General features: G+C 35.9%; 3 protein-coding genes, 2 long non-coding RNA genes, 4 other non-coding genes and 1 pseudogene across 11 annotated transcripts; 6 read left to right on the forward strand and 4 right to left on the reverse strand.

Annotated features, from left to right (window-relative positions):
• Nucleotides 1-16498: 16498 nt before the first annotated feature.
• On the reverse strand, nucleotides 16499-17395 carry LOC113304066. The gene is made up of 2 exons (XR_003338025.1): nucleotides 17296-17395; nucleotides 16499-17214 (listed from the first exon to the last, which is right to left on the reverse strand). It is a non-coding gene; the product is annotated as an uncharacterized LOC113304066 (long non-coding RNA).
• A 1322-nt stretch (nucleotides 17396-18717) lies between these two features.
• LOC113301484 lies at nucleotides 18718-22050 on the reverse strand. Of its 2 annotated transcripts, none has more exons than XR_003336346.1 (5): nucleotides 21346-22050; nucleotides 20992-21248; nucleotides 19824-19892; nucleotides 19437-19507; nucleotides 18718-19119 (listed from the first exon to the last, which is right to left on the reverse strand). It is a non-coding gene; the product is annotated as an uncharacterized LOC113301484 (long non-coding RNA). The 2 variants fall into 2 exon arrangements; XR_003336345.1 differs by having other exon boundaries at nucleotides 20987-21248.
• Nucleotides 22051-28418: 6368 nt separating this feature from the next.
• On the reverse strand, nucleotides 28419-28871 carry LOC113304955 (egg cell-secreted protein 1.4-like). The gene has a single exon (XM_026554075.1). The coding sequence runs from the start codon at nucleotides 28869-28871 to the stop codon at nucleotides 28419-28421; it is 453 nt and encodes a 150-aa protein (XP_026409860.1).
• Nucleotides 28872-33900: 5029 nt separating this feature from the next.
• Nucleotides 33901-33984, forward strand: LOC113307352. Its single transcript, XR_003339133.1, has one exon. It is a non-coding gene; the product is annotated as a small nucleolar RNA snoR8a (small nucleolar RNA).
• Nucleotides 33985-34269: 285 nt separating this feature from the next.
• LOC113307289 lies at nucleotides 34270-34383 on the forward strand. The gene has a single exon (XR_003339082.1). It is a non-coding gene; the product is annotated as a small nucleolar RNA Z278 (small nucleolar RNA).
• Nucleotides 34384-34631: 248 nt separating this feature from the next.
• On the forward strand, nucleotides 34632-34697 carry LOC113307364. Its single transcript, XR_003339144.1, has one exon. It is a non-coding gene; the product is annotated as a small nucleolar RNA U49 (small nucleolar RNA).
• Nucleotides 34698-35279: 582 nt separating this feature from the next.
• On the forward strand, nucleotides 35280-35370 carry LOC113307053. Its single transcript, XR_003339019.1, has one exon. It is a non-coding gene; the product is annotated as a small nucleolar RNA SNORD96 family (small nucleolar RNA).
• An 836-nt stretch (nucleotides 35371-36206) lies between these two features.
• Nucleotides 36207-36319, forward strand: LOC113307341 (annotated as a pseudogene).
• Nucleotides 36320-62815: 26496 nt separating this feature from the next.
• Nucleotides 62816-66053, forward strand: LOC113304292. Of its 2 annotated transcripts, none has more exons than XM_026553367.1 (5): nucleotides 62816-64118; nucleotides 64331-64389; nucleotides 64656-64784; nucleotides 64997-65132; nucleotides 65565-65700. In XM_026553367.1, the coding sequence occupies exons 1-5, from the start codon at nucleotides 63414-63416 to the stop codon at nucleotides 65571-65573; spliced, it is 1038 nt and encodes a 345-aa protein (XP_026409152.1). In that variant the 5' UTR covers nucleotides 62816-63413; the 3' UTR covers nucleotides 65574-65700. The 2 variants fall into 2 exon arrangements, with proteins under 2 accessions (XP_026409152.1, XP_026409151.1); XM_026553366.1 differs by having other exon boundaries at nucleotides 62820-64118; nucleotides 65570-66053.
• A 145-nt stretch (nucleotides 66054-66198) lies between these two features.
• LOC113304291 (beta-amylase 2, chloroplastic-like) lies at nucleotides 66199-68748 on the reverse strand. The gene is made up of 8 exons (XM_026553365.1): nucleotides 68377-68748; nucleotides 68208-68285; nucleotides 67727-68125; nucleotides 67491-67655; nucleotides 67102-67362; nucleotides 66750-66968; nucleotides 66436-66655; nucleotides 66199-66323 (listed from the first exon to the last, which is right to left on the reverse strand). Exons 1-8 carry the CDS (start codon nucleotides 68716-68718, stop codon nucleotides 66259-66261), a joined length of 1749 nt encoding a protein of 582 aa, XP_026409150.1. The 5' UTR covers nucleotides 68719-68748; the 3' UTR covers nucleotides 66199-66258.
• Between the last annotated feature and the right edge of the window lie 3341 nt (nucleotides 68749-72089).

Here is a 72089-nt window from a genome sequence, read left to right on the forward strand (position 1 = left end):
TAATAAAATTAAGGGTGATTGCTATGCTTGCGGAAATCCTGGCCATATGGCGGTTCACTGTAGAAACCGTAAGGACCTTAAAAAGAAAAATAATGTTAATTTGGTTGAAAACAACAACAATGAATTTTCTAGCACGGTGTCTGAAGTAAAGTTGGTAACAAATATGAGAGACTGGTGGTTAGACTCTGGGGCTACCAAACATGTCTGTGGTAACAAAGAGATGTTCACCTCCTACAATAAGGTAGGGGAAGGAGAGAAACTCTATATGGGTAACTCATCTTCAGCTGCGGTTGTAGGAAAAGGAAAAGTTGGGATCAATCTCACTTCTGGCAAGACTCTCACTTTCAATGAAGTTCTTCATGTTCCGGACATCTGCGAAAATCTTGTTTCTTGTGCTGTTTTAGATGATAAGGGTTTTATAGTTGTAATAGAATCTGCGAAATGTGTTGTAACTAAGGGTAAGGATTATGTGGGGCAGGGTTATAAGACTGAGGGTCTGTATAAGCTTAATGTAAACTCTATTGTAATGAATAATAATGATTCTTTTGCTTATGTTTGTGAGTCTTTGATCGTTTGGCATGGTAGACTTGGACATATAAATTATAAGTCAATGCTTAAACTAGCCAATGTGGGCAGCATACCCAAATTTAGTTTGGAAAAGGAACACAAATGTGAAATATGCGTAGAATCAAAGTATGCTAGAAAACCTTTTAGCAAAAATGTTCATAGAAATTCTAAACCCTTAGAATTAATCCACTCAGACCTACTTGACATGAAATCAGTTCAAACTAGAGGTGGCAAGAAATGGTTTGTAACTTTTATAGACGACTGTACTAGGTACTGTCATATATATTTGCTTAGAGGTAAGGATGATGCCTTAGAAGCATTTAAGAGGTATAAACTAGAAGTTGAAAACCAATTGAATACTACCATTAAAACCATTAGGTCTGACCGTGGTGGCGAGTACATAACTCCTATAGGAGATTGTGTAGAACATGGCATAATACACGAGGTTACCCCTCCTTATTCACCTCAGTCGAATGGAGTAGCTGAACGTAAGAACTGCACCCTTAAGGAGATGATGAATGCCATGTTAACTAGTTCAGGATTACCTTCGAACTTGTGGGGGGAAGCTGTCCTCTCAGCCTGCTATATCCTGAACAGAGTACCTTTTAAAGGATCAGATAAAACTCCATACGAACTGTGGAAAGGTAGACAACCTTCTTTAGCATACTTTAAAGTGTGGGGGTGTTTGGATAAGGTTCAGATCCCTAAACCTAAAGCAACCAAGATAAGATCCAAAACTGTTGACTGTGTCTTCATAGGGTATCCTGAGCATACACCTGCTATTAGATTTATGGTTGTGAATTCTGATGTTTCTGAAATTGGTGTAAATACTGTTATGGAGTCTAGGGATGCTGTGTTTTTTGAAAATGTTTTTCCTTTAAAATCTGACTCTCGTAAGAGAGGTGTTGATCCCCTAGATGTTCCTTCAACCAGTCAGACTTTACCTTTAGAGGAAGATGAAGTGGAATTTGATATTAGGAGGAGTAAAAGGGCTAGAAACAAAACCTCTTTTGGACCTGACTTCATAACACTAGCAGAGTCTGATCCTCAGACTTATAGAGAAGACATGACTTCTTCTGAAGCTCCGTGGTGGAAAGAGTCTTTTATTAGTGAAATGGAATCCATCAAAGAAAATGATACATGGGAGATAGTAGATTTACCTCCAGGGTGTAAGGACATAGGATGTAAATGGATCTTCAGGAGGAAACGTAACATAGATGGAACTATTCAAAAATACAAGGCTAGGTTAGTAGTCAAAGGCTACAAACAAAAGGAAGGTGTAGATTTCTTTGATACTTACTCACCCGTTACGAGAATTACTTCCATTAGGATGTTAATTGCTATAGACGCGGTTCATAACCTAGAAATACATCAAATGGATGTAAAGACAGCTTTTCTACATGGTGAATTAGATGAAGAAATTTACATGGAACAACCTGATGGCTTTGTAGTAAAAGGTTGTGAAAACAAAGTTTGTAAACTGAAAAAATCTTTGTATGGATTGAAATAAGCACCTAAACAATGGCATGAAAAATTTGATCATGTAATGTTTTCCAGTGGTTTTAGAATCAATGAATCTGACAAGTGTGTATATACTAAGCTTGTAAATGATGCATGTGTGATTGTATGCTTGTATGTTGATGATATGCTTATACTTGGTACAAACATGGATGTAATTAATTCCACTAAGAACATGCTGAATGAGAACTTTGACATGAAAGACTTAGGCCCTGCAGATGTAATCTTAGGGATGAAAATTAGGAGAAATTATAACGGTTATAGTCTTAGTCAATCTCACTATGTTGAATCTGTGCTTAGAAAATTCAATCATTTTGATTGTAAACCTACTTATACTCCGTATGATCCTTGTTGTAAACTCAAAAAGAACAGACCTGCATAGCTCGATCCACTATGGAATCTGAGTTTATTGCGCTAGATAAAGCAGGAGAGGAAGCCGCTTGGCTAAGATTCTTTTTAGAAGACATTCCTATCTGGCATAGGCCTGTGCCGGCTATATCTATACATTGTGATAATCAAGCTGCCATAGCTAAAGCTAAAAACAGCTACTATAATGGGATGTTTATACATATAAAGAGAAGACACGATACCCTAAAACAACTAATCTCAAAGGGAGTTATTTCCATTGATTGGGTTAAGTCCAAGGAGAATATCGCGGACCCTTTGACGAAAGGTTTGTCCAAGGAACTAGTTAGTAATGCATCTAAGGGGATGGGGCTTAGGCTCATTAAATAAACTTGCCATGAAGGATACTCAGCCTTGATGACTGGAGATCCCAAGATCAAGGTTTCGAATGAGAAAATAATTTGTGGCGGGTCAAGGTAAACACTATCAGAGAATTCATTCTCTGCCCCTTCCCTATGGTGTAGACGTGATAGTGTGATTGCATGTGAGGATGACTTTCTATTAAGTCTTAATGAGTTCTATAGTTTCAATTTTAGATTGAAGTGGGGTGTAGCAGTAAACACTCTTGATAGAACTCACCTATCTGAATGTGGAAGTGGGTCGCTTCCTATGAGAAAAGAGATGATTCTCTAGAGCATTCGGAGAAACGGGATTTGTTTAGGGCCAAAAAGGACACAACGGCACGAACTCGACAACACCTAGAGAGATATCATGCGTGGTTATTATCGCGGATTACACCAAAAGATGGTAGTTCAAGACATCGCGTTCACTGTCCATCAAGTAGTTCCGACAATTTCTCACTAAGCAAAGGCTCAAGACCTCATGGACACCTCTTGCCTAAGTGGTATTTCTCGCTTTCCGTTTTCTGATTTTTTATCGGTATTTCATTCATGTGGGGGATTGTTAGAGAAAATGAATTTATACAATAGTTTGGTTTTTGGTCTTGGTGGGATTGGAACTTAGGATCTATTGGTCACTAAGGACACTAGCTCATTTTCACTATCTGTGAATGAACCTTTAGTCCCATATAGGGAAAACTGAAGATGATACCTCTCCATAAGTATTGAATTTTTTGATATTAGAGTGGCCCCTGGGTCATTAACACTTTTGTGCGAGGGAGAGGACTTAGGAAATGGGCTAGTTGGTGCAATCACACATTTTCACACACGCACGGTGCTTCGCACCAAAGCGCGCCGCCGCCGTCTGTCCGGGCGGGGTGTGGGTGTGAGTCAAGACTTATATTTTTTGGAAAAATTTCTTTTGAATTATCAAATTAATATTTGAAACAAAATAATTCTTTGGGAAACATTATGTTTATGCATGAACATTAATTTGCATGAAGGTTTTATATCAAACTTAAATTTGCATGAACGTTTTTATATCAAACTTAAATTTGCATGAACGTTTTATATCAAACATAATGACGCATGAACGTTTCAAATCGATATTAAGTGATGCATGAACGTTTAAAACCGTTGGAAAAAATCTGAATTAATTGAAATTGTTTTAATGCGCGTTTACGAGACCTCTCTCTATTCTCCCCTATATAAAGCGATCACTTTCTCTCATTTCGTTTCGTGTCCAGAAGAGCTACTATCCTCTTCTTTTCGTCTTCTCACCCTGTGTGGTCCTTTATTTTTCATTCCGTGCGCAATCGCTGTTGAGGTCGTAAGAGTGGGCGAGTATTGTAGTGCTAACAGTGCTTGCAACGGGCAGTTTTATCCTGGATACTAACTTGACCACAGGGTATAGGCATCACTCATTCTTGAGGCGTACCGGTCAAATATCGTGTTAAGGACAGCGTGTTGAACACGTGACTCTGTCCTCTGTTTGCAGTCCAATTGAGTGTTTATTTACCTTCCAGAAATTAATCTTTTTATTCTAACATCTTTCTTGAGTGTTTTATTGTTACAGACGCAACAATCTTAACACGATATTTCTATTTTCTGTCTGTAACAATGGGTAAGAACGATGTTGAAAGGCCTGCAAAGTTTTCTGGAAAAGACTTTAAGAGGTGGCAGTCAAAAATGTTATTCTTTCTAAGTTACCATGAGTTGGATTCCTATGTTCTGAGAATCGCTGAATGATACTGGTCGTGAGTATTCTTTAGATGAATCGAAGAGGAACAATTACATGTCTAAAAATCATATTATGAATTGCTTGGAGGATGCTTTCTATGATTTTTACAATTCTAAACAAAACTTTTCTGCTTTTGATTTATGGGATGCTTTGGAGGCGAAATACCAAGCTGAAACTGCCGGAAGTAAGAAATTCTTGGTAACTAGGCTTTATGAGTATAAAATGGTGAATGAAAAATCTGTGGTTGATCAATTCCTTGAACTCCAGTAAATTATGAATGAAATTCTTGCGGAAGGTATGGTGATTGATGAAACTTTTCAAGTGTTTACTGCTATCGAGAAGTTTCCTACTTCCTGGTCCGAGTGCAAGAAGAAACTGAGACATGAAACTGCTGAAGTTACTATGGTTGAACTGGGTAAGAAAATTCAAGTTGAAGAATTGTTGTGCTCCAAGGACAAAAATGTATCTTCTTCAAGGGACATGTCTTACAAAGCTCATGTGACTGAACACAAAGGTTCCAATGCTGATAAGAACCGAAACAACTCCAAGAAACCTCCAGGCAAGAAAGGTATGTTTCAGAAACCTAAATCTAGCATTAATAAAATTAAGGGTGATTGCTATGCTTGCGGAAATCCTGGCCATATGGCGGTTCACTGTAGAAATCGTAAAGACCTTAAAAAGAAAAATAATGCTAATTTGGTTGAAAACAACAAAGATGAATTTTCTGGCACGGTGTCAGAAGTAAATTTGGTAACAAATATGAGAGACTGGTGGGTAGACTCTGGGGCTACCAAACATGTCTGTGGGAACAAAGAAATGTTCACCTCCTACAATAAGGTAGGGGAAGGAGAGAAACTCTATATGGGTAACTCATCTGCAGCTGCGGTTGTAGGAAAAGGCAAAGTTGGGCTCAAGCTCACTTCTGGCAAGACTCTCACTTTGAATGAAGTTCTTCATGTTCCGGACATCTGCAAAAATCTTGTTTCTTGTGCTGTTTTAGATGATAAGGGTTTTAAAATTGTAATAGAATCTGGGAAATGTGTTGTAACTAAGGGTAAGGATTATGTGGGGCAGGGTTATAAGACTGAGGGTCTGTATAAGCTTAATGTAAACTCTGCTGTAATGAATAATAATGATTCTTCTGCTTATGTTTGTGAGTCTTTGAACGTTTGGCATGGTAGACTTGGACATGTAAATTATAAGTCAATGCTTAAACTAGCCAATGTGGGCTGCATACCCAAATTTAGTTTGGAAAAGGAACACAAATGTGAAATATGCGTAGAATCAAAGTATGCTAGAAAACCTTTTAGCAAAAATGTTCATAGAAATTCTAAACCCTTAGAATTAATCCACTCAGACCTAGTTGACATGAAATCAGTTCAAACTAGAGGTGGCAAGAAATGGTTTGTTACTTTTATAGACGACTGTACTAGGTACTGTCATATATATTTGCTTAGAGGTAAGGATGATGCCTTAGAAGCATTTAAGAGGTATAAACTAGAAGTTGAAAACCAATTGAATACTACCATTAAAACCATTAGGTCTGACCGTGGTGGCGAGTACATAACTCCTATAGGAGATTTCTGTGTAGAACATGGCATAATACACGAGGTTACCCCTCCTTATTCACCTCAGTCGAATGGAGTAGCTGAACGTAAGAACCGCACCCTTAAGGAGATGATGAATGCCATGTTAATTAGTTCAGGATTACCTTCGAACTTGTGGGGGGAAGCTGTCCTCTCATGCTATATCCTGAACAAGTACCTTTTAAAGGATCAGATAAAACTCCATACGAATGTGGAAAGGTAGACAACCTTCTTTAGCATACTTTAAAGTGTGGGGGTGTTTGGCTAAGGTTCAGATCCCTAAACCTAAAGCAACCAAGATAGGATCCAAAACTGTTGACTGTGTCTTCATAGGGTATCCTGAGCATACACCTGCATATAGATTTATGGTTGTGAATTCTGATGTTTCTGAAATTGGTGTAAATACTATTATGGAGTCTAGGGATGATGTTTTTTTAAAATGTTTTTCCTTTAAAATCTGACTCTCGTAAGAGATGTTGATCCCCTAGATGTTCCTTCAACCAGTCAGACTTTACCTTTAGAGGAAGATGAAGTAGAATTTGATCTTAGGAGGAGTAAAAGGGCTAGAACCAAAACCTCTTTTGGACCTGACTTCATAACACTAGCAGAGTCTGATCCTCAGACTTATAGAGAAGCCATGACTTCTTCTGAAGCTCCGTGGTGGAAAGAGTCTTCTATTAGTGAAATGGAATCCATCAAAGAAAATGATACATGGGAGATAGTAGATTTACCTCCAGGGTGTAAGGCCATAGGATGTAAATGGATCTTCAGGAGGAAACGTAACATAGATGGAACTATTCAAAAATACAAGGCTAGGTTAGTAGTCAAAGGCTACAAACAAAAGGAAGGTGTAGATTTCTTTGATACTTACTCACCCGTTACGAGAATTACTTCCATTAGGATGTTAATTGCTATAGCCGCGGTTCATAACCTAGAAATACATCAAATGGATGTAAAGACAGCTTTTTACATGGTGAATTAGATGAAGAAATTTACATGGAACAACCTGAGGGCTTTGTAGTGAAAGGTTGTGAAAACAAAGTTTGTAAACTGAAAAAATCTTTGTATGGATTGAAACAAGCACCTAAACAATGGCATGAAAAATTTGATCATGTAATGTTTTCTAGTGGTTTTAGAATCAATGAATCTGACAAGTGTGTATATACTAAGCTTGTAAATGATGCCTGTGTGATTGTATGCTTGTATGTTGATGATATGCTTATACTTGGTACAAACATGGATGTAATTAATTCCACTAAGAACATGTTGAATGTGAACTTTGACATCAAAGACTTAGGCCCTGCAGATGTAATCTTAGGGATGAAAATTAGGAGAAATTATAACGGTTATAGTCTTAGTCAATCTCACTATGTTGAATCTGTGCTTAGAAAATTCAATCATTTTGATTGTAAACCTGCTTATACTCCGTATGATCCTTGTTGTAAACTCAAAAAGAACAGAGGTAATGGAGTATCACAACTTGAATACTCACGAGTTATAGGAAGTCTGATGTATTTGATGAACTGTACTAGGCCAGACATTGCTTATGCTATGAGTAGGTTAAGTAGGTATACTTGCAATCCAGGGCAGGAATACTGGGATGCACTTTTTAGAGTGTTGAGGTATTTGAAATACACGTTGACCTTTTGTTTGAATTATGAAAGGTATCCTGCCGTCCTTGAGGGATTTTGTGATGCAAACTGGATATCAGACTCAGAGGAGTCTAAGTCTACGAGTGGATATGTTTTCACTCTAGCATGTGGGGATGTTTCATGGAAGAGTTCCAAACAGACCTGCATAGCTCGATCCACTATGAAATCTGAGTTTATTGCGCTAGATAAAGCAGGAGAGGAAGCCGCTTGGCTAAGATTCTTTTTAGAAGACATTCCTCTCTGGCATAGGACTGTGCCGGCTATATCTATACATTGTGATAATTAAGCTGCCATAGCTAAAGCTAAAAACAACTACTATAATGGGATGTCTATACATATAAAGAGAAGACACGATACCCTAAAACAACTAATCTCAAAAGGCGTTATTTCCATTGATTGGGTTAAGTCCAAGGAGAATATCGCGGACCCTTTGACGAAAGGTTTGTCCAAGGAGATATTTAGTAATGCATCTAAGGGGATGGGGCTTAGGCTCATTAAATAAACTTTCCATGAAGGATACTCAACCTTGCTGACTGGAGATCCCAAGATCAAGGTTTCGAATGAGAAACTAAGTTGTGGAGGGTCAAGGTAAACACTATCAGAGAATTCATTCTCTGCCCCTTCCCTATGGTGTAGGCGTGATTGTGTGACTGCATGTGAGGATGACTTTCTATTAAGTCTTAATGAGTTCTATAGTTTCAATTTTAGATTGAAGTGGGGTGTAGCAGTAAACACTCTTGATAGAACTCACTTATCTGAAGGTGGAAGTAGGTCGCTTCCTATGAGAAAAGAGCTGATTCTCTAGAGCATTCGGAGAAACGGGATATGTCCAGGGCCAAAAAGGACACAACGGCACGAACTCGACAACACCTAGAGAGATATCACATGTGGTTATTATCGCGGATTACACCAAACGATGGTAGTTCAAGACATCGCGTTCACTTTCCATCAAGTAGTTCCGGCAATTTCTCACTAAGCAAAGGTTCAAGACCTCATGGACACCTCTTTCCTAAGTGGTATTTCTCGCTTTCCGTTTTCTGATTTTTTATCGGTATTTCATTCATGTGGGGGATTGTTAGAGAAAATGAATTTATACAATAGTTTGCTTTTTTGGTCTTGGTGGGATTGGAACTTAGGATCTATTGGTCACTAAGGACACTAGCTCATTTTCACTATCTGTGAATGAACCTTTAGTCCCACATAAGGAAAATTAAAGATGATACCTCTCCATAAGTATTGAATTTTTTGATATTAGAGTGGCCCTTGGGTCATTAGCACTTTTGTGCGAGGGAGAGGACTTAGGCAATGGGCTAGTTGGTGCAATCACACATTTTCACACACGCGCGGTGCTTCGCATCGAAGCACGCACGCCGCCGCCGTCGTGCGGGCGGGCGGGCCGGGCCGGGCTCGGGTTCGGGTGTGGTGTGGGTCAAGACTTATATTTTTTGGCAAAAAATTATTTTGAATTATCGAATTATTATTTGAAACAAAATAATTCTTTGGGCAACATTATGTTTATGCATGAACATTAATTTGCATGAACGTCTTATATCAAACTTAAATTTGCATGAACGTTTTTATATCAAACTTAAATTTGCATGAACGTTTTATATCAAACATAATGACGCATGAACGTTTCAAATCGATATTAAGTGATGCATGAACGTTTAAAACGGTTGGAAAAAATCTGAATTAATTGAAATCGTTTTAATGCGCGTTTATGAGACCTCTCTCTATTCTCCCCTATATAACGCGATCACTTTCTCTCATTTTGTTTCGTGTCCAGAAGAGCTACTATCCTCTTCTTTTCGTATTCTCCCCCTGTGTGGTCCTTTATTTTTCATTCCGTGCGCAATCACTATTGAGGTCGTAAGAGTGGGAAAGTACTGTAGTGCTAACAGTGCTTGCAACGGGCAGTTTTATCCTGGATACGAACTTGACCACAGGGTATAGGCATCACTCATTCTTGAGGCGTACCGGTCAAATATCGTGTTAAGGACAACGTGTTGAACACGTGACTCTGTCCTCTGTTTGCAGTCCAATTGAGTGTTTATTTACCTTCCAGAAATTAATCTTTTTATTCTAACATCTTTCTAACATCTTTGTTGAGTGTTTTATTGTTACATACGCAACAAATGGACCACCAGCTGATTAACAAAAGATATACGCCTAACTACTACATTACTCGACTTCCTCATATTTTGATTTTAACACCACCGCCACTCTGCTGGTGCCTCTTATTCAGGATAGCTCAATAGGATTGCACACATTCTCTAACTGCTTCATGTGCTTGTTAATAATACTAGTTGGTCACTCGTGCTATGCACGGGTCGGTGTCTGGCTTATGATGTTTTAAAATTCAATAAGCTTATGATCCTGAAAATTAATAAAACATCCAATAAAGTAATAAAAACGCAATGTAATAAAAGAAAACAAATTAAAAAGTTATGCCTTTCAGACTTTTCTAGTTTTGATATTTTTTTAATTTCTGGAGTTTATGCTTTCCTTTTTTTTGCTTTTTAATGTATTTTATTTTTACATTTTCTGGTCCATTCAATCATTATGTGCATGTACTTCATCAGCAAAAGCGTCATAAAGATCGTGATACATGATAATCTGCTCAAAAGATTCTCGTTTGGCCATTTGATATTTTATAAGCTCCCCAGTTTCGATGATTCCCTTCAATATTTTTGGTATATCATTGAGGTTAAATAGATGTAGTAATTTTTTCGAAAACTTAATAACTTTTTCTGGTTTTCTTTCTTTGCATAAAAATAAAAATACTTTAAACGGGCCGCGACTTATAACCCCAAAGGTGTCACTATCCATGCACAAAAACTCCACCAAAAATTGTTCACAAAAACCCCATTTAACATAAACTGTCTATATTACCCTTCTTGTATTTAAATCACTCCAACAAAAACAAAAATCAACCCCACCTTTAAATTTTATTATATTATCACCACCACCAACAAAAAACCACCACCAACACAACCACCACTGACCACCGCCGACCACCGCTGCTCGCCGCCACCGCCATCGACCACCATCGCCAACCACCGCCACCTCCGCCGCCACTGACCACCGCCTCCACCACCTCCACCACCGCCGCCGTCGCGCACCGCCTTCGCCCACCGCCGTCGCCACCACTGTCGCCGACCACCACCACCGTCGCAACCACCGCCCACCAACACCAACCAACACCCAACACCGCCGACCACCACCACCAACCAGCACCGCCGACCACCACCGTCGTTGCCACCACCACCAACCAGCACACATACCACCGCCACCACCCACAAACCACCAAATATTCATAAAACCACCACCACCTCCGCCTCCAACAAATCCAACCGCCACTAGCCGCCACCAACGCCAACCAACACCGATGTCAACAACACCACCACCGCCATTACCTCCCCTAGAAGCACCATAACCACCAATACCATCACATTCGTAACTAAAAATTGATGAAACTAAAACTGGTTTCATAAAAAAAAAACTGTTTGGTTTCATTAGAAAAATAATCCATTTCTGTATCACTAAAAAAAAATTGATGAAACCAAAACTGGTTTCATCAAAAAACTGTTTGGTTTCATAAAAAACAATCCATCTCTATATCACTAAAAAAATATTTGATGAAACTAAAACTGGTTTCACCAAAAAACTGCTTTTGGTTTCATCTATGTTTAGTTTCTGGTTTCATCTATGTTTAGTTTCGTCAATAAAAACTCAAAAAATATTGATCAAATGCAGATGAAACCAATACTTGTTTCTTATCACCAATAACGTTGGTTTCACCGAAAAAGTTCATAAAAATTAAGGCATTAAATGAAACCAAAATCGGTTTCACCAAATTTAGATGAAACTGAAATTGGTTTCATCAAAAATGTACTCTTGAGTGTTTCATAATCGATGAAAGCTGGTTGAACTAGGGCAGTACTCTTGAATCCCTAGCAGGTCTTGCACACTTGAAACTATATTTATGCACGTAAAGAGAATTCCAACAAGGTACAAGAAAACAAATTGAAAGTTCTGTAAACTAAAAGTAACAAGAAACGACATGGAGCGAGTGAACAATATTTCATAAACATGTTACATACCAAGTATCAGAACACTATTAGATACATCTCATCATTGAAGCTCACTTGGTGTTTTAATTTTCCTTTTCCAACACTTTCTGAACACATTTTCATCTTGTCCTAGCTTGGAACCAAAACTTGTTCAAATGCAAGTTAAAACACTCGAGTATTGGAACCAACAACAATGGTTTCTTCCAAAATAAAATAAAAATGTTGACTTATTTCGTATAGTTATCATCATAACTCAACAACTCAGAGTGGATAGCTTCTCGTTTGCAGGAAATGAATTGACAAACAAATAAAATTTTATGCGACGACATATAATTGCCTTTAAGGACAAGAGGAAATTAAACAAGCAAAAGGAAGAACTAATATTTGCAAAAACTGATAAAAGTTAAAACAACTCGAATCAGTAAAATAAGTATATAAGTTATCTAAGCTTAAATGTACCTCTGCTATTTGGATCAGCTCCATTATCTAGTAATAAAAGAACAACACAAATTTCGCTTCCTTTAGCTGTCGCTATATGCTGGTGATAAACAAAAAAACACATGAAGTTAACAAGTCAATATCCTTTATAAGAAATACAACAAAAAATATTGATCGAATTCAGATGAAACAAATACTTGTTTCAATAGAAAATTATTTATCACCAACAACGTTGGTTTCACCAATAAAAGTTCAAAAAAATAAAACAAAACTAGATGAAACCAAAATCAGTTTCACCAAATTTAGATGAAACCGAAATTGGTTTCACCATAGATTTATGAAACCAAAACTAGTTTCAGCTCAAAATTGGTTTCTACACAAAAATAAGCAAAATTCAACTTAAGTAGTTGGTAAACACTTGCATTTTCTAATGAGATTACAATTTAACACCCCTACAAGCTAAGGAAGAAAGAAGCATGGAACCTAATTGTTCTTAATCCCTAATCAGTGGATGTAACCCCTTTATGCAACTAACACGTATGATTAGACCAACAACTATCACATGAACCATCTTACAAATACTCAAAACACCACCTGCCACCACCAAATACTTCCACCTCCGTAATAATTGATTTCATAGAGATGAATATTTCTCAAGCATTTGTATTCTCTAATAATTTTATTTGTGCATTATAATTTGCTTAGTGCATTTGCTAGAGAACAATATATAAACATTAGATTTGCTAATAATTGTCACGACATTTATGTATCTTGATAACAATACCAAACAAGCTTAAAATCTACTCAGCTATCACAGATAAATGTCTTGGACATGAAAAAACCCTGCCTGTTAGTAATACTTAGCATCACGAGTTCAGCACGACTATATATTATGATTGATAATAATATCCACACACTAGATAAGTTAAAAAGATTAAAATAACAAGTCCATAATATTGGAAATACCTTCACATCTGGTCTTACAATAGGCTAGTTCAAACTCTACACAAACAGATTTGGTGTATTCATAAACTAGATTGAAGTTAAGCAAATAACTCTTACTTTGATGAGTCATTGGATGTCAAAAGTAACCAAGAATCAGACCTCTCACTGCTCAGTAATGATACACGCATTGCCTGTAGTAACCCAAACATCAAATCATCTGTACATATACAATAAAATTCGTATCAATAAAATTTTCGATTGCACTATTTTATCAAACTCAAATAAGCAAAAATACACCTTCGTATGACTATAATATCTACACGCACATGACTAACATCTTTATTTTGTATCACTTATAATGTAGTACCAAATAAACATACAGTTGCACCCCTCCCTCCTCCACCCATTACCAGCATCAGCATTTACATTATCAACAACTAGATTCACATACCGATGAACAAATCAACAGTGACAATCTAAAATTTACAGAGTATAGACTGCAAGTAGACAATAATTTGACTTGTCATACTGTGAACCTCATCTGACCATGCCAATGATGCAGTTGTCCTTTCATCTATAACCCAACCTATCTCCAATAACATTTACAACAAAACATTTCTCCTTGTATAAAAATTCATTTTTATTTACCTATAAAAACCTAATTTAAATTCACTTCATTTTTCAAACTACAAATTAACAAGAAAAATGATTACCTTCCATACATTAGGCCAATTTCCAGTACCATCAGGTATTCATTGTGATGTTAATCTTCTCAATTCACTTATATTGACAAGTATCCTTGAAAGCTGTGATTCACAAATTAAAACCAAATTCAATAAATTCTTTAGAAATTACGTTCTAATTCGAAATTAGATACAAAATAGACCCTAAAATGAAACGCACCTCTTGTACTAGTTGAGGATGAGGTGAAATTTCTTCAAATTAAACAATATATGATGATATGATGATGTATCATCATTGCGATTCAACTTTTTCTACAGTGATTTTTGGAGGTGTTCAGGAATTGAAGTTTAGATCAGAGAAGGAGGAGGTATTTCAGTAAAATTCTATAATTTGGAGCACCACCACCGCCTTCATCATTAATACAAATCGGTTTAGCACAAAACATAAATACCTAATCTTAATTGAATTGGTATTTGTATTTCAAATTTGGTGGAGAATCAAAACATAGCAGTGGGTTTGGTAATGGTGTAGGAGAAGGAAGAGAAGTTGTTGAGGTGGTGGATCGGGACACATCAGTGGGTTTAGTGGTGGTGACGGAATACTAGGATGAGGTGTTGATACTGATGCTGATGGCGGGGGAGGAGGAGGAGGAGGTGGCGGAGTGATAGAAGATCTAGAATGGTAATCGTTTCATAAAGGGAAATGAATACATATCGCGAAGGAAGAACGATAATAAAAGGGTACGACTGGGATTTTCAGATTTTGAAAAGATCTAATTTAGATTATTATATTGAATTTGGGGTTTTTATATCACTTTTGGGGAAAATGGAGTTCTTATAACTCTCAACATATGGGTGGAGTTTTTATACCACAAGTTTGTTTACCTTGGTGTTTTAGGACTAGTTTTGTACTTTAAATGAAAATTAATCACTAAATAAAGAATAATTAGAACTAAAATAACATAGAAAAATCATAATAAAATACTCTCTCTGTCTTTTTTAATTTATCTGTCTTCTATTCTGTTTTGGTCTGTCCTTTTATCTATCCGTTCTTTTTATAGACATATTTTCTCATTAAACTAATCATTTTTAATATAAACTTAATCCTAAATTTTAAATTGTATCTCAATATATAAATAAACAAATATATTTAAGATGTTTCTTATCAACTTTCATTCCTTTTTAAATAAATAAAAATATTAACTATCAAATTCTTTATAAAGCTTTTTATCTATCTCCATTCCCTTTCTAAATAAAAATATTTGCGGCTAGATTTTCTAAATAAAAATATTTATGGCTATAAGACTCTAATAAACATCCCCAAGAATAATAAAATTACCTGATACATTTCTTTTTATCAGTAATAATATAACATTTAATATGGTTGGTCACGAGATTCTCACCGGTCTCTTTAATAACTTGACTTAGTCAAATAAGACAGTTAATAAAAGACATAAGAAATGCAAAATAGAAATTACAAACATTCAAGGATCCACATAAGTTATTAATTAATTCAGAAAACATACTTACACAATGTTGTAACCCACTTGTATTTTTGATGGAGCAAATCGTGTTGAACCGGAAACACTTTCATTTGTTCATGTACTTTGACTTATGTAGAAACTATAATTACTTCCCTGGCGCAAGGCCGTCTTACTCGTCTAGGGTGCCGTATGCGAACTTGAAATTTGGGGTTTTTTATGGGTTACCAAATCATTGTAAGAGTTAAAATTTTAGATTATAGGAAAATAGATTTTGTATGTTTAACGCGATAACATGAATTAGGCTATGGACGTAACAAAAATTTCATCTCTTTTGGTTAGATTTTGGGTTCTAAGCCGAAATTTTGGCATAAACTACCTCCCAAACTGGTTGTTGTTTTCAAAAGCTAAGATTTTAAATAACTTTTGTAGCTGTTACAAACCATTTGCTAACGACTATAAGTGTTACAAATTATCTGTAATGCAAATAAGTGATACAAAACACTTTACTCATTATATGTTACACATTAACTACTATTAGAAGAATATTTTTTTTATCTTGACCCCTTAAAATTTGGGGCACTAGGCGACCGCCTAGTTCTTCTTTCCCCTAAGACGGCCCTGCCCTGAAGATTTCCACTAAAACGGATTACAGAGTCTCTCCAAATCATCACCGTCTTTTCGACTAAAAATGTATCTGCGTTCAAAAATCTCAGACATATAGTATACGCCAAGCAATAGTGGAGCGGGGAATTATTGTTCCTTAGTGGGGGAGAGGGAGTTGATTAACCAAACCAAGGCCAGTTTTTTGATAAGCTTGTTTTATGACTGTATCTAGTTCATGTCTTTCGTACAACGGTCTCATAGGTTGAAACTTATACATGCAATTTATAAAACAATATCTGATCTTTTTCAATTTTTAGTTTGGAATTTTGGTTCAAGTTCCATCATAAAGTTGGGTGCTCACATTTCCTTTAAAAACAACATTATCCGAGTATCTTAGTCACCAAAGTTATATACACCATAGAAAAACAACATTATCCAGGCATCTTATATGTTAAATGCAGTTCATTATATGGTTAATCATTTGTAATCCAAACCGACGCATTTTTAATATTTGATGTCACTGTCACAGTGGAATAATCCAAGTACAATACGTGCTTCTCTATAAGTCTTGCAGAGGGCTACGCGGTCCTTCGAAAATGTTCAGCATACGAAAATACCTTTCTACTGCATGCAGTATGATGAGCATTGTACAGTTTTTTTTTTTTTTTTTTGATAAGCTAGATGCATCTAGCACACCGAGGATTCAAGTTCCTGAACAACTGAGTCTACCAAATTCATTTCGTTTTTTTTCTTCTTATCATCCATTTTTTTGTTTTCTTTTACTCCATTGTGTCAGGTTATTGCCCCAAATGAACTTTGTTGGAAATCTTGCGTAAATTTGTTCTCTAATCAGCTCCCAAATGAATATTCCCTTCTGCATCAACTACATATTTCAAGGACAAATGACTATCCCTGATAAGTGTTCGTCCCTTGACTATCCTTGCAATCTAAAAGCATGATACTCACGCGTGCCTGACGCTTCATCGTGGCATCGTTGAGATATAAGTTTTGTGTATTTAATTTAGGAATCACAGACAAACTCAACCTGTACCCAAATCAAATCTTTGGTATCTCTTCACATGATTGCATCTCTATTCATGCTACGATTTACCCTTGCTTCTTATGGATCCATCCTTGGCGATCTCGGAACTACTCCTATAACTGTATTCCTCCTTCGGACACTAAAAATGCATTTAAAACAGTAATTTAATATCTCATGCAAGTTGAACAATAATACACACATATATGTACATACATCTCACCGAAATGTATTCCACGTGATCTCTTATTTTTCCTCTCTAATATCACACCCTACGTCGCAAACGATTTAGTCTTGCTTGTAACGGAGTTATCGGCTCCAACAGCCTAACTTGTTTAACTGATTTCCTGCATCAATTATTGCATTAACAAAAAATAAAATTTTGTTCCCATGAAACTCAAGAATACCAAAGCATGCATCGGAATCGTAAATATGTGTATTGCAAACGTACATTCGTTTGATGTCGCTAACTAAATGAAAATTTTAGTTTGTTTTCTGGCACAATTTTCGCAATTATTTATAAACTTTTTAGGGTTGTTCCAAGGTACTGTGAGTTGCAATTTCAGGTTGATATCTTGTTGAAGCTTGTGCATACCCCAATAATAGTCTTGATTGGAAACTTTCCCACCATCTAATATATTTCAGGTAACATATCTCTTAATACAATTGGAAATATGTGTTAGGAATCGTATGTAGTAATCAGTCCTAGCACCAACACTATCTTTAAATTCTCTTTAACATCCTAAAAAATTTTAACGAAAAGACGCGACTCTGGGTAGGATATCAACATACAGATTATTGTAAGAACCCACAATATCAATAGGGAACCACCCACTAATTCGTAACTCTGAGTTATCCTTAACTTGTAACTCAATTTTATCTTATCTGTTGGATGTGGTGTATGCAAAAATGTTATTCCTAAAGTAGGTTCTTGTAGTTTGGAATCACTCTAGTTTGAACAATTATTGACGTCGCTAACCACACCGATGCGTAAGGCCCTTTTGCATGTCAAAGAAACATTTCGTTATAGAGACTTTTTATTATTAAAGTACCTGGAATCAGTTTTTTACAAACCCAAAACTCCATTGGATGCTGAAGTATAAAAAATCTAATCAGCTGCATATCCATCAGCCTGTTTGTCACTTTCCTTGCACGACTTACGGTTAATACGGATGTCCCGTTGGGCAGGCGGAGGAGGACTAAGATTTGTTGGAGTAAGCAGGAGAAGTAAGTTTTGTTTTCGAGGCTTCGAGGAAGAGAAGTATCAGGTATGTATGGGGACATTATAGCTCTTTTTTAGGGATAAGACGCTTGGACAATATAATATTAGAGTGATGATACACATCGAAGGTGTGTACCACGATCTGCACCGCAAACAAATCCAAGGGTTGTTAGGGCATCCCTAGGAGGGATTTGCAGGGGGTGGGGCCAAAGGTGGGGCCCTTTTTTTTGCTCTCTCACATGGTGCAGCCGTGGGATTTCCTCTACGGTACACCAATCATTTTCGATAATATTAAGTCTGCACCATTGTTATATATGGCATATCACCTATAATATTTCGTATTCAAATCGATTGGGATTCGAGTGCAACCCTTACAACTATTGATATTTGACACGAATGCAGATAAGCCAAGAACTTATAATGCAGTCGACAAACATGAAAGAGTTTATATTAGTGAACTGACTAAATCCTAAGAAAAACCAAAGAAACTCAACCTATAATGTAACCGTGATGAACTCCTACGCCATATCACTTATTAGACCCCTTTGTCGAACCCTTGGATGCGACCCCATACAAATTTAGGGTCTTCATAAACACAAAGAACCTAAATTAACCTTTACGCAAAAGAAACGATTTAGTCGAACCAAACCAACAACATGAAAACACGCATTTGTTATCTACTTGAAAGTCAAAGGTTCCTTCATCTAATATAACCTAAAAAAGTTTTCACAAATCTATCTATTTCCAACATTCTCCTTCTGTTTCTTGATCTTAAAAACCTTCTTGACAATCTCCTGCTCCTAAACCAAGAAAACACAGATAATCCTACAAATAACAAAGAAATTTTTAGTTAACAACATTCATTCATGTTACCGCAAATTTATAATGGTCTCATATACAACAATTTTCTTGACATATATTATTGATTTAAAAATATTCAAATTGATTACGTTTCTCATATGATCATAAAACCTAAAAAAAATAGTGTGATGGCATATGTGACAGCTTAATCTAAGCTAGCTAAGCGATTATTCCCTTTATGAAGTACAGTTAGCATTTCTTGCAAGAATGTATTTGCGATTTTAAGTTGCAATATCGATTGCATATAATTAAGTAGATTCAAAGATTCAAAAGAGATATACCAAATCCTTGCGGAAATTTATCAGGATTCCCATAAGTACTTTCGAGCTTCCCATGAAAAGCTTGAGCATACCTACAAAACAAATGCATATTAGTAATCAACCAACAATAAGAAAAACAAAAAACACGACCAATACCGTAGATGAAAAGCTTTTGAGCGTACTTGCAAAACAAAAAAAAACTACGATCAATACCGAAGAACAAAAAAGCAATGTGTAATATTTTGTCCAATTTTAAGGTGCAAAGTCAAACTTGCAAACAGAAAAGAGCTTGTGTTATCACCCACGGTGCCAAATTTCAGAATCAACTTATATTGGGTATCACAATATTTAATCAACTTGCATATAAGAAGATTCAAAGATTCCAAAGAGATATACCAAATCCTTTACCTCTTGCGGAAATTGATCAGGATTCCCATAAACACTTTCGAGTTTCCCATGAAACACTTTTGAACGTACCTGGAAAACAAAAAACAAACGCAAATCATTGAACAACAAATAATGATAAAAAAAAAAAAACTCGAACAATATCGTAGAAGAAAAATCGACGTGCAAATAATATCTTGTCCTATTCTTGAGTGCTTTATATAGAGCAAAGCCTACAAAATTCATTAACTTAGTTTTGGAAATAATATAATAAATTTCTTATAGTTTTTAGTATATTTTTGGATAGCAGAATATTTTCCGATAACTATGTTATTTGTTGCAATATTTTGTCTAATTAATCCCTTATTTAACGATCCAAAAAATATATTTTGTACAAAAAATGTTAAATATCTATTTTCACGTCCAGGAATATAATTAATATTTTTTATTTTATTTTTTGTGTTTGCTTTTCTACACAATTGAGATATATTGAGCATTTTCTACACATTTAAGAATGAGAATCTTTTTTTTATGGAATGAATAATAATACTCCCTCTGTTTCAAAAAGACCGTCCTCTATTCTATTTCCGTCGGTTTCAAAATTGTGTCAAGCTTCTGTTTATAGGCATATTTTTTCAATGAACTCTCTATTATATCCTTTAATTTTTTATATTCATAAATCCATATTAATGAGATCTAATCTAAAATATTAAAGAAATTTGTACAATTAAGGAAACAAATATATCCTTCATTCCTTTTAAAAGACAATATATATGGCTCTAAGAATTAAATTCCCTAAGGAGTTTATTCTCCATATATTCGATATCTTTTGATTTTCCTTTTTTATTTCCTATTTACAATCCTCTTAACAATTTTAGGAAGTTTTTTATACTTGCATTTTTATTAAAAAATTAAGTAAATAGTTAAGGTTAGTCAAGTAAAGTATTGAGGTCTCCTTAATATTTTGACAAAGTCAAACCGGACTATCTTTTTGAAACGGAGGGAGTATTGAAACTCATTCATCATTTTGCATCTCATTCATCCTTGAATTGCTTCGATCACATATCACAAAAGTGAAGCAGCAGGGACAAAATCATAGGCGCAAAACCATAAAAGGGAAAAAATCATAGGAACGGTAGCAATAAATATATGAAACAAAGATAACCATAGAAAAAGATGCTCATTACCTCACCTATACGCTCGTACGAAAGTAAACGTCCATATTTAATTTTATTGTCTCAATATTGACTATGAGGAACGACTACGATCAACTGCAAAACAAAACCAAATATAAATTAAAAGGAACAAAAATACTAAACAATAAAAGGAATAAAATAATAAAAAAAAAACTACGGTTGCATAATAGAAGATGTTCAAGGAAAAACTGTGAACTATGAAAGATAAAAGTTCATCGCTTCATCCTTCGCTGCGAGGATATATCACCATCATCTGCAAAAAAAAAAAATCAATTTTCAAAATAAAAAACCAAAAAACAATAAAATTATAGGAGAAGAAAAAAACAATAGCGTATATGATAAGAGTTTACCTTTGTCCGAGTGCTTTATATAGAATTCGACCAAGCCCGGAAATTCCATATATAGAAGACGATTTATTGGAATAATATCAATTTATGGTAGCCATATTTATCTTCTGAAGAAAGAAAAAACTAAATCTTGGAAATAATATCGATTGATATTCGCAAATTTCTTACCATAATCTGGTTGAAAAGAAACTGCATCATGCATCAATGAGGAAACAAAAAAAATAATTATGAATTGGGAAAAGAAAAATATAATAAGTCATGCTACTGTTGAAGGCAACAAATGCAGGAAACAAACAAAAAAATTAAGAATTGGGAAAAGAAAAACAAAGTAAGTCATGCTACTGCAGAAGGCAGTAAATGATGAACCTAAAATTTAGAAAAAGCAAGAATTTGGATTGCCAGTGTAAGAATAAACAGAAAGTTGATCTGGTTTCAGATACACATATTATTCGCCCGAAATTCTTTTTCCCATGGAAAACTAAAAATGCTCAAAACACAGATTCTAAGAAACAAAATATCAAACTCATCATCTCATCTTTAGACGACATCATTGAATGCTGATTTATCGCCACTAAAGCAAAGAGAATCATAACCAACATCTGCAAATCAAAATCCAAACATCATCAAAAAGATCCGATATTCATTATTATTATTAACAATAATAAAAAATGAATAATAAAAAAGCAAGAAGCAAAAACCTTAGCGGAAAAAAACTCACCACGTGATCCCAACCTTGTAGAGCACTTTATATAGATAGCATGAGCATGAAATTTCCAGGAAAACAAAACCTCAAAATAGGTAAAACAATATTTAATTTAAGGAATAAAATCGTTAAATATCATTAAATTTTGGACATATATATTATATCCATATCATCATAATCAGTGGTTGGAAACATATTAGTATACAATCCAGGGCATATCAAGACATAAAAAAATTAACAATTCACCTTATTTAATCTTTCTTTTTTTAATTTATTTTACATCTATTTTGTTTTATTTATGGTATAAACAAAATTAAAAAAAGTAACGTGTAAATGACGTTAACTAATTCAACAATATTGCTCATTTTTTTATGATTGTTTTGTACGAGCTTAGTCCGTTATTTCTTTTGTTTGTTTGCTCGATTAATTATATGCTAATCAATATTTGTTCCTATTATTTTGTTTCAAATTATAAGGATTGCGCAATTTTTTTGTTGTCAAACAGGATTAACAATAAAGTTATTTGCAAGAGAGACACATTCTCTGATCGAAAGGTTAGTATCTACAATCAATTTAATCATTTTTTTAAGTTTCTCATTATCGGAAGTGTCATCGGGAATAACTGATTTTAATTGATAGAACGAAATTGTAATTAGGAAAAGAGAAATTCGAAGAATTGTAACAGGACATTGGATATATTTTTCATAATTTTTTTTTAATTTATTAATGTTATAATCGATGATGCGATTGATTGCGTGATTATTTTCGTGATTGATGCATGATTAATTTAGTTTTTGGGTGAAATCGTGAATTCATGACTTAATTATTTTTGTTAATATTTTATTTTTTGAGATAAACTTCTATTGGCAACAAAATATTTGTTTCCAAAAAAAAATCCGTGGAATCTTTTTACACTTTTCCTTATGGTACACGTCAAATAAACTTCCTTTTTAAAAATTCGGTGGGGACAGAATCAACCAGAAGCTCCAATTAACCACGTCGCTCGAAAAAACTCTGTTTTTATATAAAGAATATTATATTTAGAAATTCAAAATGTTTTCGTATTGGAATAATATGTTCCAACCACCCTGAAAATATTCACACGTTCCATGTGAGATTTTCTTTTTTTTTTTAATTACACATTTCATATGATTCTATCCTAGAGAAAGGTTGCAACTAAGGTGCAAGCTCCTTTACATTATGCTAGATTTCTCAATCCCTTGAAAGTGTTCATATCACCTTCCACAGCTCTCAGTTTTTTTCTAAAATAATAAATCAAAATTAAAAACCAATCAGCTATGATATGAATGTAGAGGCCCCAGCTGCAACACAGACACACCATGTGAAATTCAATTTAGCAATAGAAAGCAAACCTCTGCCTTGCATTGGTGTCCATTGCTTCGCACAGGGGACCAAGGCGGCAAACAGAAGATTTTCTTTTTCAAAGGATTTTCAAAGGACTAGCTGAATATCGCGTACACGAGTACGCATGAATCCCCAGTGGGAAAAAAGAAAACCAATCGGAGGAGAGTGGATTGTCCCTGATTCGGTTCAATTAGGAGATATTGTATATATTGTTTATATGGTTAAGAAATATAATAGTTAGGAAAGATATTATTTTGAGTTAATGATAGTAAATATGTTTTTAGTCATCTTCCTATTTAGCCTAAGGGAATACAGATTTTGTAACCAAGTTTTTCAAAATAAGAAAATCTTCGGAGTTCCCTACCTTGTCGTTTCATGGCATCTGAGCCAGGAAAGACATAATTTTTTAATTTTTAATTTTAAAATCAGAAATTTGTGTTGAAGATTGATATCATCGCTGTTATAGCTAATTTAGCGATCACAACCACTAATTCCGGTGAAGGATTTGTATCGTCACAAGATCGACTGGGTCTTGCTGATATTCTTATTGATACCCCGGGAAACCATTATGCAAATTGTGAAAACTTCTAATAATGATTCGAATGGGAAGACTTCTGGTAATGGATACTTGATACAGGGGCTTCACGACATATGGCAGGAAGTAAAGAGTTTTTGCTTAAGGCTCATAAAATAGGTTTTTCTTCTGTAAAGCTTCTGAAAGGAACGTACTCTCATGCTCCATGCGAAGGCACCGTGGTGTTTGAAAACGATATGAAATTATTCCCTGTTTTATTCGTTCCTGATCTCCACTGTAATTTGATTTCTTTAACATGTTTAATTAAAGATTTGAGGTGTATTGTCACTTTGACTGATAAGTTATGTGTGATACAGGACTGCACTACGAGGACGGTGATTGGAGTGGGTGAGGAACAATACGGGGTCTATATCTACCACACTGGAACGCCCATTACAGCAAATCGAGTATCTATTGGAGAAGATTATTGTTTGTGGCTTAAACGTTTAGGTGATGCATCTAACAAGGTTGTTTCTTTACTTCCGGATATGAATAAAGTTGATTGTCTGAAATTTCTTAATGAACCGTGTGATATTTGCTTTAAGGCTAAACAAACTCGGATCACTCTTCACTGTTAGTGAGAATAAAGCTGATGACTTGTTCGATTTAGTTCATTGTGATCTGTGGGGACCTTATCGTACTCCATCTTCTTGTGGTGCACATTAAATCTTACCATTGTCGATGATTATTCTCGCTGTGTTTGGGTTTATTTGGTGGTACATAAAACTGAGGTGGTGCAAAATTTTCAGAATTTTTGTGCTATGGATAAGACACAATTTGATTGACAGGTTAAGAAGGTGCGCAATGATAATGGTACGAAATTTCTTCCATTAATTCCTTTTTTTAGTAAACAGGGTATAGAATTTCAAACTTCATGTATGGATACACCACAACAAAATGGGCGAGTTGAACGCAAACATCGTCATATATTGAATGTGGCACGTGCCTTACGATTTCAAGCCAATTTACTTCTTCGATTTTGGGGTGAATGTATCTTAAGAGCTGTTTATATTATTAATCGCATGCCAACTCCGTTGCTCAATGGGAGAACTTCATATGAATTGTTACATAAGAAGCCTCTTATTTATAATCTTATTCGGGTATTTGGATGTTTGTGCTATGAAAGTATTGTGCCTCGTGATCGTAATAAGTTTAATCCACGAAGTCGGAGATGTATCTTTGTTGGTTATCCATTTGGAAAAAAAGGTTGGCAGTTGTTTGATTTGGAAACAGAACAATTTTTTGTATCCCCTGATGTAATCTTCTTTGAAAACAATTTTCCTTACACGGTTGTTTCCTCTGTTAATGATAATAATAGGTTGGAAGATTGGTCGGTGATTTCTGCAGAAAGTGCAAGAACGGAAAATTCTGATGGGTACCAGCCAGTACATAACGTGGCAGAAATGCAGGGATATTAGCTCCGAGAGACTGTACAAGACCGTGTAAGCAGGTTCAGGCGATAGCAATACAGGCATATTTACTGTCGTCTGATAGTGTTAATATTTCAGACACTGTTAACATTGAACAGGTCACGGGTGAAAGAATTACAAGCGTCCCTGCTACACCTTCTCAAAATGTGATAGGTAGGGTCACTTCTAACGGAAGTTCAAGTGTCACTACTATACCTTCTCAAAACATGACAGCTGGGGTTGCTTCTAATGGAAGTCCAAGGGTCACTGCTATACCTTCACAAAACGTGACAAGGAGGGTCACTTATGATGTTGTGCAGAACATTATGATACTATCCCATGTGTTGTACCTTCACCGACGGAGTCAGACGGTGATGTTTTTAACTCACCTGATGGAGTAACTTCACTGGAAGGGGGGTCTTCTGATACAGGTTTAGTGCCTGACAGTGCACACATACCTGACAATATTTCTGATGAAGTTTTATTGCCTTCCGACAGACAGGCTGCTATCAGTGACATTTCTGATAAAACAGTTCGAAGAAGTGTTCGGTCTCGGGTTCCTAATACCCAGTTAAAAGATTATATATGTAAAATTGTCAAAGCCATAGACCCTGGCTCCTCCATTTCTCACTCTTCAACGTCCTCAGGTACGCTTTATCCCATAACTAATTATGTGTTTTGTGCAAATTTTTTTACTAATCATACTCATTTTTAGCGGCGATAACTACTCTTAAAGAACCTACGAGTTATGCAGAAGTTGTTCATCTTCCGGTTTGGCGCGTGGCTATGTCTAAGGAAATTGGTGCTCTTGATAAGAATGACACGTTATCTACTACTGATCTGCCGCCAGGGAAGAAAGCTATTGGTTGTAAATGGGTTTACAAAATTAAATATAATTATGATGGTAGTGTCGAGCGGTACAAGGCTCGCTTGGTTGTTCTTGGTAACAGACAAGTTGGGTGGACTATCATGAAAAATTTGTTCCCGTAGCTAAAATGGTTTTTATTAAAAAAATTTTAGCAGTCGCAGTTTCTCGTGATTGGGAGTTACATCAAATGGATGTTCATAATGCTTTTCTACATGGGGATCTTGATGAGGAAGTATAAATGCAACTTCCTCCAGGATATTCGACTAAATATCCTGGTAAAGTGTGTCAACTCCATAAATCTTTGTATGGTCTTCGTCAAGCTCCTCGTAATTGGTTTGCTAAGCTTGCAGGTGCTCTTAAGGCTTTTGGATTTGTACAGTCTTATGCTGATTACTCTCTATTTACCCTACGACGAGGTGAGAACTCCATTAATGTACTTGTCTATGTGGATGATTTGATTATTTCTGGAAATAATTCCGCTGCTATTACTACTTTTAAAGCATATTTAAGTCGTTGAAATATTTGTGCAATCTCAAGTATTTTCTTATTATTGAAATGTCTCGAGGAGCTGATGGTCTGTTTTTATCTCAACGGAAATACACCTTGGATATTTTGTCTGAGACTGGACTTCATGGAGCCAAACCAGCTTCTTCACCCATTGATCAACATCATCGTCTAGCTCTAGATGATGGACCTCTCTATTCTGACTCATCTCAGTATCGTCGACTTATTGGACGTTTGATTTATTTGACCATTACACGTCCTGAATTGTGTTACTCGGTGCATGTGTTGGCTCAATTTATGCAGTTTCCTCGGGTATCTCATTGGGAAGCTTCTCTTCAAGCTCTTCGTTATCTAAAGGGCCATCCGGGTCAAGGGATTGTTTTACGCAAGGATAGTGCTCTCCAACTTACTGCTTATTGTGATTCTGATTGGGCCTCCTGCCCACTTAGTCGTCGTCCGCTTACTGGTTATTTTATTTTTTTTGGGAGGCTCACCTATATCTTGGAAGACAAAGAAGCAACACACAGTATCTCGTTCTTCTGCTGAAGCCGAGTACCGTTCTACGGCTCATACTTGTAGTGAACTCACGTGGCTAAAGGAATTATTGAAATCTCTAGGTGTGTTTCACTCTCAGCCTATGCGTCTTTACTGTGACAGTCAATCCGCACTTCATATTGTTGCTAATCCTGTTTTTCATGAACGCACAAAACGTATTGAGATTGATTGTCATTATGTACGAGATCGAATTCAGTCTGGCACCATTATTACTTCTCATGTTCGCACAACCGCTCATCTTGCAGATATTTTCAGCAAAGCCCTGGATCGTCCTCAGTTTGAGCTACTTCTTCGCAAGTTGGGCATTCGCGATCTCCATGCTCCAACTTGAGGGGGAGTATTAGGAGATATTGTATATTTATGTATATATTGTTTATATGGTTAGGAAATATAATAGTTAGGAAAGATATTATTTTGAGTTAATGCTAGCAAATATGTTTTTAGAAAATACAGATTTTGTAACCAAATTTTTCATAATAAGAAAATCTTTTGATTTCTCTACCTAGTCGTTGCAGGTTCGGATCCGTGGTGGGAGTCTAGCATGTTCCTTATAACGATTGGGACAGACTATACGGACTACCTACGTTACATACGTACGCATGACATAAGTACCAATGAATTTATCCAGTAGCTTCATTGGTGCCAGAGTCAGCTGGCAGGGTACGCAGTCAACGATTTTGTGCAGTTCCAACATCGGATAATGTACAAACTTTGGGAGTTTCATTATAATGATTGGGATTTTCATTATAATGATTGAGACATTTTACCTACGTACGCAACATGCGTACCATTTGGTTGGTTAGTGGATAAATTCATGGCACCAGTGAAGCTACAAGGGACAGCAAAATAAATTAGCAATGCAAAAAGAATGATTTGAACTGAATAATTCCAGACTCCAGAGAGGAAAAATATCCCGATAAAGTAATGCACACGAATTTTCCTTGAGGAACCATATTCCATTCTCACCAAAACGTAGGATTACTGGTAAAAGTTCAAAAATAAATCAAATTTATTATAATGCAACAGTTGCAGCATCCAGACGCTACACAATATAGAGCAAATAGTACTAGTAAGTAAGACAGTGATTTAATTAATTAATCAGGGCTTCATATCATCCTTCACGAGAAGCACTATAGGGGATGGTGGAGGTAAAACATTGGCAGTGGCATCGCAATATCCTCGAAGTATCTCACCTTCCTCTTGAGTGAACCCCAATGACCCAAGCATAGCAGGCCAACAGTTGTGCTGGATTATATGAATTGCTCGGCAACAGTTCCTACCTAAATGTGCTTCACCATTGAGGAAGAACAATATAACCTCTCCGGTACAGGCTTGAAGCTCCGTTAACGAGTCCCAACATTCAGAATATGACCCATTTGACTGCAATCGAGCAGCTAAGGATATGGGGGACGCAGTCTGAACATGCGACAAAGGTCTTGCTAGTACACCGGTTGTACCAATTGTGTTGGAATCCATTGTGCTCAGAGTTATCACAACCAGCATTGTGATGAATATCAACTTTGAAGCAGTTGTTAAATAAGCAGGCGCCATGGTATTCCTATGTAGTTACCCACAGAGAGAGTTCTTAAGATAAAGAGGGAATAGGGAGAGATGGTGATGAAGGAACGAGCGAGTTTTGTCCTGTTAATAGATTTTAGAGGTGTAGTTTAGGAGAGTGCGTTCCATGCATGGAATTAAATTGGGAATGAATTTGTTAATAACGAGATAATGAGATCATGAATATAGATGGGCGGGTTATTTATTCAGGGTTACGGAAGTTGAAGTTGGAAATATTGGGTGAAATTATAAGTGAGGATTCACCATCGTCATTAATTAGCTGAGACTGTGCTAATTGAATCCGAAGATGAAATCTCTTCTTCTTCTTTTATTAGGAGAGTGCGTTCCAGTAGCGACAGTTTGTTTTAGCAACGCAGTGCAATCTCTTCTTCTTCTTTTTTTTGAATGCCCGTATGCAAGAAGAACAAAGCAACAAAACTATAAATCAAACAACAGAGAAAACCCATTTCAATTGAACAGATCATAAGAAAAGCCTCCAAGTCACATATCAACCGTACGAAATTTTTGGTTTGTCACGCCAATTTTCTGTAACTAATTAAAACTCGACTATCAACCTAACAAGAAGATGACTCCTTTATAAATCCCTTTAATCCGCAGTTATGGAAGTAAGAGTAAAAAGGTTTTTGTGAGTAGTTCTTATGTTATTTTTATGCTTAAAGTTATTCTTAAAGAAATTATTGGTTATTTGAAGAATTAAGAGTAATCAGATTGGGAATGAAATGGTAGAGGAAATTGAATCCAATTTATTAATTGAGATGGAATTATCAAATGTTAGCTGAGTTTGACTAAAAAAATTTAGTTCACAGTGGTTTGAAATGATTAAGTTTGTAGTATGAGATTATGTTCTTAGAACAGAGGTTCTTGCCGGTCTCTCCATAGGAAAGAATTTGGGTCTTATAGTAAGGGGTTTACAGGTTGGATCGGCCCTATTTACGCAAGAATAAACATCTGGGGTACTGAAATTTTACGAATTGTCTCATTTTCCAAAAATAAAGTAACCCAATTGCTTTATCATTTATAACATCGAATCAAACATTTGAATAACCTGGCTAGTTTGGGGGCTACAGCTACATGATAAAAAGAGGTCATTAAAAGGTAAAAATTGTAAACCTTTATCCAACTATTTTATATAATGGCTAATTTTTTTCCTGATTAATTAGTGTTAATCGGGTGATTAGTTGATGTTTAGTGAAATTAAATTAGGAATCAACTAATCTTGATTCATCATGAAAACATGATTATTTTTTATTTTTTTGAAAAAATCAAAGCAAAATCGGTATATGTTCATGCTTTCATAGACCGATTTTGGGTTGTTTTTTTCAATTCACAAAAAACCCAGAATCGGTTTTTACACATGTACACAAAAAACTGATTATTGGAAGAAAAAAAGTCAAACATAATTTAAATCATACTCGATCTGAAAATGAGTACGATTTCATAATCGATTTTAGTTCGCGTATAAATTTCATACTCATTTTGAGATCGAGTATAAAATCATATTCAGTTTTGAAACTGTGCAAAATCATACTAATAATCATTGTCAATTCAGGTATAAGAATCGGTTTACACGATACACACATGAAAACCGATTAATGACATTGCACAGCACGAATCAGTTTATAAATATGCTCATGTAATCCGATTTTAACAGAAAAAAAGATACAGAAAAATCGGGCTTTTTTCTTACAACAATCGGTTTATTCGATATACATATAAAATCCGATTCTAGCATTATACATCAACAATCGGTTTTTATAAGTGTTAATGTAATCCGGTTATGGTCTAAGCAGTTATGAATTCGAAGGGTACACAATCAGATTTTGTGGACACACATGTAATCTGATTCTAACAAAAACTAGTTACAAAAAAAAACGGTTATCCCTGTCATAATTGAGTCGGGCTATGTGGACATTAACACTGACCGATTCTTGAAATTTCTCGAACCAGAAAACACATGCAGGGCATTTGGTCTTTGTGGGCATGAATATGAACCGTTTCTATAAGCAATCGGTTCACTCGTACATCAACATTAACCGATTCTGGTAAACGCGGAAAATTTGATTTCTAAATTTTAAATTTTTGAGCGATTGCATGTTACTAAAACCTAATTTAGAGGATTGGGTTGAGAAGAAGATAAGAAGAATCAGTTGACGTAGAGATGAAAATGAATTTGATTTTGATTTTTTTTTTATGATTTTGATTTTAGTTTTTAGTTTTATGGTTAGGATTTGATGGGGATAAGTTAGTAGTATTAATATTTGAAAGATGGTAAATTGGTAGTTTCATCTCTTAATAATCTTTTTTAACCTGTAACTTTAGGCCCCAAATAATCACAATAGGCCACAAACTAGCCAGGTTGAATAATGTTACATAGGTTACAAAATTTGGTTTTTAAAGAATCCTATTATATGGGTCCAAACTTTTGGTTTATATGGCTCACAAGATGACAAAATACAGAGTCATGAAATAGTAATCAACAAAATCCTTTGACATATTAATTTTGTTAATGGTAATATTCTCTATTAATTAGTGCTAATAATTAGGTTAACTAAATTAAATATGATTATTAATTAAGTTAGACTAATTTATAATTAGGGTTTAAAATCATTTTTTAAAAAAATTTAACATACAGTTGGGAGTCTCCAATTTTTCCAACTGTAAGTACCGTCCCAACCGTAAAAAAAAAACAGGTTAAATACGTTTGGGAGTTCATATTTTCTCAATTGTAACTACCATATACGGTTGGAACTTCAAACCGTAGCAAACCCAGGTTCAAATACGTTTGGGAGTTTATATTTTCCCAACCGTATAATTGATTTACGTCTTGGAAAACCAATATTTCCCAACCATATAATTGATTTACGGCTTGGAAAACTAATATTTCCCAACCATATGTAATTCTGAAACTATTTTAAAAATCCTAATTTGGTCAAATCCAACCTATTTATGTGATCAAAAGAAACAAAAAAGGGTGGGTTTTCGATTCTTACATAATCGAAGTAATTGCTTGCGGAGAATTGATGATTAATCGTCGTTGAAGAACAACAAAAAAAAAAGAAAAAGAAAAGGAAGAAGAAGAAGAGACGATGGAGAAAAAAAATGAGAAGAAGAGGCAATATTGTTTAGGTTTAGGTTTGGTTTTTGTGAAAGATTAATTATTTAAGGATAATAAAGTAGTAATAAATATAAATAAAGAATATTTGTATTTTTTATGGGTGAAATATCCCTTTATCCACGTTTGCAACACTTGGATCTATAGGAACCTTCAAAAGCAAAGCTTGCAGTCTCTATAATAGGTTTCTTTTAAAATATGAATTAGAATTAGAATTTGTAGTTTATCTTGTTAAAATATTTGAATTCAAAGGTATTCTGGTATGATAAAATTAGACTTCTTGATAACAACTGGATCACCCTGACTCAAATTCATGAAACTCAGTTTATCATTGATTGTGATGATACTTGGAAAAGCACTTGATAAAAGAATAGCGTGTTCAAATTCTTTAACCTATTAATCCCGTTCATATTATTAAAAGTAATAGTCTCATGTTGACTAAACTAGATCCTCAAAAACAAGCATGGCGGTCACTCCACTAATTACCAATTAGATTTGAGCTAGATATCCAAACGATAATATGGTATCATAGCTAGGCCTAGACCTTTTATGTGACTTAACACCCACCCAGAAGAAGGCATCCAACCATATAGTGATCCACGTGTAGAGGACCCCAAACAATCTAACATATGGAGAGGGCGTGTTGGAAATAATAGTCCCACATAGACCAACCATCTAGACTAGATCCTCTGTATAAGCACGAGGGTCACTGCACTCGTATCCAATAGGGTTTGAGGTGGATTTCCAATCCCTAATATACACATAATATTTACTATTTAGGTATGATCACTAATTGTAATGCACCATCTAGATCAAATATAGTTGGTTTGAGGTTGTCTGAGCAGCTCGCAAGCAAATTTTTCCTCCATAATATGCATGTATAGTAGTTGGTTGTAATGCATCATCTAGCTCAAAAAGGTTTGATTTGAGCATTATGTAAGAAATTTTTCCCTACCTTATTTGCGCCCACTTGAAAAAAAAAACCCTACATCCTTACATGAGATAACAAGTAATACATTTTTCTGATGAAATGCAATGCACAATATATAATGTGTACGATGGTCTATTCACTTGAAAGGATACCGTGGCAATTGTTGTATTGTCTCGAACTCGTATCCATAGACGATAACACCAAGTGTGAGTACCGATTTGTTGTATTGTCTCGACTCAGTACATAGACAATGGTGGAAAAGTTTTAGATTGAGGTGTATTTGGGTACCCTCGTCTTTTCATAAATAGCCTGTTTCCTCATCTTTGTAAGGTATCTGCGGCTCGCTATTATTAGATTAATCAAAATGTTAGAGTTTGTTTGGTTAAACACCATTGTTATTCTCTTTTAACTCTTGGATAAGAGTCTTTGCTCCTGGATTGGAGTGTTCTATCATCACCTTTTAACTCTTGGATAAGCTATAACTCCTAGGTATGCTCCATCTGCATCTTGTTGTGTTTGTGTTCTGTACTTATTGTGTTCCGTTGAATCTTGTTGTGCTTTCAAGTGACGGTTCGATATGATTATTCTTATGAATATGCTGCAGCACTGGGAATTTGCTAGGACTTTCCCTTTGTAAGATGGTTTTTAGGCGGTTTCAACTGATCATTCTCATGTCTTATGTGATCTTCCTAAGTTCCTTAGAATTTTGTTTTCCCTCTCCGTCCATAATAGTAAAACCATTAAAGTTGGGTAGGATGGTTGTTATATTTGATGGCGAGCATCAGAATCCCCCTAGTTACAGGACCAATTTTTCCAGGTGGCTTGAAAACATCTTCATCATAGTTATTATTTTTGTCTATTGCTCTCGCATTCATCTCCACCACACATGCTCTTTATAACTGAAGTTCCGTTTTTCTTTTTTCTTCGTTTTCCGAAATTAGTTAAGATTTTATGAGATTGGGGTTGCGATGATTATAAAAATTCCTCGTACAGAACGCTAAATTGCATGATAGACTCTATCTACCCATAGAATATGAGCTTCCCTATCAAATCATAACTTAATTTTTTGTACCTCTTTAGTTTTCTTATAATTGTTCTTTACGCACAAGCATTATGGAATGATGAATAATACAGTAGTACATTTGGGATTCAACTGCCTGACGAATTGAAATTTGTTATGGACAATGGATATGCCTCTTCAGGCAGGCAGTTTAAATGAGCCATTTGATTTGATTTTGGTGCAGAACATTGAACCTAAAAATGAGAGTATCCTCTGGTTCCAGAGTACTCCAGTAGGTAGATATGTGATGCTGAACATGGCTAGTGATGCCTATGATGATGTCATCCAATTAGTTGAGGTGTAGTGGAACTGAGACCCTGTTTACAGGGAGAACCCCTTGGAGAAACTGTATTCGCATGACAATAATGGATCTAACTGAAGCACTATGGCATTTTTCACACTGATTTGGCCTGGCCTGTAGTACTTTTTTTTTTGTTATGTTTTTTTTTTTGCTCTTGTAGCACGTTTTGAGTTTCAACTTTCACCTGTTCTTCACGTTTTGAGTGTGTGTTGTCTTGCAGAAGCTTTTTCTTTCGTAATTAACAAGACTGGAGTTTAATAACAGCACCCCATTTTCTTAGTCAAAAGGTTTCTCCTCGACTTTCAATAGGTTTGTCTGTATTTTGATAATCCTGATGAGGAAGCGAACCCAAAAGATAGGAAGTGCCATATGACATTCTTAAATGCAGCAGCTTGATTTTGTTTCTTCCTATTAAACCAAGAAACTTCTTTTGAAATTCGGACGGATCTTGATCTGTTTGATTAAGAATTTCCCAAGAATTCTTTCGATTCCAGATCATTGCAAGTCCAATCTCCTAAGATTAGTATCAGCGGTGGTGGTTGTTTCGATTCTTTCTGCTGTGTGTATGATTTGGAAAGGGAATCTGAGGGTATTTATCTTCTGATTTTTTCTCTAATTTTCATTTGCTGTGATTTGTTTCCGCCTGTATTTATTTTTAATGATTTTTTGCTACTTCTTGGTAATTGTTTAGTTAACTCCTATATAACGTTTAAAGTTTCAACTTTTGTTTTCGACGGGGGAGATTTTGGCAAAAATTCTCTCTTTCATAGATTGAAGTATTGAAGTGAACCAGTTATGTTCGTAAAATCCATTTGTAAGCGTCGTAAAAAAAACTTGAGATGTTGACGGTTGAAAAATCTTTATTTTAAGTGGTCTCATATTCCATTGCCGGGGTGCTGCTTTGTGGCCATTACCTCTTGGGACTGGCCATGAGACTTACATTTTCTTATGTTATTTGTTATTTAATGGTAGTTTAGATGCCTATGAGGATATCAGATATAAAGAACACCATCTTTCGGGACTGAATGGCATAACGCCTTGGTGACACATTCTGCAATTCTGAGGCTTATAACTTAAATTTTATTCCCCATCTTTTTTATGCATTGTCTAGCTTGTCTGTTAGGCTTGAGGTTATATATTTCCTATACCTCTTATACATCCAACATCCATTTAGTCTGGACGAGGTTGATGGTAGTCATTGAAGCTGTATCATGATATACTGCTTTTTTTGGCTGGATTGTTGACGAGACAGTGGAAGAAGAAACATGAATCCATTCTTTAACACAAATTGCTTCTTGGCTATTCTTGATTGAATATTGATGCCAAAGAATGGATCTATGTTTTTCTTCCACTGTTTAAATGGCACCACACAGTTATTGAGCTTGCTCAGGAAACACAAAGATACCGCCACACAGTTGTTGAGCTTGCTCAGTCATAGAGGCAAATATGAAAATCGGTGCGGTTACACGTGGGGTGTTACTTATTTCGATAACTCTGGCTGCATTTTTAACTATTGAATCTAAATTTGTGTTACATCATGAGTACATGTCTGATGTTTTGGTCTTTGATTATAAAATTGGCTATGATTACGAGATACCTGCTTCTGAAGATTAATGAGTTTAATCAGTAGAGAAGCCTATGATGATGTTATCCAGTTAGTTGAGATGTAGTGGAACTGAAACCCTGTTTACGGTGAGAACCCCTTGGGGAAACTGTATTCATATGACCATAATGGATCTAAACTTAGGCATTATGGCATTTTTCATAATGATTTGGCCTGTAATACTTTTATTTTTCCTCTGGAGTTCTTGTTACATCTTGGTAATTGTTTAAGTTTACTCCTGTATTACGCTTTGAGTTTCCACCTTCAACTATTCTCCTTGTCCTGCTAAATGATGTGTTCAGATAACTGGTGGACATGGAGACTGAAACAACTCATAGAGTAGAGTGTGTGCTTGTTTGGCATGAGCTTCTTCTTTCGTTAATGAGACTGGAGTTTAGTAACAGCACTATATTTTTAAGTCAGATTATTTCTTGACTGTATTAGTTAAGGTTTCTCCTTCGATTTTCAATCTGTTTATTTGGATTTTGATTTGTGGTCCAGTGATTAATCCTGATGAGGGAGCGAACCCAAAAGATAGGAAGCGCGGCATGACCCTCATAAGCAGCAGTTTGATTCGTTTCTTCCTTCTCCCTATTTAAATCAAGAAATTTCTATTTATTTGCTATCTGTTTGATTATGATTTCAAATCTAAGGAGATTAGTTGGTTGTTTTTTCGTTTTCTTTCTGCTGTGTATGATCTGGGAAGGGAATTTGAGGGTATTTATATCTCTGTTCTTCTGATTTTTCTCTAGTTTTAGCAGGTGCTAGATTTTTCTCTATTCTATTCTTCTGTATGCTATTATTTTCAGCTTTTGAACAAGTTGATGATATTGATTTCATTTTGATTTTTAATACAAGTTTTTGTTTTGTTTTGTTTTGTAATACTACAAAATGATTGATATTGAAATTTTGGTATGGATTTTTGTGGTTTTGCTGTGTTGGTCTAGACCAAGTCAACCATGGAAGTGAGTTGGTGATGGTGGTGGTGGCTTGCTCGTCTTTATAAAGGCCTGGACTTTTTGGTGGGGGTCTTTTTTACCAAATCACCATACGATGATTATGATGATGATGAGAATCTGAGTGATATCTGCATTGCTGCATTCTGGTTTGATGCTAAGAGTTGATTACAAGTTATTGGGCCATACAGATTTAATTATGGCCCGTGTTGCAAGTCTTACCAAGTTTAGCCCGCCCGATAACCCTGGTTTATATGGAAAGATTTGCAGACATACTATTACTATTGCCAGTTGGTAAGGATTGGAAAGCTTGATTACTCTTGGAAACAATTACCCCTAGGTCTGGGCCATCCTCATCCACGCTATCGTACGTATACGATCCGTGGTGCACTCGCATATGAGATGAAGATGAGATACCGGTAGCATCTGTCTGGTGTGCACTCGTATATTGAGACTCCAATGCTACCTCAACATGGTTCAGGGTGCCTTATTATCCGGTAATCAGGTAACACCAATCTTACCAATTGGTTTTTGTTTTTCCTCCCTTGTCCGATATCCCAAACATAGGCCACACGAAGGCACTCTCCAAAACTCCCCCACAAAGTAAAAGCTTCTTTAGTTATAGAGTTATAGAATCATTGAATTTCTGCACTGGTATCAAAAACGAAAGATAATAAATTTATAGCCGTCGAAGAAAAAATGGAGAAAAATGTTATGTTTGTAAAATCCATTTGTAAACGCTGTAGAAAAAAACTTGAGATGTTGATGGTTGAAAAATCTCCATTTTAAGTGGTCTCATATTCCATTGAGACGTACATTTCTTATTAAGATGTTCTTTTCAACAAATAGTAGTTCAGAGTGATGTTTTCATATTGGCTTAACGCCTTGGTGACACATTCTTCCCTTCTGAGGCTTATCTTTTACTTACATCGTCCATCTTCTTTATACATTGTCTAGCTTGTCTGTTTGGTTTGAGCCTTCGCATATGTGGTGCCTGGAAGTGGGCTTTTTGTCTCGGAGAAGCAAACAGCTCTACTACACTCCCTTGATTGCTCAAGGCCTACACATACAGAGCTGTGTAATGCTGCACTATAAGTCAAAGTAGCATCTTTTGGGGATTATTCTACCCCAGTGGTACTTGTGCAGAATGGAAGGCTGGTTTGCTGCGGATGCAGACACCATCTCGCTTAAGTGCCGGGATCAGGCGTGTATTTTTGAATCACCATATCTCACAAATTTTCATTTTATGGTCCATATAACTTTCTGTCATGACTTCATGATATTGACTGTTAGCTGATGGAAAATTACAGGAAGAACTACTTTCTGGAGGTCATGGACTTATGGTTCCGGGGTTATTTCCCAGTTATCTAACACTCTTGCAAAAGGGTTCGATATTCTCCTATGGCACAGGTATAACCAAGTTGATCAGTTCCCATAATTTGCTTACGTTCTGGGTGCACAACCGACTCGTGAATTTCACAACCGGTAACTAATGTGTATATGTTATATGTCTAGTTGCATTTTGCATATATGTGTTGGCGCAATGCGGAAATGTGATGGGTTTATGGAAATGAATTTAGGAAGAGAGGTTGGTTAATTGAAAGATGAGGCTTATATTAATATGAAAATGAAAATATTAAAAGAGGCTTGTGTAGCAACTTTGGCTTACACTAGTTTTTTACAAAGAGGCACTTTGGCTCTTACTCTAAACTCTAGCTCTCACTCTTACTACTTACTCACTCACTTGAGTTTTTTTGATGACCACAAAGGCCAACATTTGCTTCTATTTATACTACTTCATGACCAACTACTAAGAATACTCTAGACTTGGAAATCTCTAGAGCTAATTGACCTAGATCATTCTAGAGAAAGAATTCTCTAGATACACATGATGGAAAATGTCTTAGAAGACTCTAGAATGGGCTTGCACTCTTTTTATCTTAGAAGAGTCTAGATATCTCTAGACTGGGCCTATGCATTGAGATAAGCCCATGGGAGTTATAGTTAGCTATCTAGATAATTCTAGATTTACCCATCACAATTATCAAATGTTTTTAACACCCCCTCTTAATTGTGATGTTGAGCTTATCTCTAAAATGATTGAATTTATCCACCGTGACTGCTTTTGTGAAAATGTCCGCATTTTGTTCTTGCGTCGGACAGAATTGGAGCTCGATTTCCTTGTTCTAACTCTCTGATGAAGTGATGTCGTAGCTCTATATGCTTCGTCCGTCCGTGGAACATTGGATTTTTTGTCATTGCAATTGTAGACATATTGTCACAGTAGATAGTTGTTGGTTCTTTTTGCTTTTGTTGTAGGTCGGTCATTATTCTTCTTAACCATACCGCTTCACATGCTGCACTTGTTGATGCTATGTACTCTGCTTCGGCTGACGATAGTGCCACCGTACTTTGTTTTTTGGAACTCCAAGAGATAACTTTTGTTCCCATACAGAAAACATAGCCTGATGTGCTCTTTCGGTCTTCAATAGAACCTGCCCAATCGCTATCTGTGAAGCCAATTAAATCATTATCTTTTTCTCTTGTATACTTGATGCCAAAATCCTTCGTTCCCTTGATATACGAAGAATTCTTTTGCGGCGCATAGTGTAACTTGCTTGGCTCGCTCATAAACCGAGAAACAATACTGTTGCATTGACGATGTCTGGCTTGTATTTGTTAAGTAGATCAGTGAGCCGACTAGACTTCTGAATAAGGTTGGATCAACTTTTGTCGCTCCATCATTTTTACCAATTTCTCATTGGTACCCATTGGAGTTGCAATTGGTTTGCAATCCATCATGTTGAACCTTTTCAGTAAGTCTTCCGCATATTTTTCTTGAGAAATGAATATTTCTTCTGGAGATTGTTTTACTTGAATCCCAAGAAAATATCGCATAAGTCCTAAGTCTGTCATCTCATATTCTTTCATCATCTCCTTCTTAAATTTTTCTGTCATCTCTTGTTTTGTACTGGCATAAATTAAATCATCAACATAGAGACAGACATTAGGAATCCGTACCTTGTTTTCTTGATGTAGATGATGGCTCACTTGGACTTTTCTCAAATCCATTATCTCGGAAATACTTGTCGATTTTGCTGTTCCATGCACGCGGTGCTTGCTTAAGACCGTATAGTGCTTTGCGGAGACGATATACCATTTTTTTTTTCCTTTTCGGATATATCCTTGAGGTTGTTCAACGTACACCTCTTCTTCAGTTCTCCGTTTAGGAACGCCGACTTTACGTCTAATTGGTAGACTTTCATTTTGAGTTGAGCTGCCAAAGCTAACACCATCCGAATTGTTTCCATGCGAGCGACTGGGGCGAATGTCTCGTTGTAGTCAATTCCTGGTTGCTGGGAATATCCTTTTGCAACTAGCCTTGCTTTGTGCTTTTGAATTGACCCATCTTCATTATTTTGTCTTGTAGACCCATTTCAGACCAATTATTTCTTTATCAACTGGCTGATTGACGAGCTCCCATGTCTTATTTTTCTCAATTACTCGCATTTCTTCGTCCATGGCGTTTCTCCATTTTTCTTCTTTTGCCGCTTCCTCATATTTTTGAGGTTCTAGTGCTATAAAAGCACAATTAGATACATTATAAATATCTCTTAGGGAACGCACCTTTCTAGGTGGGGCACTTGAGTCAGATGAGCTTGGACTTTGTTGTGTTGGACTAGGAGATCTCGGGCTTGCTGGTGGAGTGTTTTCTTCTTGGTGTGACAGATCTGGCTCTTCTTCGATGAGTAGTGGAGACTCGTGGTTATCTGGTTCACCATTCCAATCCCAAGCTTTGAATTCATCAAAGATAACATCTCTTGATATTACCAGTTCCTTTGTATCTGGATTTAGAAGTCTATAGGCTTTAGACTCCTCGCTATATCCGATGAATATAAGCTTTTCTCCTTTTTCATCGAACTTTTCTCTATGTTGGGATGGAATATGTGAGTATGCTACACAACCAAAAATTCTGAAAGAAGTTACCTCAGGCTTTTTCTTATGCCATCCCTCGTATGGAGTTTTATTGTGAACCGCTTTTGTTGGCGAGCGATTAAGGATGTACACTGCTGTGTTGACTGCTTCCGCCCAGTAGGTGTTGGGTAGCTTCCTTGCTTTTAGCATACTGCGAGCCATTTCCACGATCGTACGATTTTTCCTTTCCGCGACGCCGTTTTGTTGTGGAGTGTATCGGACGGTGAGCTCCTTTTTAATTCCATTTTCTTTGCAGTAGTTGATAAACTCTTTTGAAGTAAATTCTCCACCACGGTCTGTACGGAAAACTTTCAATTGATGGCCACTTTGCTTCTCTGCCAGCGCCTTGAATTCTAGGAATTTAGTGAATGCCTCGGACTTTTGCTCAAGAATGTACACCCACATCATCCTGGTATAATCGTCCACGAATAAGAGAAAATATCTTCTGTTGTTGAGTGAAGTTGTTCTTGTCGGACCGCATATATCAGCGTGCACAAATTCGAGGGGCCTTCTTGCTCTCCACGATGTCTTGGTAAATGGAAGTCTGTGAAACTTCCCAAGAATACAACCTTCACATACTTTATCTCCACCGTCGATATTGGGAAGACCAATTACCATGCCTTTTGATTTCAGAACCTTTAAGGATCTGTAGTTGAGATGCCCGTATCTCAAATGCCATAGCTTTCCTTCGTCAATATGGTTGGTACTCATTGCACAATTTTCAATTGATGGCATAGATAAGGGAAAGACAAAATTTCCTGACATTTTTACTTTTGCCACCAATTGCTTGTTAATTTTATCATAAATTGTGCATTCTCCGTCTTCGAAATGTAGTGAGTACCCCTTTCTTATAAGTTGTCCAACACTTAATAAATTTTGAGCTAGGCCAGGAACATAAAGAACATCAGATATGTATCGAGTTTTACCTGACCTTGTACGTACGGATATGACTCCTCTTCCTTCAACATTCTGGAACTTTCCGTCTCCAAGTTTGACTGGCGGAATCTCTTGTTCCTCCAATTTTACGAAATATTCTTTGTTTCCTGTCATATGGCTGCTGCATCCGCTGTCGACGTACCATATACCTTGCGATTCTTGTTGCGAGGTGAGGCAGGAATAGAATACTTGATTCTGAGAATTGTTTTTCTCGGAATAGTTTGCTTCATTAAGCCAACAATCTTTCTCCATGTGATTTAATTTATCACACTTGGTGCACTTGTACTTGCAATTTTCAGTTGCATGGCCAAACTTTTTGCAAACACTGCATCGGAGATTTGAGGAGTAATTTTTTCCGTACCTTTGGTTGTTGTTTCTATAACCTCCTTTTCCTCTTCCTCGTCCGCGGTAGAAATTTCTGGGTCCTTGAGTTGACGTCGACCCTTTCTCGTACTGCGAGTTGGATGACGATCCCCCTCTGGAGCTTTCTTTTCTGGCTTCTGTATTTTTCTTCTCACTGAAATTTATTTTTGATTTAAATGCCTGCTCCAATGGTTGCTCCGCGAACCTATTTATCCTTTTCTCGTGCGCCTCGAGTGAACCCATTAATTCGTGTACCGAGAGAGTCGATAAATTTTTGGACTCTTCAATGGCAGCGACGATGTGATCGAATTTGAACGGTAAGCTCCTTAAAATCTTTTCTACAACTCTTTTATTTTCTATGGTATCTCCATAACTACTAATTTGATTTACTATACCAGTAACTCTTGAAAAGAAATTCTGGATAGTTTCATTTTCTTTCATAAGTAGATTATCAAAATCTCGCCATAAGTTTTGTAATTTAATGGAGATTACCTTTTCTGATCCTTGGAATGCTACTTTGAGAATATTCCAGGCCTCCTTCGAAGTTTTCGCCACCGAAATTCGAGGAAAAATAGTTTTGCTTACCCCTTGTTGTAGAAATAGTAGTGCTTTAGCATCCTTCTTCTTGTTTTCCTTGTACTCCTTTTTCTCTGCATCCGTCCATGACGATAGAGCTTCTGCCGACTCGGGTACCTTATAACCATCTTCTACAAAATCCCATAAGTCTTGTGAAATGAATAATGTTTTCATTTGTAAACTCCAATAATCATAACTCTCACCATCAAAAATTGGAATTAGACTTTGGGCATAATTGAAACCTTGAATACTTTGGTTAATTGCCATGGGTAGAGTTTTAGGATTACTGGGTTAGGTTTGCTCTGATACCAAATTTGTTGGCGCAATGCGGAAATGTGATGGGTTTATGGAAATGAATTTAGGAAGAGAGGTTGGTTAATTGAAAGATGAGGCTTATATTAATATGAAAATGAAAATATTAAAAGAGGCTTGTGTAGCAACTTTGGCTTACACTAGTTTTTTACAAAGAGGCACTTTGGCTCTTACTCTAAACTCTAGCTCTCACTCTTACTACTTACTCACTCACTTGAGTTTTTTTGATGACCACAAAGGCCAACATTTGCTTCTATTTATACTACTTCATGACCAACTACTAAGAATACTCTAGACTTGGAAATCTCTAGAGCTAATTGACCTAGATCATTCTAGAGAAAGAATTCTCTAGATACACATGATGGAAAATGTCTTAGAAGACTCTAGAATGGGCTTGCACTCTTTTTATCTTAGAAGAGTCTAGATATCTCTAGACTGGGCCTATGCATTGAGATAAGCCCATGGGAGTTATAGTTAGCTATCTAGATAATTCTAGATTTACCCATCACAATTATCAAATGTTTTTAACAATATGTAGTATCACCAACTAATCTTCAGTTTGTGATTTTCTCCTTGTGCATAATTGCAGATTCAGCATCTTGTATTTCTTACAGCTATGGTACAGTCGGGAAACCCCATGGCCTGATGACCATGATCTGTATGAACGATTTAGGACCATGATCTGTATGAACGATTTAGGATCTCCGTTGACAACATGTTCTTTGCTGGATAGGCGACAAGTTAAAGCTATCCAGGGACTGTGCTCAACTGGGAAGATGGCAGCTGAGGAATGCAGGATGCCCTCTTACCAATGGGCCAGATGCGGCCCACATAGATTAAATACGGGCCCGTGTAGCAATCGTCTTACCAATTTTAGCTCGCCGGAAACCTTTTCGCCAAACTGTTACAAACACTGTTCCTCAACCATAATACTACTTTACATGCTTCAGGAAACATGCACTTATTTTCCTTTTCAAATTTTGGTGCAAGTATGTGAACTTCTTCCCATGCCACGGTGTATGCGGTCATTCCAAACTTATTGCATACACCGTCATGGTGTTAGATGTTTAACGGTAATACGATAAATTTACTCACGAATCATATATCAAGATTAGAACGGAGTGTTGCCCAATTTCACACGGGGTGGGTTATCAATCAGGTGGATATGTGAATTGTTTTGTTTTATTTTATATTGATTCGGTAACCCCATATGAATCACGTACGGTGTAACCGTATAGCGGTTAGACAACTTCACTTTATACCAGATGGTCCTCCATTGATATGGACATCACACATATTCATAGGCATTTATCAAGTTGTTTCCCCTCTTCCGTCTATCATTTTTCTGCTCTTAATTATTAGGAATGCAAGTAAAGTTCAAGTCGACATCATTGGTCCTCGACCAAAGTGCTTCAAGTCATTTTGCTGCCATTATTTGTCCTTGTTTGTTGTCCTTGTTTCATTATATGTTGTACAAAACATGCAACCTGTTCTCCTTTTCCACTTTGGTGCAAGTATTCGAAAATTTCTTCCCGTGTCATGGCGTATGTGGTCATTCCAACGTTTTTTGGTACAGCCATGGCGCTGGATGTTTATCATGAATTTTGTAAAAGATAACTCCACAAATACAACATCGCTAACGGGTACCCGGGAACGAGTAACCATACACAAATAACAAGTTTTCTTTTTATCTATATCTATTTATATCTTTTTATTTATATCTATTAGATGAGCACACCACTCTCATCTAAATTTCCAGAAATTTTGTGCTCGACTAAATTAGCAAATTATAAAGATAGTCTGATTCTGATAAATGACTATAAATATAAAAGACGTACGCTTAGAGTTCTAATAGTTAATTATAAATCATCACGTAGTCGAAGAATCCGGGTTCAGAACATTTCAACATGTTGCAACCTTGCATATCTTGGAAGCTCAACAATAGAGTTTTTAACGTTATTTTAAGGTTTTCTGATTACATATAATTTATCTTTATCTTGCATTTCATTTCCTTGTCGAATTCCTGATATTTTTTTCTTTGATGCTAGATTCAACAACCAAGAATAACAAATAATTCATAATTGTATTTAATTAAAGCTGAAAAATAGTTAACCTTATGACAGATTTCCACCTCCTTATATCTGTCATTGATTACTCCATCGATGAATTGTTTCATTTTCACACAATTCAATTTCCTCTACCATCTCATTTTCCAAATCCGTTTACTCCTACTTCTGCAAGCATCTTATAGTAACTTTAAGCATATAACATAAAAGGCCATATAGAGTTCTCATAGTAACTTTAAGCCTCTTATAGTGTTATTTAGTTGCACAACATTGACGTGAGAAGCTTAAAAATAGTGGTCATATCCAAGCTAAAAAGCATGGGCGGATCTCTGTCGTCTGCAACATTATTGTAAGTAATTACTTTCAAATAATTAAAAGAAAAAGTTTTTATAATGTGGAGTCAAAATCTTTTTTTTTCGATGGAAATAGGGGTTTCAAGAAAAATCCTAAATTTTATTTATTAGACTACCTCATTCAAATAGAGGCTTGAAGGATTACACTGATCAATTATATCAAGAAATAGGACAACACGGATAGTACAAGATTTACAATCAAAACTTAAAGAAAAGAGATACGAAAATCGTTTAAAACTTCTGCAGCCCATTGAAGGATTGGATATCCTTATAATGGTTTCAAACCATTTTGTTTCTTGATCATCAAAAATATCAGATGTTTCCATAAAAGGGAAGTAATATGCCCAAATTAATTTCTTCACAAACGATCCCATATCTGAGGAAGTAGATCGTTGTCATCCAGAACATGCTTGATAACAATGCAAATCCAAGTCACCAAAAAAACCTAGTACATGAATAATAAAACAAGTCCTGATAGTATTGTGAAATTATTAGATCGATCAGAAAACCATAGAATATAAACAATTGTTTTTATTGGAAAATAAATATATACAAGGAAACAAAATCGATCCGTTCGATAGATTTGGAAAAACAAAACCAAACCAGACAGATCAATAATCTAAGTTATGAAGGAAGTAGTTTTTTTTTTCTTAGTTTTCTTTTTCTTTCTCTGCTAGTTTTTTTCTTTCATAGTCTCACAAACTCTTATTAAATCGTGAGCATTGTACATTTTAGCTTCTTACCCGATTTTGCGTAACTAGTAGACAAATGCATCGTAATATGTGAGCTAAACCAAGAACCGTTTTCTGGGCACGACTTTATTTTGGCGGGACCATAATTTCATTTTTGGAAGGATATCAGAAGTAATCATTTTTGGGGACCATGATACGGTCATTTCAAACTTATTGCATACACCATCATGGAGTTAAATGTTTAACAATAATACGATAACTTTACTCACGAATCATGTCAAAGATTAGAACGCATTGTTGCCAAATTTCACGCGGGGTGGGTTATAATTGGGTGGATTCAATTGCGTGAATTATTTTGTTTTATATGGATTCGGTAACCCATATGAAATTTGGTTGTGCTAATACAGCCTTGGCTAAGAAAGAGGAGTGGTGAATCTTTTTTTTGGGAATGTGTACCACCTACGGATCCACCAAAAATCATATTACGTACTTAAGCTGTTTAGAAGATTTTTTTTCTCCAACATTTCGTGTAGAATTTTGCATATTAAAATGGCTACGCAGGAGAGATTAAATTACGGTAAGAAGTAAATTTCATTTAGTAGTAACTTTAAGCATATAACATAAAAAGATACATAGAGTTCCCATAGTAACTTTAAGCATCTTATAGTGTTATTTAGTTGCATAATAATATTGGCGTGAGAAGCCAAAAGATATTGGTCATATTCAAGCTAAAAAGCATGGGCGCATCTCTGTCGTTGTCTACGACATTATTGTAAGTATTTACTTGCAAAATAATTAAAAGCAATGGTTTTTATAATGTGGAGTCAAACTCTTGCCGAATTCGTGAGCATTGTACATTTTAGCATCTTACTCCAATTATGCGTGATTAGTAGACAAATGAATCGTAATGCGCGAGCTAAACCAAAGGCCTTGCACTTTGGTGAGACAGCGTATATTATCGCTAAATTGGTCATACTAACAATCTATATAGGGTCTTACGGGCATGTACCCCCATTAGATTGATGTAGTCCTACATTTCCTCATAGCCCAAATCCCAAAAGTTTACTCGGGAGCCAGTAGGCTTCCGAGTAAACTATGTTTTGTTGTTTGGGCATTAATACTATGTTTTGTTAAAAATGGGCATTACGAGCGTGATGTGCCCATGCTTTTTAGTTTAGCATGTTAGCATTATTGTTTGGTTTGCACGCCAATTTTGTGAACTAAATACGACAATATCTCGTGAGGGGTGAATAAATTAACAAAAGTATCAAAATTGAATCATTATGGATCCATTCGATCTCTGGGGCTACGGGAGCTCTATTTATTTATCTTTTTATGTTATACAGTATATGCTTAAAGTTGTTATAAGCTGTTGGGAGAATTAGGAGTAAATGGATCTTGAAATGAGATGGTCGAGGAAATTAAATCGTATGAAAATGAAACAAAAAGAAACGGCATTCGATTTATAAGTTGGAAATGGAATAATCATATAGGGTCAGATGGCTTAGGTTTGTCTTATTATTGTTTTTAATTTTGACTTGTTCCCTGGAGGTTAGGTTAATGCCCCCTCCACTTGCTGTTTTTCATTTTCTTTTTCTTCTCAATAAATTTCTCCCTTTACGGAGTTTTGCAAGCGAATAAAAAAAAGAGAGAGGAATAGCCAACACAAAATTGATTAAAAAGACAAAATCATCAATTCCTGGGTGAAAAGGACATTTAGATTTTGATATTGTTTAAATTGACAAAAATATAAAAATAGTCAGGATGTAAACATTTTCATCCTACCCATTTTTAAATACTTTTTCTTATTTTTAATTTACATCAGGATGTATCCAGTTTCATCCTTGTTATTTTTTAAGTTTAAGTCAGGATGAATCCAGTTTCATCCTTGCTATTTTTTTTGTGTCAATTTCACCCATAATAATTTTTACTCGTCAATTTGAACCATGTTTTAAAAATAGTTGGACAAATGACCCATTTTCCGAATAACCAAATAGATGCTAATTACGAAGTTGGAAACTTGTAAGTTTTTTTTTTGAAGCATGTTATTAATTAAGAGGAGTTCGGATACAATTTTCCGTGGGTATGTGGTGCCCACGGAATCATGAAATAGAATTTGACTAATAAAAGATGGGATTGCCTGGTCCCATATTTTAGTTGATAAATTCCCCGTTTGACTTCCATCTGCTGCATGATTGGATAGACCGTCTGCCACTTGATTTCCTTCCCTGTAGTTGTGCTGAAAAGCCGCCTGCGGGATTTGTCAAAATTTGAATTTTATTTCTCTATCATACCTGATATGTGCCAAGGTGGCGGGGTAGAGGAAGTGATGAATCACATGAGGTTCTCTGAATCGGTTTCAAAGAGAACTCTTGGTCATTGTCTTTCAATTGTTGTTCTTGAAGCTAATAGCAGCGCCCAAGTTTCTGCAGTTAAGGCAGTCGTGATTCCTAGTGGTTGAGCTAGAGCCATTAAACTTCGTGCGTCAGAATCTCTGCATATGAATCCTGCCCCCGAAAATCCCGGGTAACCTCTTGCTACTCCATCTGTATTAATCATGATCCAATTGATGTGTGGGATAGACCATCCTATCGATATTGTTGAAATTCTTTTGTCTCTCATTGGATGGTTATATAATGGTGCATCTCCTGGTATGATTAGTGGTGCAGAGTGTAGTACTCCATAGAATTCTTGTTGTAGTTTTTGTGCCCATGCTAGGATTTCTTCCGAAGTTGTTTGCTTTTGTCGGTATATTAAGTTATTCCTAGCTAGCCATAAGGTCCAGAATAGAAAACAGAAAGAGGAGATTACGGAAGTTGATGCAGGTAGTTGTAAGATTTGAGAAATGATCGTCTGATGCGTAATAGTGAAAGTGGGTGGGGGATTGGAGTTTGATGAAATGTAAAGTTGAGTGAGTAAGATGTTCCAAGAGGTAGTTTCCGTCGGACAGTGAATTAGAAGGTGACTTGCTAATTCTGGATCAGTGTTACATCTGGGACATATATATCTGAGTTGGTCAAATGGATGTGATGCAAGAAGGAGAAGGTTGGTAATCCTTCATTGATGGTTTTCCACAAGAAAATCCTAATTTTTGGTGGACATGGTAAATTCCATAGGAATTTGGTGGGTGGTAGAGGAGTGTGGGTTGGGTGATCATGGGTTAGACATTTGTATCCCGATGAGGTGGTGTAGTTTCCAGATTTTGAGTGTGGCCAGATAATTTTGTCCTGAGGAGCATTTTGGGGAAGGTGGATGTTCATGATTTTTTGGGTTATAGTTATGGGAAGGGAGCTTAATTTTTCGTGATTCCAAGTGTGGGAAAATGGGTTTATGATATCTGCTACGATTCAGATTGGATAGCATTGTGATTGGTCCAAGTTTGTTGAGTGTGGAATCCGACTGTCTTATATCGGTGTTGATAATCCATTTCCAATACGATGGAATATCAAGTGTTGCATGGTAGTGACAATTGCTGCTAGTTGTCGCCATTGAGGACTGGATGAGGAAGGCATAGAGTTAATGCCATGTAGAATTGGTTGTTGGTTGAGATATTTTGCACTGAAGAGATTTCCGCAGATAGAGTTAGTTTGTTCATGAAGATTCCATATTCTCTTCATGAGAAGTGCTTTATTATGAGCACTGCTCTTCCTTATTCCTTATTCCTAATCCTCCTTCGGATATTGGTTTTGTTACTTTATCCCATCCTATAGGGTGAAGTTTTTTAATGGTTGAATCATGTCCCCAGAAAAAATTTCTGATGATACGATCTATTTGTTTATGAATATTTCTGGGTAAATTTTGTGTTTGCATATTGTGGTTTGAGGTGGGAATAAAGGAGGTTTTGATGAGAGTGAGTCTTCCGGCTGGAGTTAAGCATTTTGTCATCCAACCCTTTGGCTTTTCGGGATAATCTTTGTAGTAGGGAGCAAAGGTTTGGTTGGATGCCCTTCCTTGTTTGAATTGAACTCCTAGATAGATTGGAGGTTTTGAAGTAGCCGACATATTACAGAATTGTTGAATTTCGTTTACTTTGGTAGGGTCTAGATTTGGGTGATAGATGATTACTGATTTATAAGTATTAATATCTTCCTCGCAGATGTGTTATAAGAGTGCAGAAGGGTTTTAAGGTGCCGATTACTCTGATTGGAAGCTTTATATGTAATTAGTAAGTCATCCGCATACATTAAATGAATAATGAGTGGTGATTTTTTTGATATGTTGAGACCCCGAATTGACTTTTGGTTTTGTAGGTTTCCTAGATTTGTAAAAAGGATTCCAGCGCATATAATAAAAATATAGGAAGATAGTGGGTCTCCTTGTCTAATACCTCTAGTTGGGGTGATGTAGCCATGGGGAGTACCATTGATGTTGATTGATCATGTAATTTTTGTGACCTGTAGCATAATGTAGTCTATATAGGTTGATGGAAATCCAAGTTTTCTGAGTGAGGTTTTAATGAATCCCCAGTCTAAGCTATCATAGGCTTTCTGGATATCAAGTTTGAGAGCTATTTTTGGATCTTTGGTTAGTTTAGAGGTTTTGATATGATGGAAGAGTTCTCCAGCAATCGTTATGTTATCGTGTATTGATCTTTGTGGGACAAAAGCACTTTGGTAAAGGCTTATTAAGAATGGGAGAAGTGGTCTAATTATGTTGACTAGCATTTTTGAAATGATTTTATAAGTGACGTTACAGAGTGTTATGGGTCTGAACTGCGAAGGTTTTGATGGATGGTCGATTTTAGGTATTAGTGTTATGTTTGTGTGATTCATGAGTGGATGAATATTTAGGTTATTAAAAAAACTTCTAACCATTGCTATCAATTAGTGTTGAGTTGTTTCCCAAAAAACTTTGAAAAACTTACTTGTGTGGCCATCTGGACCTGGAGCACTTTCTGAATTAATGGAGAAGAATGCTTGTTTGATTTACGTTGTAGTTACTTCTTTTGTGAGTAGGTCCGATTGTCTGGGAGTTAATCTTGGTCTGATATTTGTGAAAAGGTCTTCGTCAATCATTGTAGGTGGGGTCGTATATTGCTGAGCGTAGTGATCTAGAATGAGTTGAACAACGTCTTCTTTCTTGCTAATCCAGCTGTTTTGTGGATCTTGTAATAGTTACAAGCTCTATGGATGATAGATTTAGTATGAAAGAAGGTTGTGTTGAGATACCCTGATTGTAAACATTGAATTCTAGATCTTTGTTGCCAATATGTCGCATGGCATTGTAAGAGTTCTACATGATATATTCTTAGCTGTTTTTCTTGATGTAGCCAGAATTCCAGGTCAGAGCCCGATTGGGTTGCACATTGATGTTTTGCGTGCTTTATCTTGGTTGTTGATTTCTTGATCATAGTTGGTAGGTGGCCAAAGGTTTGTTTGTTCCATTCTAAGAGGGTTTGTCCGGTTGTTATGAGTTTTAGTTGGAGGTCGAGGGTAGGTTCACTATCTTGTTGTTGCTCCCATGCCGATTCAACTATCTGCTTGAGTTGGGGATGAGAGAGTCATAAGTGTTCAAAGTTGTAGTTTTTTGTTCCTTGCCAATCCATTGCTTTCCCTTGTAGCAGCATTGGGGCGTGATCGGAAGCTATTCTTGGAAGATGAGTAATTTCCGCATGTGGATTTGTCGTTCGCCAAAGTTGGGTTTCTAAAGCTCTATCTAATCTTTCTAGAATGTTATTCTATCTCATTTGGTTGTTTTTCCAGGTGTAAGGGTCTCCTCGGAATACCATATCTATAAAACCCATGTGATCCATGAGAGTGAGTAGCGGTTGAGATTGAGTATATGTCACTTGCCTTCATGCTTCTTTTTCCCGATTGATCTAAGACGTCGTTGAAGTCTCCTATCAATAGCCAAGGAATGGAGGGATTGATGTTGCTAAAGATTGTTGGGAATTCCTGCCACAGATTTTTCCTTGTATCCGGATGCGGGGGCCCATAGATACCCGTGCAGAACCATGGTTGCTCTTGAGGGGGCGGTGTAACTTTTGTGTGAATATAATTTTGAGAGTGGAATAAAATTTGGATATTTAGGTTATCATTCCACATTATAGTAGTCCGCCTCGCCTTCCAATTTTTGGGACCGAGAGGTAATTATTGAACTGGAGGGTTTGTGATAGTCTCCTCATCTGTTGGTCATTAGCTAATGTTTTAGAGAGAAACAATATGCTAGGTTTGTGAAGAGAGACTAATCCTTTCAAATGTTGAATTGAGGGTGGGAGGTTTGTGCCTTGACAATTCCATGCTAGAATATTCATAATGAGGAATAGATATATTGGTTTGAGTGGTTATTAATCTCTGCGACAACCATATTTACCTGACAAAAAAAGAAACTCAGTAAATTGCAAAAGATAATCAGATACAAGTTTCCTCCATAGAATCGAAGAAACTACCACAGGTTGTTTGGATAAAATATTGAAAGCAACCAACCAAAGTTGTTTCCGCAACTAGAAGCAACTACCACAGGGTGTTTGAAGAAAATATTGAAAGTAACGAACCCAAGATGTTTCCACAACCAGAAGCAACTATCAAAATTTGTTTTCAGAATTGGAAGCAACTTGGACAAGTTGTCCTGAGATTAAATATGTGTTTTCAGTAACAACGCCATTCAATATAAACAGATTGACAGGCTACATTGCTTGTATTCACTAACATAACGTAATCAGGTTGAACTACTACATTGTTGGATCACAAAATCGAAACCTACAGCATGTCCTGAGATTCAATATGTGATTCAACATGTCATGTAGCTTAAAATATGGTCCTGACGCAAATCACTCGGGGCTGCGCCCCTTGTGAGAAGTATATTCAGGGCAATCGGTGGAAAAAGATGAAGTATACACATCAAAAACTACATTGTTGTATATGTAACAGGTTCAACAACTACATTGTTGTATCAGAAAACCCAAAACCACCAACAATACACATCAAAAAATAACAATATGACCTAATATTCAGTTTCTGAATGGTTTTGGTATTCACTTTCCATATAACCTGACACTTCTAATACACTGAAAGGTTTTGATAGATAAAAATTTACTTTAATCTAGCTAATACCCTGGTAATAATTACGAATAATGGTTATCATTTACATTGTTTTTCAAAATGATAATCATAAAATTGAAAATACTATTTATTCAAAAGGTACAAACATGTCAAATTCACGGTTAATCACAAACGATATGATAGAACAAACAATTTGTACATTACATTATTCATAACAAATATGTTAAACAAAACAAAGATTAGAGAAAAAAAGTAAATCTTACCTGTTAACGAGATTGAACTTGAATAATGAGAAGAAATCAAATCATTTGATCTCTGAAAATAATGAATCAAGCTTCGTAATATCTCTGCAATCGATGACTCAATCAAATCCAATAAAGAATCTAGCTCCGTAACAGTACAAAAACTGAAGTAGATCTTCAAGTCCAACAAGATGTCGAATATGCAAAAACTTATGATTTAGTTGAATTGAAAACGATCTCGAACTCAGTTGAAGAACAATTACTAACTAACTCTGAAACTGATTCAACTATTTTGATTCAACTAGATTCAATGGAGAATCCTCTTGTTCAATGGATGATCAGACAAAGTCCACCCCTGAAACTGCTTCAACTATTTCGATTCATCTAAATTCAACTAGATTCAAAACTGCATGTTTAAAAGACAAGATTTAATGAAGAGAAAAACATGAATTTTTTTTATCTTTGATCTCAGCTCTCTGGAATTCCTCATCTCTCAGCTCAGTTGAAGAAGCTCTCTGAATTTATTTTTCTCTCTCTCGAAACTGCTATCGAGAAAACTAAAACTTATATTCCCGACATATTAAATAAGGTGGAGGTTAAAAACGTACATCAACATCTTGTTGGATATTAATCATGTTGCAAAGTTGCCCCCGTTCGTACAAATCCCATGGATAGCAGGGGTAATAACAACATTCCCACTACTGAAAACGCATGAATGGAGAACTGAAAAACCAATCGGAAGAGGGTGGATTGGGCCCCGAAACTTTCTCGAATAGCATGAAGCCCCGGTGGGATTCACATCCAGGAAGTGGTGAATGCTAATAGCCCATGTAGGACTATTGCAAGGCGTCGAAATCCAATCCAATTGGCGATATTTAAGTGAAACTGATAATAATTTGTACCCTTTCGCAAAATCGAAGCTTACCGATATGGGACTATTCTTATTAGTAAAAAAACTTTATTTCCGTGGCCATTGCATAATTTATTTCTGCCCTATAATTGTTGACGCTACTACACTGGAAAGAGTTCAAACACGCATGTAGATATCAAATATGAATTGACCTAACCGGACTCGCCCAAAGTTTAGTAAAACTTTTTGCATCTGTAGTAAAGACACCAACTGAAACGTCCAGGAGAAAGAAAACTATGTCTATGGTGTTTGTGATGTCGCTATTTCACGTTCGCTAAAACCCGGTCTTTGTTAAGACAATGTATATTGTCGTTAAAATATTAACCGTATGGTGGTTAGTATGACATGGATGCAAGTGACGCATAATGATTACGCATTACAGTGTTGCAGGCCAAGTCAGAGTTCCGCCGTAATGGCGCAATGCGAAGCCATAATAGCGCAACGCTCAGCCATAATAGCGACATGTTGTATAGATCGTCAAGCACTAAGATAGTGGAACCCTGCAGGGCCAGTGAAGCGCAAAGGTGGCGCTACACTGTAAATACATTTGGGTAAGTAATGAAGCTTATTGTCCGACACAATGAAGCTTCATTGAAGGATGGCAAGATATGTCCAAAGTTGACAGATGCAACATGCAATGTTGGCGTTTATGCATATCCGTGGAATTGAGTTGGCCCAAACTCAAGGATGATGCAAGAGTGAAGAATAGGCCATGAGTTGGTCTGTGGCATTAGCTCAAGGCTGGCCAAAACTTGAACAATACAAACAAGCTAGTAATGCAAGAGTGGCATTACTATTGTCAAATAAATTGGCTAAGAAAAGCATATGGCGTCAGATGACCATATTGAGCTAAGGAGTTGGCCTTGATGATTGAAGCACAAGGATTGTCCGTGCATTAGCTTAGATAAATAAGCATGCAGGGCCAAGATGGCTGAGCATTGGATCAAGGCAGGATTCAGTAAAGCACAACAGTTGTGCAATATGGCTTAAGTGGCGGTTAGGAGTTGGTTTCGAGCTTTACAAGAATGCCAAATGTGTGAGACAAGGGAGAACGGTTATAGAAGTAGTTTATAACTATTTGTGAGTGTTCATAACCACCAAGAATAGGTGTGGCACCTGTTGGCGTGACAACTCAAAAGGTGGCAGTTGAAGAATTGGCGGTTATGGAAACTACTTGGACATTTGGTTGTTCAAGGCTTGTGCAGTGGTTGCACAGAAGTTTTGGCTTGATCCTAGTTAGTATAAATAGCCTAGGAATCAATAAGTTTAGTGTTGTTCAATTGGAGAAGAACCACTGATTTTGTAGAGAGAGTTAGGCATTCACCAAGAGGGTGAATGGCCTGTTTTGATCCATGTGATGGACGAGTTTTGTAATCTTCCTTTAGTGCAATAAAATGGGTTTGTTGCAGTATTCTTTGTGTTCATTATGTTGCTGGTTTGTGAGAGTTTTTCAATTGGTTTGATGCATGGAGGAACCTTTTATGCTTATGGGGGCATGAAGAGTTAGGGAGAAAGAAGAAAAGACTTCCATTGTACAATGCCTTATGAGTGAAGGAAGATGCGTACTTTGATGCAAATATGCAAGGTTGAGTGATTGTGGGTGAAGATGATTCGCTGAACCACAATTATTGTCGGTCATGTCCCACAGAAAATTTTAGACGATTTAACGGGCGTGTGACAGTTAGACACCATAAGGTCTGAAGGTCTGTTATTAATATGGACATGGCCATCCCATACATTTATCAAGTTGCTTCCCCTCTTCCGTCTGTCATTTTGGTGTTGCCAGTAGAATTCGAGTCGACATCATTAGTCCTCCACCTGAATCCTTTAAATCATTACATCCTTTACAAAACGTGCATTTGTTCTCCTTTTCTTTTGGTGCAAGCTTACCAAAATTTCTTATTGACAAACGAAAATAAAAATAAAAAATGGTAATGATACGAGAGATGAGAAAACATTATCAATCATTGCAAAGCTCAGGTGCAGCTCTATTCCCATTTGCAGCGATCCATGCCAAAACCAAATCCTTAGCATGTGTACCCAAGTCCTCGTCAGTCTTGAAACTATATTCGATTAACGAGCTGTGTATTAAACAAACAAGTAGTTGGAGATTTTCAGTTGGGAATGACTTTAGGTTGTACCTAAACCAATAAATTATTCTTTGTTGTGCATGTGTTTCCAAACCAGATATTCTTGCCATCCATGAAGGTTAGGTTCCATTAAATACAAAACACCTAAACAACGTTTACACAAAAGGGTTTTTCTTGCAGCATCAATTCTAAACGTGCAAGTTAAATTCTACTTTGATTAGGTAGGAAATCAGACATTCTGAAATGAGTTTTCTAAACATCCAGGAGTTTAAGAACAAAGGTGTGTCCTTCGCATTTTTTTGGTTTATTTGAAAAAGAAGAAAATAAGATAATCAAGCAGAAAAGCGTTATTGGTTTGTTTTACAAAATAAATTAGAAATGTCTTAAATTGAAGATCTATAAAAGCAAAATAAAAAATTTAGAATTATTGCCTTATAATTTTGTAATCATGCTCACATCTATATCAATGATTACATGGGATAATCAACTTAAATAATGTTTATATCTAATACAACAATCTGCTAAATTTTCTTTTACAGAGGACAAAAATGCTTCTTTGACCAAATGTTGTGAGAAGAGAACTAATTTCAACTCAGATGTATGTGGAGGGGTGTCTGACTCCATCAAACTAAATAAATAAATTAATGAGTAGTTATATGTTTATTTCTTATCAGAAAAGAAATATATGAATTAATTGGGACGCAAAATTGTTGTCATTACTAAGCTAAGCACTATGTAGACCTTCGCGGCTTCGCCCATCACCATCCTTCACAGCCAATGCTACGTGAGTATGAGGAGGAAAACTATCTGTTTTGGATGTAAAGGTGGTTGGAGTACCAAGTCATTTATTCTCTCTTTCAGTTGTATAAACGTAGAGTTTTAGATGAACGCGTAATTGGGGATATCAAAACTAATAGGGGGATTTAGGAAAAAGATAAAAACTGGATCCAAATAATAAATCAGAGTCACCCCTTATCTAAATATTTTTTTAATTCCTAATTTACTCCTCACTAATTAGGTTTAGTGGTTAATTAAAATTAATAAAAATCTTAAGTATTTGGGGGATAGATTAGTGTGTATTTTTATTTGTGTTTGAGTGAGTGAAGTGAGAATAGAAGGAGGGAAAAAAATATTTGAGAGGGAATTTTTTTGTGAAAATGGAGGATGATTGTGAAAAGAGAATTGTTGTTAAGAGGTTGAAAATTTATTTATTTTTTCTTTGAATCCACCATTCTTGCAGCTGAAAAAGCTCGGTGTCGGCATAGTATTCAACCAAAAAACCATGTCGGCATTTGTTGGAATTTTCATAAATGTTTGCCACTACGCAGAGTTTTCCGTTTTGAATTTTTTTTCTAGTTTTCAGTCCACTGCCGGTACAGTTTCATAATTATCGAGCATGCCAGTACTGCTACCCGCATGGTATGATGCTTAAATTTCTATGACGGCACATGATGTAAAGTATCCAGAAACTTGTTTTTTTTTCACTTGAATACCGGCATTGATAGATTTCTATCGAGCATGCCGGCATTAAGTTACGGCGTTGAATGTTAGTTACCAAGCATGCCGGCACCATTTTTCGGCATGGTCTTCATCAATTCCGGCATGGTTTTCATCACTTCCGGAGATGTAAAAAAAAATATTTCCAGCATGGTATTCATCACTACCGGCATGGTCTTCTTCACTTTCGTCATGGTCTTCATCTATACCAGCATGGTCTTCATCACTTCCAGCATGGTCTTCATCTATACCGGCATGGTCTTCATCACTTCCGACATGGTATTCATCACTTCTGCCATGGTCTTCATCACTTCCGGCATGGTCTTCATCACTTCCGGCATGGTCTTCATCATTTCCGACATGGTATGCATCACTTCCAGCATGGTTTTCATCACTTCCGGCATGGTCTTCATCACTTCCGAATGTTAAAAAAAAATCGTTTTCAAAGTGAGGAGCCGGTAGAGAAGGAGAAGAGAATTTGAAAGGGAGTGGGGAAAATCTAGAATTTGAAAGGGAGCGGGGAATATTTAGATTTCAAAGCCCTAACCCAAAAAGAGATTAATAAGAGGTGAAGATAGAAATGGGGATATGTTTTTGTTTTTTTATTTTAAGTTTTTTAATTTTTATTTTGAGGGAAGGGTGTTTTAGTATTTTCGCCCTAAAAACACCCCTTAGCAGACACCTTTGGTTGGGGGAAGTAATTCATATCCCCCAATTAATTTTGATATCCCCAATTGTGGTTCTTTTAGATTTTGATTAACTGTCTAGGCAAACTTCAGTTTCAAGACGTATATATCAATTATTATGCTGGAAATCATTACAAATTATTACTATACTAGAACTTGACTTTTACTGTAACTGCACGGTTTCGAAAATAACTAAGAAAATTTATAACAACTTTGTTGTTACTCTGTAAAGTCACAGTTACTTTCATACTTTTCTATTATTATTTTTTATTTCTATAATAATCGAGCTTATTTTAACACTAAAAAATTCAAGCACAACTTCCATAATACAGTGTTTCTTGTATCATAGTGATATGAATAAACATTGCACCCTACTACATTGACCAACTACAATACCACCACCAGAATCACCCATTATCCCTACCTTTTCCACCAGTATCATTATCGTCATTGGCTCCATACAACACCACTCACAAATACAACTGATCATCCCTAATATTTATTGATGTAATTATTAACAAAGTTGTTTTGTGGGAGTATATATTTATTATGATAATTAATAAGAAATTTATTATGAGGTGAATTTCTAACTTTCAATCATACAATCACTTATAAACACTTACGTAAAGAATTATTGACTTATCTTCTCCATAAACAAATCTTGAGGACAATACCAAAAACAATTGATAAATTAAGATAAATATCAAATATTTCGAGGATGATACCAAATCATCAAGGAAAGAAGGTTAAGTGGAAGTATTTTCGTGGACCTAAGTTTTTCTTGTTCTATATCTCCTTCCCAAATTTATTTCTGATTTAGGTTTACACAAAGCGGGGAATTAAAGTTTTTTAATCCACTTTTCCTACCAGAAGTGAGTGAGAGAATCAATTGTTTAGTTTTGTGGGAATGTAGGTTTATTATTTTCGGTCGATCAAATTCTCGGCTTTGCTTCTGACTTTTTAAATGGGAAAAAAAGAACACGTAATGAATTATTTCTCAAATAAATTGTGTATTCATAGAATCGACCACAACCATGATGGATTTATCAATTGGGAGGGAAATTCAATATCGCTTTTTATGTTGACTAACTTCGGCCAACTTTGTTTTATAATAGGAAACAAAGAAACGAACAAGAAAAATAAAGATTACCTAGATAGGATATAACCCGTGTCTTAATTGTACGACTCAATAATAAATTATTTTATTGTGTACTAAATGTGACTCAAATCATTCATTTATGGCGATTATATTGCGTTGCATTCTAGTTTTTTTTTATTGTCATGTATTTTAACCGAAATTATTTTATCATCAAGACGACCGACCACATCTTCTTTGCTTTATAATGTTAAGCGATTTATGGCGACATATAATTAAAAAAATATATTACTACTCATCATCACCTGATACCATCACAAATTAATTTTTTACATTACTTTTTTTTTGTCATGTTCTCTTTTATATTATAGTCGATTTTATTTTAACACTAAAACCCATGATTTATTCGATCGGGTACCATATATAGCAGGGACATTTGGGTTGTCCAGCGGTCATGATCATATTGTCTTATATATCTGGTACCATCATCGAATATTTGGTTTTTGTCCTTACCAATCGTGGTAAAAACATCCAACTAAATCTTTCACAATATAATATTACATGTTTTGTAATAACATAAAGTTGTTATTGTCCATCACTATTGACCAACAACCACCACCATAAAAATCAGTCACCGCCACTATTTCTTCCGCCACCAGTAATCTTACCGGCTCCACCACTCACAAACACCCGCCACGATTTCTACCACCCATTACTTCTTCCACTACTACCATTTAGTAATACTATGATTTTTAGTAAAACTAATTATTAATAAAAGATTATTTTTTTTGAAAGCAATTATTAATAAAAGATGTATTTATGAGATTAATTAAGGGGACATTTATAATAAAACATTATTCATTATAAGGAATTAATGAAACAATAATTAATAAAACATTTGTAATTGTTAAATTGAACATATCACAACCATAGATTTATCTTCTTTCTAAACAAATCTCATCCACTCTTTATCTAGGCTAAGTTATTCAAACTGTGCTTTATATTCTAGACTAGAAAAATCAAAACTTTTTCTTGTTCTAAATAAATTGGCAACTAATCATGGGATTTTCAACAGTGAGCCAACTAATGATGAGAGCTAAATGTTTTACTATCCTGGCTAAATTGGGGCCTATGCCACTTCATTGGGGCCTATGGATTTTTTCATCCACCCCATAAAGAATGATAAACGGTGTCTAAGTTTGATGAAACTACCATTTTACCCTATATCAAATATTAATACTACTAATTTGTCCCCATCAAATCCTAATCATAAAATTAAAAAATAAAATCAAAATCATAAAACTAAAATCATAAAATTAAAAACTAAAATCAAATTCATTTCCATCTCCACTTCAACTGATTCTTCTTCTTTTCTTCTCAACCCAATCCTATAAACTAGGTTTTAGTAACATAAAATTGTTCAAAAAATGAAAATTTTGAAATCAAATTTTTCCTGGTTTATCAGAATCGGTTAACGTTTGTATATGTGATCCGATTGCAAATAGAAACGGTTTATGTTCATGCCCACAAAGACCGATTGTCCTTGATATGTTTTCTGGTTCGAGAAATTTGAACCAGAATCGGATTACATTAGCACTTTTAAAAACCGATTGTTGATGTTTAATGTTAGAATCGGATTTTATATGTGTGTCGAGTAAACCGATTGTTGTTCTCAATTTTTCTGTATCTTTTTTTTGTTAGATTCGTATTACATGAGCATTCTTATAAACCGATTCCTGTTGTGCAATGTCAGGAATCGGTTTTTACATATGTATCGTGTAAACCGATTCTGGTTAACCCATTTCTTTTTCAGTTAATACTCGATCATAAAATGAGTATGAAATCATACTCGATTTCATTTCGATTAAAAATGAAAATGAAAATGAAAATAGTTCTATATGCTTTTACCCAATTTGAAAACGAGTGTAACTTTATACTCGAATTGAAAACGAGTACAACTTCTTAAACAATTTGAAACATTCTTAACTCGGGTATAAAATGAATTTTAATTTTATTTGATGTTTAAAAACACATAATTCACAGATAAAAAAGGAAAAATTTACCCACAATCGGTTTATGTTCATGCCCATATAAACCGATTCTGGATAATCGGTTGATTTTCATGTCCATATAAACCGATTTTGAGTAGAAGCAAGTTTCAGAAAATCTCTGTATGTTTTTGAGGTTACAATCGGTTGATACCAATGGCAACATATACCGCTTTTGGGTTGGTGTTCTTCAAAAAATTTCAAAATTTCAATTTTTTTCATGTTCAAATGATTCATTAACGCAACTTAATTTCACATCTACCACGATATATTACCACTAATCACCCGAATTAACACTAATTAATCAGGGATAAATTAGCCATTAAAAAATAATTGGTTAAGAGGCTTTTCATTTTACTTCAAAATGTCTCTTTTTTGTCACGTAGTGATATGACCAAATTAATCCTTATAGGGCCCAGTTTAACCAGGTTTACTATCTCTTTAGTTTATTTTTATTTTGATGGTTTGAATGTTTTATCCCTAAAGTTATTTTATGAAGCACTAAGCCATCTAGGGTTAGTGCCCACACAAATATGCTTCAGTTCCTGAAAGTTCTATACTTTCTTGGTAAGAACTGTTGTGAAGCCATTTAAGTATCAGATTTTGAACGCTATTGACCAGCGACTTCCCACAACTTCTATTTTTCCAGCTTTCAAACACTAATCTTGAGTAGCTTTAAAATTTAAATAGGTGAAACGAAAGTGCTTCTTTCTGAAAGTATTTTAAGCTTTTATTTATCAAACTCAGATTTTAGTAAAAATTTTATGACAAATTTGTTACCAAGTGTTTTTGATAGAGAAAAAGTAACCCAAAGCGGAGTTTTAGCTTGCAATGTATATTCTACCTAAAGAAAGATCGATATTCTATCATAATTTTTTCTAAAGAGTGATACAGATATATCTAGAATGTGAATGTCACAAAATGACATGCTTATTCAAATTGATAGATGAGGTGTTTGTAAGATGTGAAGCAGGAACATCGTCCCACGTATTTTACGTGGGTAAGGTTACACCACCAAAAAACAGAATCTACACATGGCACCCAAACCAAGAACAAACAACTATGTGATGGCATGGCTCCATTAAAGGGTTGACTTTTGATGACCCTCTGTTTCATTTCATTTCACTCTCTAAGAACTACTCCTACTTACTTTTACCTTCAACCACCAAAAGAATTGGTGTTGAAAAAGAAGAAGAATTTCGTTACTTCACTTTCAAACTCGTGCAAAGCATGGTATATTCCTTTACCTGATCCTTCAAGAGTTTTCCAATTGATTGGTGTATCAACTTCTAGTACGTCTTCTTCTCTGTTGCTCAAGTTCTTTTGAGTCAAAGGTTTGATTTTTAGGTACCCATCAGCAATTATCTCATAACCCCTTGTTAGATTTTTGTCTCTTTATTGAAACCCATAATCAAGTTTCTTCCTTTTCCGTCTTTGTCTGGTTGAAATTTCCATTCTGTAGTTGTAAGTAGTTCAATTTGATTGATTATATACCCTTTGTTGTGCTTGTTGTAGTTAGAATTATAGTTGAATTCCATATGCTTATGTCAATTAAGGAGTAATTTTATCTCAATTTTGGAGTTGTTGTTGAAAGGAGGTGAAGAAACAAGTCTTCATCAATGAATTCACATCTTAAATGGTTTGATTTGGAGCAATTGTTAGAGATGGCCTGCTAATGTGTGTTAAAATGCTCAAACCATAAGTGTTAAATGTCGTTTATTTGCGGCTTGCCCCTAATTGAATGCGTATACTGCTTGGGTTGTGCACGTTGGGCATGGAAGAGATGCCTACATAGTGCAGGTGCTGAAAGTCAGAATTGGGGTATTGCTGTAACAGAAGAATTTGAGCCTGTTCCTCGAATTTGTCGGCTTGTTTTATCTGTGTATGAAGATGATATAAGGAACCCTCTTTGGGCGCCGCCGGGAGGGTATAGGATTAATCCTGATTGGATAATTTTGCGGAAAACGTATGAGAATACTGAAGGTCATGCTCCTCCGTATACGATATACCTGAACCATGACATGGGGGAGATAATTCTAGTTATTAGGGGATTTAATTTGGCGAAAGAGAGTGATTATACTGTTCTATTAGATAATAAATTGGGACAAAGGAAATTTGATGGCGGTTATGTTCACAATGGGCTACTGAAGGCAGCTGAGTGGGTGTTTGAGGAAGAATGTGAAGTTTTGAAGGAATTGGTAGAGAAGTATCCGAATTATAAGTTGATGTTTGGAGGTCATTCGCTAGGGTCCGGTGTGGCAACACTTTTGACAATGGTGGTGGTACAGAACCGCAACAAATTGGGGAATTTAGATCGGAAGCGGATCAAGTGCTATTCCATTGCGCCTGCTAGATGTGTCTCTCTAAATTTAGCTGTGAGATATGCAGATATTATCAACTCGGTTGTACTTCAGGCAAGTTCATGCTCTTATTTTTCTTATTCTGTACTTCGTAGTTCAATTTTGCTAACTTGGTGGATGTATGTCTAACTGCAAATCTTAGTATACTGTATTCAGCTGGATGTAGTATGCCGGCTATATGTTCCATAAGACCTTTTCATTTATGATGATGACACTTAAATCTGTATTAAATTGATCCCTGATAGTAGTTTACTTTACTAAATCAGGATGATTTCTTACCTCGAACAGCGACTCCCTTGGAAGACATGTTTAAGTCGGTCTTCTGGTAAGTCTAGTTTCCTTTCATCTACAAGTGTCTTTATTCTGTCAATTTGTACTTGAGTAGGATGTTTAACTTGCAAAGACCTACAGTTTTTGTCAAAAACAAAACGTGTAAAAATTAACTCTCCTTTGGGTTTTTGGTATGTTTTAATGAATTTCCATAGTAGCACAGGTAAAAATCACCGTTCTGTGAACTGATGTGATACAATTTGCAGTTTGCGTCTCAAATATGTTTCCCCCTTGGTGATGGTTGTTCTTTTTGTTAAACAGTTTACCATGCTTACTTGGCCTAAGGTGCATGATCGATACATGCACACCAGAGTCAACGATGCTCAGAGACCCAAGGAGGCTGTATGCAGCCGGTCGCTTGTACCATATTGTCAACAGAAAACCGTTCAGGTATTTTGAATTTCAGGGCAAGTTTACATTTCCTATTATGTTTTGTAACCATTCTGATAAGAAACGGTGTTTCTTATCAGTTCACCGGTTCAAGGGTACATAACTGATGTAAATATGGTCTGGTGTTGTAGTTTTAGTTTAAAATTAGCCTATAATTAATTTATATTAAAAAATCTACAGTTCATTGATATTCATACTTGTGATGACTTCAGGTGTAAGAGATATCCCCCAGTTGTCAGAACGGCAGTGCCTGTGGCTGGCAGGTTTGAGCAAATTGTCCTTTCCTGCAATGCAACTGCAGATCATGCCATCATTTGGGTAGAGAGGGAATCTCAAAGAGCTTTAGATGTACGTATAAGCATTTCCTCCCATTAATATTTCTCATCATAATCCTATGACTCCTAGAATAGTATCCAAAGCCGGTCCAAGAAAGCAAAAAGGCTTGGACGTTCAAGATCATTTGAACTTGGGAAAAGTGTGTGGCTCCGCCCATTTTTCAGATGTGGATTGCCAAAACCTTGGAACCTTAGTGCTTAGACTTGAATTGTCCGATTTTTTGGATATTGGGAACCTCTAGTAAATACAAGTTTGCAAAATCAAACTTGGTAGGAGCCTTACTGGTCATGATGCATCACTCTCAACACAATGTTACTGAAAATGTTTGTCTATTTATATTTGGTCATAATGTGGTTTCATCTAAATTTATACGGGTTCACCTTGGGTATCGAAATTTTTTATGCCCTACTAATCTGATGTGTGTAAAAATTTCTTTTTCACAAGTGCAGTTGATGCTTGAGAAGGACCAGTCAATGGAAATTCCAGCGAAACAGCGGATCACTCGAGAAGAATCTCTTACTAGAGAACATGAGGAGTACAGGGCAGCTCTAAAACAGGCAGCTATGTTATCCATCCCGAATTCCTTCTCCCCATCCCAGTACGGAACATTTGCTGATAAAGATGATGACGAATGGGACATCCGAAGGCATATCCACCGACCCAGTGGTGGCGAATCTGAAGCAGGTGGTTCATCAATGGGGTCATCCAAGAAGAGCTGGGATAGATTGAGTGAGATACTCTTTGTCAAGGATAACAATGAAGTTAGCGAGTCTGAGTAAAAGACGATACTCCAGTGAAATGTAGTACAAATGCACACAGTAAAGTCTGGAAACAACCAAGTATGGTGTAAATTTTTGGTCTCATTTAGACAAGTAAAATGTAATATGATCTTGTTCCGTCCTCATTCAAGTCATATGCTTGGCCGTTTCTTTTTTCCTTGTGTCATTCTGTTATTCTTTCAACCGTCAGGATTACTTTTCTGGCCTTGATGGATCCCCAGTCCTGGCTCTGGTTATTACATTGCAAAGAAGAAGAGAACTTTTCCGGAAGGAAAGAGAATGAACCTATCCGTAGTCTGAGGAACCGTAACTCGGTCTCTGGGTATGCTGCATCAAAGTTTCCCAGGAATAGGATTTTGTCAATGGATCCCTGACACAACCATCTTCTTCTTTACGTTGCTTCGGCTTTCTTGAACAGTTTCTCCTGCCACAGTTGCATGAATAATCAAGTTTCAGTCCTGAAAAACATTACTATGAGAGCATGTTTCAACAACGCGGTCAACGATATAATCTTACAGTTAAGAGGCTATAAGTACCATGCATTTTCTGAACAAAGTGTGTAAACTCTGCGAATCTTTTGTTCTCCATCAGTTGTGGTGTGAGCCTAAGGTATGTAAAGGCAACCAAGTGCCTTCCATCTGGATCACTCGAGGGTTTGGCCGTTTCCAAAATCTTGTTATAACCATCTTTATCATAGCAAGGAAGGGCATTCTCACTAGCCACTGGTACACCAACATCCCAGGCAGCATTACACACCTAAAGAGAGGAGAAAATGATATATTAGGATAACCAAATACCTTAATGTTTTCTTTTACTACTAGAGATGACACCGTTCTTGCGGTGTACGTACCTGCCAGACCAAACCTTCTGGATCTGCCATTGCCTCTGGATGACCTTCCTCCTGGTGTAAAGTTCTCAACTCAACACATGTGAAGTTTAGAGAAATGTTATGCTTCTTTAGTATCGCAGCTATTGCAGCATAGCCGTCGCGGTTGCTTGGGTTATAAAACCCTGCAGTCAATTCAGCAGCATGACTAGCTGTTTTGTACCACCAGTGAACACCTGATAGCTGCTCAAAAGAATTTAAAGAAACATTTAAAAGTAAGAATGGTAATATCAAGAGAAGAACAACCGAAATTGCGCCACAATATATTGTCCCTCAATGCAGATACATAAAGATTTAAATATGTGGGCATGCACACCTTTGCAGCAATAGAGATGCCTTCAAAAGCCAAATTGGCAAGAGAAAGTACACGGTCGGCATGATCAATCAGAAGTTGTGAGTACCAATTCAAGAAGAATCTCCCATAGTGACTATCGAAATCACCTCCGTTACAGAAGAATCCAGTCTCATGGGGTTTTGAAGTATAACAACCAGCATTTTTAGGTCCATTACCCCAAAAAGCATGACCCCTTTCATTCGCCGCATTTGTCAAACTCTTCATCAAATACCTGTCATAGCACTGAAGACAAAACACGAATCAAAAAGGATAATCTCACAACAGTACTGGTAAGAATCATTTTGTTTTGGTGTAAAAATCTTCTTGCGTCACTCAGAGATCGAAATCGGAATGATCAAGAACATAATTACCTGAAATTCGCCAATGCCGGGATACTTCCATCCATGCTTTATAGGATAAGACGGGTAGCGCAGCTCTCCACAGGGTCCTAAACCAATCTCAATCTCAGTGATTACTCCTTGCTCAAAGAATTCATCGAATTCTACTCGAAAGCTTCTCATGTAATCAAAGTACACCTACAGAGGAAGTGGAAATTTGCATTGTTGCCAAGCATAATGAAAATATTCAAAGCATAACGATTCAGTACCTCAACTGCAGTTCGGCCTTTCAAGACCCTTTCCTTGTCAATCCCCCAAGAGAGGCATTCATAAGTTCGGCGTCCCTCTTTATCGGTAAAATAAATGTCAGGATTGTTTTTGCCAATTTCTTTTACCCAACCAGGCAATGGAATAGTCACATTATCACCAACATTGCCTCCACATTCATGAAATGACATTACAACTTGCAATTTAAGTTTCAGTCGACGAACGAGCTTAAACAGTCTTTTATAACCAGTCCAGTTATAATCTTGTGGACGACGCCCTTCTACTATCCCCCACCAACAATCAACCATAACACCATCGACATTTATCGATTTCAAGATTTTCAAGTGCTTTACTAATGCATCTGGATCAACCAGTTCTGACTTCATATTGATCACACCCAACTATGTACCACCCAAAATAAAACAAATAATGCAACATGAGAAGCTAATGGAGGACAGCAAAAAAACATGCAAAATTGCTCACCGGCAGCATGACGTAAACCGGAACCTTTGGGCTTCCGGCGAAATCACGCTCTCCAAACTTTAGTTGCAAATCTCTTATCTATATGAAAAAAAATGCAAAAGGTCAAAAGCATCACATTAACATCTATATAATTAAGCCTCAGTTTTTTTTAATGATGGATTATCATTACCTCATTGTTTATCGTTTTTTCTCCTGCACGATCTCCTACCAGTAAAGCAGCAGCAATACTAGTACTACCCCGAAACCCATTCCAATGGTGATACTCATCAGATATAGGAATTGGCCATGGTGTTGCATTTTGCACTCTATAAGTACTAGTCCTCCTCATTATGTTACTTGAACAGTGATGATCCTTTGAATTTTGAATAGCCCATGTATTGGTTTTTTGTTTAAAAGACATTAGAGATGATGATGATAATAATACACGAGGATTTATGAGCATCTGAGAAGAAGAATTATAGGAAGTAGCTTCCATGGAGTGTAAAAATGGGTCAACTAACAATACCCCCATTGTGAAGAAGAATCAATGGAGTTTGAAGGAGTTAAGTAAAGGATTTGATGATTGTTGTCTTAGATGCGCAGTGAATCAAGAAGAAGATGATAGTGTTTAAAAGGAATGGAGTCCAACAAGAATATTGTTAGGTGGTCCCATAATATTCGCCGGACTTTGACTGAGTACTAACTTGCCTTTTGTCCAGCTCAAAATTAAGTAGATATCCCCTTTAGATATTTCAAAATTAACTCGCCTTTTTGATTAGTAACTCCCCTAGTAAATAGCTAAATTTGAAGAAAATTTATAACACGTTCCAATGTACATTAAAAAGTTATTTTTTGATTTCTAAAAATCAAAAAAAAAAAAGAAGCAAGAAATCGATTTGGGTAAAGAATTTTAAAACGATTTCTAAAAGTAAAATGATTAACTTTTTGTGAAACAAAATAGTTTTACTTCTAGAGAAGCAGAATTCATAATCAAATTTGTATCCAAATACGTTATTAAACTTTTCAACAATTTTTTAAATTAAGGTGGGACCCACCCCGTATATATCTTACCGGATGAGCGAAAACACCAAAATTGATGGATTTTATCCAAACTAATCGACAGTTTAGTTGGTGGACGGCCAATCCGTTTCGCGGCGCATTGGACGTGAGTGAATTTTTGAAATCATTCGTTTTTATGGATTGGACACAAGTGGAACATCACCCATTCGTTGGACACCCCATCCTAAGGATTATATTTATATATACATATTTGAAGGTTATTATAACAAAACTAAATTATTTTAATGATCTAAATTATTTAAATCTGCAAATCAATCCACATCCAATCCGTTCATCCACTCATCCACGGGTGTCACATCCGAAAGGTAATAAATTGAACGTGGGTGAAAATCTCAAATCCCTCATTTAGATGGATTGGACGCGGGTGATACCAAATCCGCATCCACACATCCTCTCACCCCTAATCCTAGGGCACTCGGTCCGTCTCTATTGCCAGCCCATCCAGTTAGAAAACCCTTTAAAAATAGAAGTACGTTGAATATCACTTCATGCAGTTGTTTCTCATGAGGTTTGATGCTAAAGTCATGTAAAATACACTGGTTTTGACTATTTGATTGAGAAAGTTCGATCAAATAACAATTATTTTCTTTTTTTGCCATAAATTCTCAAGCGCTATGCTAATCTCTTTTTGGAGTGCCATCTCTAACATTTTAGAGGCTTAGGATTAGTATAAGCAAATGGAATTTTTTCGCTATGGACATCTCTTATTACAGTGCCATCTATAACGTTTAGAGGCTTAGGATTAGTATTAGAAACTGGTTTTTTTTTTCATATATATATGAAAAAAAAAATGGAATTTTTGTGACTGACAAGTTCTTACACTTACAAAATTAAAAATAGGTACTATAAAAACATGTGATTGTTAGTTCAGTAGGCAGCCGAGAATCGATCAAACGAAAAGTAAGCAACCAGAAACAACATCACAACCGAGGTACTTTACATGATCACAGTTCTTGACAACACAAACACTAATATCAAAACCAAAACAAGTCAAACAATGAAATTCAATCAAAGTGATCATTTAGAATTTTGATCAACCAATAAATATACTAGAAATGGATCAATAAATTCACATTGAATTGAACTATATACAAGAAATGGATCATTAAGAAACTTCAAAAACACATTATAAAAATTTATGTCTTCGATTGGTTAGAAAATTCAGAATATGCAAGTAACAACACAGCAACACTCTTGCCAACACTTGGATTGTTTAAAGTTCCTAACATACATTAGTTTGCATATCTACGGTATAGACATTCTCACGCAGAAGATTTATATCAACTGAGATTCATAGATGCACTTCAATTTGCTGAAAATTTCACAATTTATTAACTTGGATTATAGAAGAAAACGATTCACTTGGTATTATTCTTATTAGGAATCAGTTATTGAACACTACTAAATACTTAAGTTGGTGTAAGAGGATTGTTCATACATATATAATCTTTAAACTTACTTTTTTTTCCGTCAGCTTTTCTTATTTATTTCCTATCTATTGTTAACAAATGGGGAATAATCGATGATTAAATTAGAAGAAACGCACCTCAACCAAATACTACCACTACCTGACTAATCATGGACATTAATAGATTAATTAACTTGCAAATCAACTAAATCTTTATTTCTTCTTCTCTATTTAGATTATTTTCTTTCTCTTTAATCTCTTCCTCAGTCTCTTCTTCACTCTATTCTTCGGCTTCATCGCCTCTCTCAAAATCCTCAGTCTCTTCATCAGTTTCATAAACCTCATTCTCTTCTTTATTCTCAAGAACCAGTCATTTTATCGTTCTCTAGCACCTTAATATGTTTTGCATTATCTAGATCTTGAATAAGATCTTTCAAGCATTCTTCGGCATTCTCCAAATTTTTGGCATCAACTGTTCAGCAACATTCGTATGAGTAATTTGAACTACACTTATTAATGATCGAATTCTTTCAGACAACTCGTGAGACTCAAGGCGTAAATAGTTTTTTTTTTACAATATTTTGATTCCTTCGAAACAACAGTTTGTCATCTTAATGTGTTTATCCATATGACTTTTTCTAAATAGATCAGGGTTTAAATTCTTTACATAGTACTATTAACAGTATCATTCTTTCTTTACCACAAGCCCACCATAGCTCGTCGATGAAATTCAAAATCCCTCACAAAGATACTTTTGTTTTGGTCATCTGAGTTCGAATCATTTTTTTCATGTCATCCAAGTCTGAATCATTCATTTTCTTTTCTTTGTTTGTTTTTCTCCCAAATCCTTGATGTGTTTTTCTGCAAGGTCCTGATAACAACCAAAATCTTCAATAACCATAATGGATTTGAATGTTATGTTTTGTAGGAGCTTTCTAAGATCGTTATTACTCTTCACCGTCGTCAGTTTGATGTCTAGATTTGACGTAGAAACAATCATGCTAAACTTGCCAGTACCAGGTGATCCATATAAGGATACCCACGTCTCCAGGGCTTTCCTTGGATCCATTGAAAGATGTTTCAAATTAACAGGGTGACCAAACTGACATGTGATGTTTCACACTGTCAGGTTGGTCGATATTTGATCAAAAAAATACAATAAAATTAATCTGAATTATTTTGTTCATACATTGTATAAAAATCATTAGATACTTCAATTGGTTTTTGAAATTGGTTAAAAAAAAAGATACATAATAAATATATAAGTGTATGAAACTTTCAAATTTGATATTTTCGAATGCCAATAGTATCACATATGTATCTGTATCCAAAACCTTGCATTTTTTGATAATAATTTGTATATCCATATTCGAATAAGAAATCCTGATCACTATTTTATATTCCTGATACGGATT

The sequence above is a fragment of the Papaver somniferum genome, chromosome 8 (assembly GCF_003573695.1).
Source record: "Papaver somniferum cultivar HN1 chromosome 8, ASM357369v1, whole genome shotgun sequence".
NCBI classification, from domain to species: domain Eukaryota; kingdom Viridiplantae; phylum Streptophyta; class Magnoliopsida; order Ranunculales; family Papaveraceae; genus Papaver; species Papaver somniferum.

Bases quoted from the DNA above. Each gene is read 5' to 3' on its own strand.
- LOC113304292 (XM_026553366.1), top strand. From the start codon at position 63,414: ATGTCGTTTATTTGCGGCTTGCCCCTAATTGAATGCGTATACTGCTTG. The intron at 64,119-64,330 runs GCAAGTTCATGC...TTACTAAATCAG, and splicing joins TCAACTCGGTTGTACTTCAG to GATGATTTCTTACCTCGAAC. The intron at 64,785-64,996 runs GTATTTTGAATT...TGATGACTTCAG, and splicing joins GTCAACAGAAAACCGTTCAG to GTGTAAGAGATATCCCCCAG.
- LOC113304955 (XM_026554075.1), bottom strand. From the start codon at position 28,871: ATGGCGCCTGCTTATTTAACAACTGCTTCAAAGTTGATATTCATCACA.
- LOC113304291 (XM_026553365.1), bottom strand. From the start codon at position 68,718: ATGGGGGTATTGTTAGTTGACCCATTTTTACACTCCATGGAAGCTACT. The intron at 68,126-68,207 runs GTGAGCAATTTT...GGTGGTACATAG, and splicing joins CGGTTTACGTCATGCTGCCG to TTGGGTGTGATCAATATGAA. The intron at 66,969-67,101 runs GTGTGCATGCCC...TCTTTTGAGCAG, and splicing joins GCATCTCTATTGCTGCAAAG to CTATCAGGTGTTCACTGGTG.